Source organism: Papio anubis, chromosome 3 (genome assembly GCF_008728515.1).
Source record: "Papio anubis isolate 15944 chromosome 3, Panubis1.0, whole genome shotgun sequence".
NCBI lineage: Eukaryota > Metazoa > Chordata > Mammalia > Primates > Cercopithecidae > Papio > Papio anubis.
The window spans coordinates 65,732,981-65,805,069 of record NC_044978.1 but is presented as its reverse complement, the minus strand read 5'-3'; the positions used below and the strand labels follow the sequence as shown (position 1 = coordinate 65,805,069).

Genomic DNA, 72,089 nt, shown 5'->3' with positions numbered 1-72,089 from the left:
AAAGTCTTGTAGTTTCAATGATTACATAACAATTTGGCATATATGAGTTCTCTGACAAGGTCCAGAATCTCAAATTGTAAAAACTAGTTTAACACAAAGTCCAGAATGAAACACATTGGCAGAGCAAGTGTTTTTGCATCATTCCTGACCCTTACCAGCTAGTCATTAATGATTTTGCCCAATACAGAATTCTGAGACTATTTCCCTTCTGGCTGTTTGAATAATTTACCTAGCAAGGTTAAAAAAATATGCAAGAATATCTTTAATTGAACAGCAGGGACCTGTACTACCATGTGTTCATGAGAAATGATGCAGGGGAAGTATTTTTTGACCTGTATTCTGCTGTCTTCCTTGAGAAGTTTATGTATCAAGGGAAGAGATGGGACTGCACAGGTCTAGTTTTTAGACACTGGAAATCCACATACAATGTTGTTGGAAAAGTAATCCTGCTGCTGGAATTATTTAAAAATTCACTGGAGGAACTGAATATTTGCTACCATTGAAAAGTGTCCATTTTACATAACCTAGGAAAAAGCAGACTATAAAACTAAAAGAACAAAACCAGTCCTTTAAAAATAAAATTAAAAAAAGCCAAAGCAAAACAAAGACCAACCAAAAAACCAAAAAGGCCGAATATATTTACAAGATTCTGTGTGTGTGGGCGTAAGCTTAAAAACGGAAACAAAATAGACACCAAGACGTGAACTGTTTGTTCTGCTCCATTTGGCTAAGTTCTTAAAGGTTACAGGAAGAGAGTGTACTTATTGCTTAAGATGATGATAATTTATATTAAAAAATAAATACAGGCATGTGAGCAGGAAGGGGAAATTGCTTCATTAATTACCTGGTTATCTTATCAGGCCTCTATAATTTTTTTTGTTTTCTGGAATGCAGAGCAGGCTTCATGAGGAGTACTGAGTTGCTTTGGCAGCAGCTAGCCAAGCTGAGTGATTTGCAACACTCTGTTCACTCTGCATTTATGTTTCATAATGTGAGCATCTGCCTGGGTCTGTTGGTGCCACTCCATGTACATCCCTTCTCTCAGCTAGAGGTCCAAGGAAGGGCCAAACTGCCTCCCTCTGAACTTTCAGTTAGCACACAGTCGATGCTGCTCAATCCTCTGTGGTCAGGGCAGTTCCTCACTCTAACCCCCCACTCCATAAGGCAAGCTCTAGAAAGCAGGGTTCCTGAAAAGGAACAAGAAAGAGGTGATACCAGGCGAAACCATCAAAAGATGTTTGTGGTGACATAAGCCCTATGGGTTTAAGTGCCCTTCTTTCAGTTATGAAGTCATGCAGTGGTTACCTCTTGCTGGGTGACTTTATTCTTTTATCCTTTGTAGAAATAAACATGTAGAAATTTTGTAATTCTGGCAAAAAGCCCACAGAATCTATGTTTAAAAAGAGAAATAAATAATGCTAAAATGCAATGTAGTGTATGTCATTAAAAATATTTATCTTTCCTTGAACTTGGACAAAATAAATTATTGTGTAAAAATTATTTATTTTCCTAATTTAACTGCAGATTTGAACCTTAATCTTATTATTACTTTTTTTTTCCCTGGAATCTCTATGTTCAAAACCACTTCTCTATCTTCCAAAGCTGTGATATTTGTGAACTCAATTTGCACAATCTCTAAATGATGCAACTGGTAGCCCAAATTAATACGATAAATTACAGTTATTTCCATACATTGTAAATCTTCTCTTGATTTTTTTTTTCAGTCCAGAGATCTTTTATTTTTTTTATACCTATTATGACATAAGGAAGAGGTTCCAGCACCCCAGGCTCCTTCCCATTGGTTCTCACACAGTGTGCTTTTCTGGATGGAGCACGCTGGCGCTTCAGTTACTCTTCTCTTTGGCTTCCTTCTCTTTCTGATCATTTTCCTTCACGTGTTTCAGGAAACTATCTTGTCTCCTAGAGTGCTTAATGTGCTCAGTATGCACATTAATTCTCTTGGCAAGAATCTTGTCCTTCATTGTTTGTTCACAACAATGCCAACAGCATTCTGGGTAACATTCTAGACTCTTCCAGTTTTGCTATGGCAACATTTGTGGGACATTCCTTTTTGAACAGTACCCATTCCCTGGATGTCTACAATATCACCTTTTTTTTTTTTTTTTTTTTTTACGGTTTCACATGGATGTGGCCAAAGGAACAACTCCATGTTTCCTAAAAGGCCGAAATAATGTACATGGGGTGCCTCTCCTCTTCCCCTTTGTGTTTCCCATTTTGGTGGATCACTGGAAGATGGCAGTTCTAGCTAAAGGAAGACTGTCTCTTGATTTTAAAGGATGAGGCTTTATAATATCTAGGCAAATGGCCAGAATGGAAAATAATCTGTACATCACAATAATAATGATAAACATAATAATAAAAATAGTAACAATAATATTAAATTACTCCACATTTTGTGTTTTTTGAAAAGAAAATAGAGGGGAGGAAGAATATGTTTCCTCCCCCTCCCCCTCATATGACTTTCATGAAAACATGTGTCTCAAATGTGATCCATACACAGCCAACCTGTGCCAGTATGTCAATACAAAATGACAGTTGCAATCAGATATCCCCCACAGGCATTACACAGGATTACCTGCATTTTCTAAGATGTTGTGTTTTAGAAAATTGACACAAAACTGACATAAGACAATCCCGGTAAGTAAGATTGGTGATCCATTTAATAGAAATCTACAGTGGAGGAATGGTTTACACTGGATGACTTCTTGATGTTGCTGGCCGTTTAAGTGGGAGAGATTACCAGCTAAGAGTAAATGTTACACATATATATATTTCTTCTTCTTTTTTTTTTATTTTAATAATAGAGGGTCTCACTATGTTGCCCAGGCTGGTTTTGAACTCCTGAGCTTAAGGAATCCTCCTGCCTTGGCCTCCCAAAGTGCTGGGATTACAGTCTTGGGCTACTGTGCCCAACCTTAAATATTATATGTTTTTAAATAACATTTTATATGCTTTTGTATACGTTACTCCTTTTTAGTCACATGTAACCCCTGTGAGACAGATGGGGCAGAAATTACATATTTTTACACAATAGGTTAGGCGATTTGATTACAATCAGTACTGGTATGTGTAACCTAGAGCTAGGATTAGGACCAGGCTCTCAGACTTTGATCAGCACATCACACTGCCAGGCTTCTTTTGGCTGAGCTGGTGGGGCTCCTCTGCTTCCTCCTTTCCTTGCTCTCAATCGCTGTGCTGTCATCAGCAGCTGGGAGCGGCAGTGCATTCTTTTCTTCCCTCTTGAAGAGTCCCACGTTTCGTAGGAATTAATAAGAAGCTCCCCTCCATGAAAAAGTTAGAAATCCATTTCTTTTCCAAGCCCCTTTTACTTCAGTTAAAGAAACTGAGATCTAGATGCAAAAGGAGGCCTGAGTGACAGACTTGGTGCTCTTTCGGCTCTATCACATTAGCTGACATCAGTGTCACTATAAGAAACAAAAATAATCTATTTAAAAACACAACTGATTACTGCTATGTCTGCCCCTAGAAGAGGAAAGCTCCTATGGCTGGACACCATGGCTTTTTATTTGGAAAGCTTCCTTGTTATTGCCTTTAAATGAAAAAGGTTAGGCTTCCATTCCCTCCTCCCCTGCATATGGTGGTGCTGGAAGGTCTGAGCAGCAGGACAGCAGGCAAAGCATTGCTAGAGACGTGCCAGCCAATGAGAAAGCCATGTGGACTGGGGTTGCAGAGTATTTTTAAGAAGAGGATGTGTCAAAATGAATATTAATGTAAAGGGCTCTGATGCCACCTCCCTTGTTGAAAAAACTTCAGTATAATCTGCTAAATAGATACTCCAATGCCTTCATTGAGTGTCGTTTGTAGGGTAGAGGAATTGAAAGAGGGGACACAGGTACATCAGAGTCCTCACTGGAAGAATGAAAATAACAGCTGCTTGAGGCTAAAGTCTAGATTTTAGTGGGTACAGAAAACTTGATGTAGACTGTAGGGCATATGCCACACAGATCTGCAGAGATTTTGAGAAGAGCAACAGCCTTCTCATTAGATGTGCATTTGTTGATTTGATGGAAATCTCAAGGTCTTTGTAACTTCAATTGACTTCTCCCTTACACAAAGAAGAGGCTAAAAACCCTTATTGATTACTCTCAAGAAATCTGAGGAGAGGCCGTGGCCACTCAAGTATCCTAAAAAGGCTTTTGGATTTATGGAACTGTGGAAATTAAGAGGCTTTAAATATCAACTGGTTCAACCTTTCTCTACTTCCTTCTCCTTCTCATCCTTTTTGCAATAAAGGAATCGAAGACTTAGATTCAATATCCAATGTACACAAGGCTGTTGAGTGATCACAGATGCAAGACTAGAATCTGACTGTGGATTCAGAGTCAGAAGCCCTGGGTTCTGGTCCCTGCTGCATTTTCTTGTTTTCTGTACCTTCTTGAACCTCAGGTCCTTCTCTGTAAAAAGAGGAAAGTAAAATCACATCTCACAGGGTGTTTGGAGGATGCTATGAGTTAATGTGGGATTTGAAAACTGTAGGAATGTTAAAACATTTTATTGGTATGATTTATGAGGTTATGTGTGGTGCCAACAATTATATGAAGAGGATTATTTTGGCTTTCCTGAAAAAGTAGCAGTGCTATAGTTGAAGTGACTTCTCTGTTCCGCATGTCTGTGTGTGCACATGTGCAGATCCAGGCCAGGGATAGGCAGTGAAGTTTATAGAGTGTCTTTTGGGATAATGAGCTTTTGGGCTCTTGGTAGGCCTTCTAAATAATACATTGTATTTTTTTTTTTTCTTTTCACAGGAATTAGAATAATAGCTAAAATTTCTCACTTTTTTCTTAAGGAAGGTAGGAACACATCTTAATAAATCAAGAAGTTCAAACACATCATCCGTAGCAGCTTGAAGTAGACTCCTATTCTGTTTAACCATGGCTTTTGAGAATTAAAATCCAGGGATGCTCCCTAGAGCCAGTCGTGAAGAACAGAAGGGGAACTACATGCCACCAGTCTATGGGAACTGTTTCAGCAGCAGATCATCAACGTCTCCCCATTAGAGCTGAACAGTGCCTGTGAGAGAAAAAGGCAGATGTTAAGGGGAGGAGAAAGAGGTACAGGTGTAGGGACTAAAAGTTGATGTGGTATCATTCCTATGAAAAAAATAATCAGATTCATTTTTATCTTTCCTAAGCACTTTTATGTTTGGTGAAAAAAAAAAAATGAGCATGTTAGAGACATTATTTATAATGGTCATGCCTCAAATCTTGTCTTTACTTACAGTTTCCGTATCCAAAACTGTCTTAAAGCTTCCAGTCTTTTTAAGCCTGAGTATTTTAATAGAAGTAAAGTCTCTCCTGTCAGAGTGCTTTTCCCTAGACATGTTTGCCTCCAGGCCCTGAAAAGAAAAGAGTCCATTTTACACCCTGAAGCAGAGAGTACCCCTCTGTTCTCTTCAGACAGTGTGGGGAAGGATGTACCCCTTTAATCTCAAGAGGCAAGAAAATATCGAAGCAGATGACTTTGGCAGGTTTGCTGAAGGCTGGCGGCAGGTTGGCCGGGTTGCAATCAGTGGCCTCCAGAGTTCAGCGTGACAGGAAGTGGGGGCTGCCGCTCTGCCTGGTTGTTAGTGAGGAGCAAGAGAGCCTGATGATTAGTCCTTGCAGCACTGGAGAATGTTCCCATATCTGGCCCAGGGGACAGAGAGGTCCCAAAACATCCCAGACATTTGGTCGTCAGCCCTTTCATTCTCTCATCACTCAGGAAGTTAGAGAGAAAATAAAAACAAATTAACGCATTTTTTTTAAAGCACTCAAGTTGTTTCTTACATTTTCCATTTCCTTTTATAACAGTTTTTAAACCTTGTGATGAAATGCTAAGTCACAGATGTAAAGGTGTCAAGAAGTATAATTGCACGTTCCACACACAACCTTAGCTCCTCTGAGCATGCAAAAAAACCAGGAATTAAATAACTTGCTGATTCAACTTAGTCAGTACACTGAATCATATTAACAAGATGTTAATGAATTAGTGAAATCCCCAAAAGGTGAAGAACAGCCATGAGTGTCAGCATTATCTTGAGGTGATAGGGAGAAAGGGTGGTGGGAGGGCTTGGGAGGTAGCAGCAGCACCAGCAGAGAAACAAGGGCCAGGAAACAGGCCTCCTGCAGGGTCAATCACTTCCTCCTCCTGCCTGCTTAGCCCTGCTCTGCAGACACACAATAATCACCCCAGCGGGTCTAGGGATCAAATGACGGCACTGCTGAAGGATTAACAGCAACTCTATCCTCTTGGCTTGGACTTTGGAATTTTCATTAAAATGACCTTGGGTGTGGTGAGAAAGGAATTCAGACAACAGGGATCAAGTCTTAAACATCTCACCTGGGAAAACAACCGAAGGGCCCCTTCAGAGAGAGCTTTCTTTCTGGGACTCAGGCAAAGTTGTCACACTTGTTTTCCGAAGTGTTTCTCACATGGGATTAGCCTCCAGATATGTGAAAAGTGAGGAGTTGAAGGGTCTGAGGTAGGCAGAATGAGGCAAAAAAATAAACTACAATGTGCTAGTGGCAGGCCGGACTTTTTAACGTTCTCAAGGCTCTGTAATGGTTGACTTGTTGAGAGATTGCCCTCTTCCTCTCTTCATCTCATTGCTCTCGATGGAAGGAGCTGGGGGGCTCCATCTGCAATTCATACTGGGTTATTGTAAAAAGCACTGTAGAGACTGGGTTGGTCTTATGTAGGCAGCAGCCTGTAGTCTAGCAGACATGGATAGATGGCTGCAAGCTTGAGACTTAGAATGGTAATTGGTGGCTGGGCACGGTGGCTCACGCCTGCCTGTAATCCCAGCACTTTGGGAGGCTGAGGAGGGCGGATCACGAGGTGAAGAGATCGAGACCATGCTGGCCAACATGGTGAAACCCCATCTTTACTAAAAATACAAAAATTAGCTGGGTGTGGTGGCACATGTCTGTAGTCCCAACTATTCAGGAAGCTGAGGCAGGAGAATTGCTTGAACCCGGGAGGTGGAGGTTGCAGTGAACTGAGATTGTGCCATTGGACTCCAGTCTGGTGACAGAGTGAGACTCTGCCTTAAAAAAAAAAAAAAAAAAAAGTAACTGGAGAAAGGGTAGAGACCTCAGAAATTTAATGTCAGAAATGGGAGAACTTGGGAGAAAAAGTAATCTGCTGATGACTACCACAAAATATGTAAAAAGGGAATAGATTTCTCAGTGTGGCTCCTATGTCTATGGGCTCCTGAAGTGGGCTTAGCTGAAGTAGGAAAAATCAGAGAAAGGTCCTCTTACAGCATCACCAGCAAAATCAACAGATGCAGGCTAAGAAATGGCAATGACCAGACGTCAGAATAAGGTTAGATAGTGAAGGTTCTGCTGAGACAGAATTGCAAGGAAGTTTTGTTGGTCTTTGTCCATGCCCAGCAAGGTGTGTATCTTGATGTCTATCACATCTAGGATTGGCCATGCTTGGTTCTTAAACCAATGGAGTCCAGTCTGATCATATAAAAGACCTTCTTCTCCCATCAGTGCTTGGAGTAGTGAGGAGATGGGACCTGGTTCTCATTCTCGTGTATGTGGTCAAATGGCTTATGATAGAAGTATAGAGGGGAAAAGATTATCTTTCTAGTAAATAATGCTGCATTGATCAGATAGCCACATGGCAAAAAACATATCATGTACACAAAAGTCAATTCCAGATGGACTGTAGATCTAAATGTGAAAGACAAAATTATAAAACATTTAGAAAAAGCATAGATGAACATCTTTCTGACTTTGGAGTAGGCACACTTGTTAAAATAGGAATCAAATACCCTCACATGCAAGAAAATAGTGATACAATAGAGTAAATAAAAGCAGGACCTTCTGTTTCTCAAAAGACCGAATTATAGAGTGGGAAAAGTACTTGCAGTATACATATCTAACAAAGGACTTATCTCCATAATATATTAGCAAATTTCACAATTAGTAAGAAAAATCAACAACAACCCAATAGGAGAGTGGGCAAAACCTTCACAAAAGAGGCAATGAAGTGTATAATAAACATATGAAAGGTGCTCAATTGTATTAAACTTAATACTGTAAACTAAAACCACAATGGGATACCATGAAAATAGCTACATAAAAATGATGGAAACTATCAAGTGTTGGTGAGGGAACTGGCCCTCTTATACAGGACTGATCAAAGGAAAAATTTGTTACAAAGTGGTTTAGCAGTATCTACTAAAGGGGAGCATATGCATATCCTATAACTAGGTAATTCTCCTCTTAGGTATATACCCAGCAAAAATTCATTCATATGATCAAAACATATGTCCTAGAATATCACTGCAGTACATTGATAATAGCCAAAAAATTGGAAAATAAACAATGTTCATTAGCAGTAGAATGGATAAGTAAATTGTACTGTCTTCAATTAATGGGTTACTATATAACAATAACAGTGAATGGTCTACAATACATGCAACAATATAAGTGAGTCTCATAATGCTGAATGAAGAAACCTACACAAGACTACATACTGGATGGTTCCTTTTAAAAAGTAGGAAAAAGGTAAAATCAATCTACCATGTTAGAAGTCAGGTTCATAGTACTTTAGGCATTAACAGTCATGGGGAAGAGAGTGCAGGGTGGTAGAGATTTTTGTGATACTGGTGAGATTTGAGGGCTACTTTATAGGGTTGTGTTTAGTTTCTAAAATTCAGCAAGCTGTACACATATGATATAGAAACTTTTCTTTCAATATGTGGTTTTTTTTTTTTTTTTTTTTTTTTGGTCAAAAAAGCTAAAAAGACAGTATTGGTGGTTTTAAACTGCTCTGTTTTGGTTCCAGAATTCTGATGTAGTCATTTGATTAAACTGTTTGTTTAAGGATTGTGTTTGAGGAATTTTATCACTTATCATTAAACTATTAGTCCCACGGTGAATATCTGATGTAATTGGAGGAGATATGTTCCAAGCGCTTCAGGAGTACTGAGAATGGAATGACTAATGTGCAGGAGTGGGAGCAGGAATTCGGGGAGAGCTTCATGGAGAATACGATATTTAAGGAGGGCTTTGAGAAGGAGTTGGAATAAGCAAGTACCTTTTCTACTTTGTTCTTTGATATTATTACGTTTTAACTTTGGCTGCACATTAAAATAACCTGTGCAGCTTTAATAAATTGAAGCTAGAAATTCATCTTCAGGAATTCTGATTTAATTGATCTGCAGCTGGGAGCTGGGCATCCGTAAGTTTTCATAGTTTTCAAGTCATTTTAATGTGCAACCAGGGTTGTGAATTACCGATTTAGGCAGACAGTGAGAAAGTCAGCCAAGGAGTAGAAAGGAGTGCAGGATGGTGGCAGGAAACTGTAAGCGACTTAGCAAGACTTCATCACAGGGCGTTAGCAAGGCAGGTTAGGAAGGGTCTGAATGGAGAGCCAGTCTAAGGAGCACAGCTCTTCAGTAGGCAAAGGGGAGACAGTGGAGTATTGTAGGCTGACGACTGAAAGGATCAGATTTTCAATGAGCTCTTTAGAAAGATCACACTGGCTGGAGTCTGAAGAATTAACTGGAAGGAACAAGACTTGCTGGCAAGAAAATCAGACTTTAATTAGCCTTCTTTACACTATTTTTTCTTTTTTTAACAGACAGGGGCTTGCTCTGCCACCCAGGCTGGAGTGTAGTGGCGCAATCCTAACTCACTGCACTCTCAAAATCTTGGGCTCCAAGGACCCTCTCAGCTCAACCTCTGTAGTAGCTGGGACTGCAGGCAGCCAGCATGGTGCCTGGCTAATTTTTTTTTTTTTTTTTTAAATAGAGATGGGGTATCGCTTTGTTGCCTAGGCTGGTCTCAAACTCGTGGCTTCAAGCGATTCTCCCACCTTGGCCCCCCAAAGTGTTGGGATTACAGGTGTGAGCCACTGCATCTGGCCCTTAATGCTATTTTACAAGTTTCTGGGTCCTTATCATTGTCCCTAGTTATAAATCCATTTCCTTTCCTTTGGTGAACATGCATGTCCCTCACCCAGGAATGCTCTCACCTGCCCTTTTAGACTGCTTGCTTGTCTTCTAATCTTAGTTTATGCTTGTCTTCTAATCTTAGTTTAAACATCATCTTCTTTGGAAAAGCTTTCTTACCCCTTCTAAGAAAAATTTTTCAACACAAAGAAATAAGGTAAAACAGAGGTGACATCAATGGCATTATGTGTATCATTCATGGATTATTTACTTCTTTAAAAGACTGCACTTGTGTTGATTTTGTTATTTACTAGTTGATTAAAGCTTAGACACCGTGAAGTTACGTGGTAACTGTGTAGTATAAATGATAACCCAAAATTATAATTTTATTGCTTTCTAGGCCATTAATCAGTTTTGTATCTAACTAACAATCACATTCTAAATTCATCTTTTAGAGATGTCCACAAATTCCCAATTCTTCAAATGACCTTTGAGCCGACTTTATCTCTTACTGGTTCCCTCATTAATGAGCTAAATAAGACTTTGACACCAATTCACATAATTATATGAGAATCCTGGTTTAGCTTTTTGAAAATTTTCCTTTGTCATCCTCTAAGATTGAGTTAGGTCTTGTTTCCCACAGACTGTTCAGCCCCATTATAGCTTGAACTTACTACCTTCAGGCACCAGGGCCATTTTGACCACTCCTAACCCTCTTGACCCACCTTTGTTTCTCAGGATGCCAGGTTGTAGAATCATGTATGTTTTAAAATTTAAAAAAAAGCATTAAAATATCCACTTTTTTGAAGTCTAGGACAGTAACCTGAATATGCCTTATGTTTCTTTCCCTGGATTTTATGAACACTAAAGGTGACAAGGTTTCTCTTTAACTTTGCATAATGGTTTTCATCATTGATTAGAATTTTGTCAAGGGTAATGATTGTTTTAGTTGATGCTCAACTCTATAAATTTAACGTAAGAACTGGCTTTCAAAAAATTTATGATAATTGACAAGTGCATTGTTAAACTCTCTACTGGTTAAGTTTCTTTATGAATAAAACTTGGAGGTGATTCGTCTTGATAACACATAAATATTTCAGCTAAAAAAATCACACATGCTTATCAGAAAAGGGGATGGAGGGGAAAAAAAGAGTCAGCCATAGTTTTTTTTTTTTTTTTTAAACTAAAGGAAACCATTGGTTAAAATTTAAATGTTATTTTGGTGATTTTTTTCTATGTGTAATTTTTCAAAAAGTAGTTGTAATATTTCAAATTTTTTTCTATGTATAATTTTTCAAAAAGTAGTTGTAATATTTCAAAATATTTCATTTTATTATTTATTTTTTTTTTCTGAGATGGAGTCTCATTCTGTCACTCAAGCTGGAGTGGAGTGGCACGATCTTGGCTCACTGTAACCTTCGCCTCTCAGGTTCAAGTGATTCTCCTGCCTCAGCCTCCCAAGTGGCTGGGATTACAAGCATCCTCCACCACACCTGGCTAATTTTGTGTATTTTTTTTTTCGTGAAGCTGGAATTTCACCATGTTGACTAGGCTGGTCTTGAACTCCTAACCTCAAGTGATCCACCCACCTTGGCCTCCCAAAGTGCTGGGATTATAGGAGTGAGCCACAGCCTATATTATACATTTTAAAACTTAATTTTGCATTATGACCCTTTTCCATATTATTATACTCTTATAGATACATTTTTAAATAGCAGAATTCATAACCCTCAAGTGAATTAAACAAGGTTCCTAATTATTGCTCTTTCTTGAATTTGTTTGATTTTAGTCACTTATAAAACCAGCATATTGTCATTCAAAAGCACAGTGAAAAATTCCTTCTATTTGTATGAAATATTTAATGGCTAAAGCGTAAATTCTGTGCCACTAATAAAAATTAGAAATTTTGGGTATCTTCTGCAATATTCCACTACTGTGATATTCTTTTTATTATTCTGGGTGAGTAGGTTGACTCCTTCCTTTCACATGGTGTCAGGCACTGCAGGGGTCAAGGAAGAGTTATAGCCAATATAATTTAGAGTGGATGAAAGTTATGTCACATTTCCAGTCTTCTTTCTCCTATTCCGTGTGTTTCTTTATTCTTGAAGTGTTAATTCCCAGATTCATTATTATTCTTATCTTAACTGTCACCAGGGTCAAGATTATGGTCAGGCCAGAGAGGTGCCCAGGGTACAAAATATAAGGAAGCACTCACTTTCAGGGTCACACAAGTTCAGGGTCAATACCTCAGAGTGTCTCCTCAAATTTTGCTTACAAGGTATCTGGCTTTCCTCAACCTAGTCCTAGCCAATATCTACTCTATTCAGAGAGGTGACATTCCTGGAAAATAAGGCATGATGTTAGTTTGAACTTATCAGCAGTAATTATCCATCTGAATTCTACACTTTTGCTCCTCTAAATGTGGAGTATGGATCAGTAGTACTACCTGGGAGCTTGTTAGAAATACAAAATCTACAGCCTCATTCACAAATAAAACTGCATTTTAAGAAGATCTTTTGGTGATTCTTGTACATATTATATTTTGAAAAGCATTGCTCTAGGGAATTGTCATTGTAACAGAGATTGCTGCCACAGGTCTTGGGTATTAGGGCATCACAGATTTTTTTGGGAGGTAGTCGTTGTGATGGGGGCAGATTCCAAAGAGTTTAGAATATTTGCACATTTTACTATAGGCTCATGTATGTTCTTCATGGAAACAAAAACTTTAGATTGTAGGCTCCTTTTCAACATTAGGCACTCTTAGCTTTGGAAATGTCTCAATTTACCTAAGGCATTTTTTTTTTTTTTTTTTTTCTGACTGTACTATTAGCTTCAATAGTTGCATTGTTATTTCTCAAAATATGTTTTAGTTTTCTGTCCCCACATGTTTGGAAATAACTTACAAATCATGCTTATTTTTACATGTAATTATAAGCTAAAATGAAGGTGGTTAGATTCCCTTCCACCACAAAGATAGATGCTGTGTTCTTTTCACAATTATGCATGAGAATATGTACACACACACACACACACACACAGAGTATAATTCCAGTTTTGTTATAAATACTAAGGAAAGATTCACAGAGTCAAGGTAGAAAACCTGACTTAAATAAGGATGCAGAATTCCAAATGAGATTTAGCTAGTCCCAGTGTTAACAATTTTACCTTCCCACCGTTTTTGTTTCCACATTGACTTATAATGAAATAAATAATAGTTTTAGTTATACTGTTAATCCTGTCTCCTGCAAAGTGGGTTATATTGGGTTGTTTCACCTGTTTTGTAGATGGCAGATAGGAAATTGCCTTTTCCTTGGATCATCTTTTTTTATAGTGCAAATTCATTTATAATTACTTTTTTGGTTTTATGTACCAGTGGAGTTAAGTTCCTGTCCCTGTGATGGCAGAGTAGTTTGTGTCAGACTAACTCTTCTAGAGATAACAATCATAGACTCTGCAAAATACATGAAAGGAAACAAACCATTATTATTTGAAGACACTGGAGAGTTACCCAAAGCGAGCAGAAACTGAAAGAAATTCATCCCTTGAAAGACAGGAAGTTTGCTGGGTAAGATTTACATGTTTGTAAATATTTTTGTTCCTGAGTGGATAATCCAATCTATGGAGTATTGTCTGGGACAGCTAGTACTCAAGGAGAAAGCTGCCGTCTTACTGACTTGATGTATAAGGGTATAGAGTTTGGGACTGCAAGAGTGATTAGAAATTTAGAGGGGAAGTATTATGAAGGAGAGAGCACTAAATTCCATGAATAAAGTCTCTCAAATCCTTGGCTGATATTTGATCTTGATATGCACAGAGGAGGCTTCATGGATTCCAGTAGAAAGCAACAGCAGAAAGGCTGAAGGAGCTGAAGGGACATTTGAACAGACTCCCACCAGAGAGGAGATAATTTAGAGTCCTGCTTATTTGGAAGGGCTTGATATGTGCCTTGGTGCCTTGGGCTTTCTACTGAAACCCCAAAACACTTTAGAAGTAAAGACAAAAGTTATAAGACTAGAGGATTTTCCCTAGCACAAAGGCTAAATTTAAAAAGACATGCACTAACAAACTCCCCACATCTATGGAAGTTCTATTTTAAAACGCCTCTTCAAAATCAAGTTGATCAACCAGTAATTAAACTGCATGCTAGAAAAAAAAAATCAACACTCTTCAGAGTATATAACAGAATCAAGTGTCTCTTAAATGTATTATTCTCAATATCATATGCAATAAAAATGTTTATACATGTGAACAAATAGGAATATATAATCTGTAGTCATGGGAAAAGGCAGATTACAGAAATAGATGGACTTGATATAAATGTTGAAATAAGTAGACGAGGACTTTAAAATAGCTTTATATGTTCAAAGACTTAAAGAAAAGGATGTTCATAATGAGAAAACAAATGGGGATTCTCAGGAGAGGAATGAAACCTACAAAAAAGAAGCAAATATAAATTCTAGAATAGAGAAGTGCAATAACTGAAAAGGAATATTCCATGGCTAGGCTTAACAGTAGATTGAAGACAGCAGAAGAAAAAGTCACTGAACTTGCATACAGATTAATAGAACTTATCCGTATTGAAGAACACAGGGAAAAATTACTGAAAAACAAGTGAATGGAGTCTTTTTTTTTTTTTTTTTTTTTTTTTTTGAGACGGAGTCTCGCGCTGTGGCCCAGGCTGGAGTGCAGTGGCGCGATCTTGGCTCACTGCAAGCTCCGCCTCCCGGGTTCACGCCATTCTCCTGCCTCAGCCTCCTGAGTAGCTGGGACTACAGGCGCCCACCACCGCGCCCGGCTAATTTTTTGTATTTTTAGTAGAGACGGGGTTTCACTGTGGTCTCGATCTCCTGACCTTGTGATCCGCCCGCCTCGGCCTCCCAAAGTGCTGGGATTACAGGCGTGAGCCACCGCGCCCGGCCTGAATGGAGTCTTAGTGACCTATGGTGCAAAGACCAGATAGACTTCCAGTTTATTATGTAAGATTCAAAATCCCTAAATTTGAAGTTTTTCTTCTGTATTACAATGCACTGCATGTGCAAGCATATCACCTGGTCTTCTTTACATCACTATAGGGGAATTAGGTTTTAGGGAACAAGCACAAATGCTAATACTCTTGCTACTATTTTTTTTTTTTTTTTGAGAGGGAGTCTCGCATTGTCGCCCAGGCTGGAGTGCAGTGGCCGGATCTCAGCTCACTGCAAGCTCCGCCTCCCAGGTTTACGCCATTCTCCTGCCTCAGCCTCCCTATAGCTGGGACTACAGGCGCCCGCCACCTCGCCCGGCTATTTTTTTTGTATTTTTTAGTAGAGACGGGGTTTCACTGTGTTAGCCAGGATGGTCTCGATCTCCTGACCTCGTGATCCGCCCGTCTCGGCCTCCCAAAGTGCTGGGATTACAGGCTTGAGCCACCGCGCCCGGCCACTCTTGCTACTATTATTGTTGTAACTGTCCTTCATTTCTGATTTGCAGTCTTGTGTCTTCTGCCAGCATCAGTAAATTTGTGTCAGGTTAACTTATTAGCTTGCAAGTGAGGTAAATTCTCAGACCTCTCTTAATCTTTGTTAGTTCTCTGATCACAATGGAATTAAACTGGAATCAATAACAACAATATAATCAGAAAAATCCATGAATATTTGAAAGTTAAAAAAAAAAACTTCTATATAACTCATGGGTTGAAGAAGTCACAAGCTAAATTAGAGAATGTGGTTAACTAATGAATGCATATCAAAATGTTTGGGGATAGAGATAAAGATTGTATGGAGGGAAATTGATAGCTCTGATATTAGCAAAGAAAAAAATGTTTACAATCAATGAGCCCTGTTTAAGAGAAAGGAAGAGCAAATCAAAGCCAAAGTAATTAAAAATAAGGAAATAAAAAGATAACATTAGCAATCAATAAAATATAGAACAGAATAGCAAAGGGACGTGACAGGTATGATTAAATTAAAGGTCTTGCGATATGGAGATTATCCTGGATAATCTGAGTGGGTCCCGAATGTAACCATAGTTGTTCTTAAAAGTGAGAGGCAGAGGGATATTTGATGACAGAAGAGGAGAAGGAAGTGTGATAAGGAAAACAGATTGCTGTATGTGGCCAGAAGCAAGGAATGTCGGCACCCACCAGAAATTGGAAGAGGCAAGGAATAGATTCTCCCTTGAAGCCTCCAGAAAAAGCCAGCCATACTGACTTTGGATTTTAGACCTGCAAGACTCTTTTTGGACTTGTGGCTTCTAGAACTTAAGAGAGTAAATTTCTGTTGTTTTAAACACTGTGATTGTGGCATTTGGTTATAATAGCAATGAAAAACTAATACAAATCCCCAGCAAGACTGATTAAGAAAGAATGAATACATAAATTACCAGTATCAGAATTAACAGAGAGTATGTAAATGCAGATTTTATAGATAGTGAAAGAAGAGTAAAAGGATATTTGTGAAATAACTTATGCTTGTCAATTCAAGAACTAAGGTGAAATGGACAAATTCCTGGAAAAATAATGAGTACCAAACTGAGTTGAAAAAGAGAAATAGAAAAGCTAAGTAGCCCTATACCTATTTTAGGAATTGAGATATTGAAAAAGTTGAAATTCAACACCATGTTATGATAAAATTTCTCAGGAACTTAGAATAGGAGGGAACTTGCTCAATTTGTGACAAGCCTTTAGAAAATATCTTACTTAACATCATACTTACATTTTGAAAGCTTCTCCCCAAGGACTTAGAAAAGACTAAGAAGTTTGCAGTGGGCACTTCTATTTAACATTGTTTTAGAAGTCCTGGCTTGCAAGCATGCAAGAAGATGACAAATAAGAAAGGAAGGAATAAAACTGTCTGTTTACAGGCAACAAGTTTTTACACAGAAATTCTAAGACACCTACAAAATCACTGCTGGAACTTAAAAGTAAACTTACCAGGATTGCCAGATATTAAAAATATCAATAACATTTGTTTATAGTTGTTGTAAACATTATAGAATGTGTTTTTAAAAATTAAAGTAGCACTAAAAATATATGGGGAAAAATAAAACAGAACCTTACCTTATACCAGGAATAAACATTTATTCAATATGGATCATAGACAGAAATATAAAAGTTAAAATTATAAACTTTATAGGGAAACACACTGGAGAATATCTTCAGTATTAGTACCCACACAAGATTTTTAGAGTTCTACAAAGCAGTAACCAAAAAAGAAAATAACAACGTTAAAAATTTCTGTTCATCAACAAACATCAAAAGAAAATGAGGTCAAGTGACAGACTGACTGTCAATAAATATATTTTACAATGGACTTGTAATTGGTATTTATAAAATAATAATAAAAAGAAAATTCAATAAAAAATATCCAAAAGACTTGAACAGCAACTTTTTAACAGATGTATGAATGTTCAAATATTGCTCAAGATCAAGTCAACAGGAAAATGTAAATAAAACTACAGTGAGATATAAAATGATATGACATTTTATTTCCCATAGAATAGACACAATTTAAAACAACACCAAATGTTTGCAAGGATGTGGAGTAATTTGAACTCTAACCCTGGAGGATATATAAGAGGATACAATCACTTTGTACAACTATTTGGCAACTTCTTGTAAAAGTAAACATATATCTGCCTAAGACACAGCAATTCCACTAATAAATATTTATGCAAGAGAAATGAATATTTGTCTCCAAAATTTGTCAATAAAGATGCTATAGCAACTTTATTCATAATATACAAGTTATGGCATAGTCATACAGTAGTATGTTACTCAGCAATATAAAAAACTACTAGTGCATACAACATAATAGATTTATTTATATATTTAGATTCCATTTATATGAAATTCCCTGCCCAGCTTGGTAAATCTATTCTATGGTGATCAGAATCAGAACAGTTTTTACCTATGTGGGATACAGATTGACTGGATGGGGGCACAAGAACACCTTTGGGAAAGGGGAATAATTAATATCCTGATTTGGGTGGTCATATTTGGGTATATATATTTTTCTAGACTCATTGAATTGCACATTCAAGATATGTACATTTCAGTCTATGCAAATTTTATTTCAATTTAAAAAAATGGGAAAATTGAGCACTTCAATAAAATATTTTCTTTAAAATTTAAATTATGTTATTACTTTCAGTTAAAAATACATCAAGTCCTAAATGAACATTTTATCTTTATGCCACACTGTCAAACTGAGAAAGTATACTTAAAATTTTTTTTAAAATTTCCATAGGTTACTGGGGAACAGGTGGTGTTTGGTTACATGAGTAAATTCCTTAGTGGTGATTTGTGAGATTTTTGGTGCACCCATCACCTGAACAGTACACACTACACTTGATCTGTAGTCTTTAATCCCTCAACCCCTTCCCACCCTTTCCCCCTGAGTCCCCAAAGTCCACTGTGTTATTCTTATGCCTTTGCATCTTCATAGCTTAGCTTCCATTTATGAGTGAGAACAGACAATGTTTGTTTTTCCATTCCTGAGTTACTTCACTTAGAATAATAGTGTTCAGTCTCATCCAGGTTTCTGCAAATGCCATTAATTCATTCATTTTTATGATTGAGTAGTATTCCATTTACACACACACACACCACAGTTTCTTCATCCACTCGTTGATTGATGGGCATTTGGATTGATTCCATGTTTTTGCAATTGCGAATTGTGCTGCTGTAAATATGCATGTGAAAGCATTTTTCCTTTTTTTTGTATAATGACTTCTTTTCTTCTGGATAGATACCCAGTAGTGGGATTGCTGGATCAAATGGTAGTTCTACTTTTAGTTTTTAAAGTATCTTCACACTGTTTTCCATAATGGTTATACTAGTTTACATTCCCACCAGCAGTTTAGTAGTGTTTCCTGATCACTGCATCCATGCCAACATCTACTATTTATTGATTTTGGCCATTCTTGCAGGAGTAAGGTGATACACATTGTGGTTTTGATTTGCATTTCCCTGATTACTAGTGATGTTGAACATTTTTTCATATGCTTGTTGGCCATTTGTATATCTTCTTTTGAGAACTGTCTGTTCATATCTATGGTTTCTTTCATCAGTGTTTTGTAGTTTTCCTTGTAGAGGTCTTTCACCTCCTTGGTTAGGTATATTTCTAAGGTTTTTTGTTTGTTTTTTGCACCTTTTTGTTTTTGATGGGATTGTTGTTCTTTTATTTTGTTGTGTTTTGTTTTTTTCTTGCTGATTTGTTTGAATTACTTGTAGATTCTGGATATTAGTTCTTTGTCAGATTGTGAAGATTTTCTCCCGCTCTGTGGCTTGTCTGTTTACTCTGCTGATAGTTCTTTTGCCATGCAAAAACTCTTTAGTTTGAAAAGTCCCAGGTATTTATCTTTGTTTTTATTGCATTTGATTTTGGGTTCTTGGTCATGAAATCCTTGCCTAAGTCAATGTCTAGAAGAGTTTTTCCAGTGTCATCTTCTAGAATTTTTCAGATCTTAGATTTAGTTTCAGATCTTAGATTTAAGTCCTTAATCCATCTTGAGTTGATTTTTATATAAGGTGAGAGATGAGGATCCAGTTTCATCCTCCTACATGTGGCTAACCAATTATCCCAGCACCATTTGTTGAAAAGGGTGTGCTTTCCCCACCTTATGTTTTTGTTTGCTTTGTCAAAGATCAGTTGGCTCTAAGTATTTGGCTTTATTTCTGGGTTCTCCATTCTGTTCCATTGGTCTATGTGCCTATTTTTATACCAGTACCATGCTGTTTTGGTGACTATGGCCTTATATTATAGTTTGAAATCAGGTAATGTTATGCCTCCAGATTTATTGTTTTTGCTTAGTCTTGCTTTGGCTATGTGGACTCTTTTTTGGTTCCATATAAATTTTAGAATTGTTTTTTCTAGTTCTTTGAAGAATGATGGTGGTATTTTGGTGGGAATTGCATTTAATATGTAGACTTGTAGATTGCTTTTGTCAGTATGGTCATTTTCACAATAATGATTCTACCCATTCATGAGCTTGGGATGTGTTTCCATCTTTTGTGTGGTCTACGATTTCTTTCAGCAGTGTCTTGTAGTTTTGTTTGTAGAGGTCTTTCACCTCCTTGATTAGGTATATTCCTAAGTTTTTTTTTTGTTTTTTTTTTTTTTTTTTTTGGCAGCTATGGGGTTGAGTTCTTGATTTTATTCTCAGCTTAGTTGCTGTTGGTGTATAGAAGAGCTACCATTTTGTGTACATTGATTTTGTATCTGGAAACTTTGCTGAATTCTTTTATCAGTTTTTGGAGCTTTCTGGAAGAGTCTTTAGGGTTTTCTAGGTAAACAATCATATCATCAGCAAACAGCGGCAGTTTGACTTCCTCTTTACCAATTTGGATGCCCTTTATTTCTTTCTCTTGTCTGATTGCTCTGGCAGGACTTCCAGTACTATGTTGAATAGGAGTGGTGAGAGTGGGCATCCTTGTCTTATTCCAGTTCTCAGAGGCAATGCTTTCAACTTTTCTCCATTGAGTATTGTGTTGGCTGTGGGTTTGTCATAGATGGCTTTTATTACATTGAGGTATGTCCCTTGTATGCTGATTTTGCTGGGAGTTTTAATCATAAACATCTCAGGTTCCCAGGCTAATTGTAGAATGCTAGTTCATTGAGTAGAGTACAAGTTTAGTGTAAAAAGATGTGGGATATAACATTTAGGAGAAGGCAAGAATAAAAGCAATCAAATTCAATTATAAGAAGCATTTTTGGCCGGGCGCGGTGGCTCACGTCTGTAATCCCAGCACTTTGGGAGGCTGAGGCGGGTGGATCATGAGGTCAGGAGTTCGAGACCATCCTGGCTAACATGGTGAAACCCCGTCTCTACTAAAATTACAAAAAATTAGCCGGGCGTGGTGGCGTGCGCCTGTAGTCCCAGCTACTTGGGAAGCTGAGGCAGGAGAATGGCGTGAACCCGGGAGGCGGAGCGGAGCTTGCAGTGAGCCGAGATTGTGCCACTGCACTCCAGCCTGGGCGACAGAGCGAGACTCCGTCTCAAAAAAAAAAAAAAAAAAAAAAAAAGAAGCATTTTTTTTCTAACTCGTATTGAGATAAAAAATAACCTTATCTCCTTGTGTTTTACTAACTTTCTAGGGTAGTCTGGATTGGCCTGTATATTGCTGGATCATTTTTCACAAGTTTTAACATTTTTTCAGCTGTTACAGTCTCATCTCAAAAATCAGTGCCAAAGCACTACTTATTTCACAAGTATAATGTGATGATGAGAATAAAATAAAACCAAAACTTTTATGAAATTCTGGGGTTAATTTTAAAAGGTGGTAAACTGGGATAATAATAAGTGATTCTTTACTTTTATTTAAGGAGGAATTTGAGTAATTAGCCCAGCTGAGATTTTTATATTTGTCAGGAAAAAGACTGATTGACAGACTGTCTTGGTAACTTCAGGACTTAGAACTTCTAAAGAAAATAATGGTGTCTTATTCTCTGTAAACTTTAGGATACTCTGAGAATCTTTGTAAAAGTCTGTTTTCATGTGGCCTTATGTGGAAAATAGACATGATTGTTATGATAAATATTACGTGAATGGATTGATTTGAACAGTTCTAATTTTATTTTATTTATTTTTATTTTTTTAAAATTTAATTTCATTTTATGTCCGGAGCTGCGCGCCCCGGCCATAGCAAATAATAATTAATGATTAAACGCCCGAGCTCTATTCCTTTCCACCTTCTACCTCCTCCCTAGATTTGTTGTTTCTCTTTTGTATCAATACCTCATAAAAGATGGCGCTCTTCCTGCTTCTTCACTTGTTTTTCCCCGCGGCTGCGAAAATTGTTACTTTGTAGCGCAGGCACCATCCCGCGCCCGGGAAAATTACCAACTGACAGCGCAGGTGCAACATGACCTTCGACCAGAGAAACCAATACCTACTTGGTCACGCCCTCTGCGATGAGATCATCTCCGCCTCTGGCCCAACCCCTTCCCCTCCAAGTGTATATAAGGCACTGCATTACTGCCATTAAACGAGACTTGATCAGAGCACTGTCTTGTCTCCATTTCTCGTGTCTCTTGTCCCCCAAATTCCCACTCCCTCCTCCAGGGCCTGCTTCGACGATCCCGCGGGCCGGGATACGTGGCGCCCAACGTGGGGCCTGGAAACGAGGGACTCCGTGAGGAAGAGGACGCCAAAGGACGGTCGACCACTAACCCAGACAAAAGGAGTAAAACTCTTCCGATCTCCACGGGAACCTGCCGCGTCTGAATCGAAGGTAAGTGGCGCGTCCGAAATGGGACAAGAATTAAGTCAGCATCAGATCTATGTAGGACAATTAAAAGAGGCTTTAAAGATACGAGGAGTAAAGGTTAAAGGTAATGATTTGTTTAAGTTTTTTGATTTTGTAAAAGATACTTGCCCTTGGTTCCCACAGGAAGGAACTATTGATATCAAAAGATGGCGTAGAGTAGGGGATTGTCTTCAAGACTATTATAATACTTTTGGGCCAGAAAAAATTCCTGTGACCGCCTTCTCTTATTGGAACCTCATTAGAGATTTAATAGATAAAAAGGAGGCCGATCCGCAAGTCATGGCTGCGGTCGCTCAGACAGAGCATATTTTAAAGGTCAGCTCCTGCTCTAACCTCGCAAAGCCTCCGCAAGATACGGAGGAGGACCTCATTTCCCTCGAAAGTGATCATGAGGAAATTAAGTCTCCTTCTGTAACAGATAAAGAAATGCCACACGAAAACAAACCAAAAAAATACCCAATTTTACAGATGCTTCAAAAAGAGGAGGAAATTAATAAGCCTAATCCATCGGACATAAATTGGGATGATTTAGAGGAAGAGGCAGCTAAATATCACAACCCTGATCTGCCTCCCTTTACTTCATACCCGCCCCCATATAATAAGACATATAATGAGGCTTCTGCGCCCATTGTTATGGCAGCAATAGATCCCAAAGAAGAATTAAAACAAAAAATTGCTCAACTAGAAGAGCAAATTAAACTTGAAGAGTTACATCAATCATTGATAATTAGGCTCCAAAAGCTAAAAACAGGAAATGAAAAAGTATCCAATTCAGACGCTATGGAGGGTTCCTTGCGCCCACCTCAGCGGCCTGGACAACATGTTCCAAGAGGGGGGTTGGTTGCTAGCCGACATAGAGAAGACTCCTCCCCCAAAGACGTTTTTCCGGTCACTGAAACCATAGATGAACAGGGACAGGCTTGGAGACATCATACTGGGTTTGACTTTACTATTATAAAAGAGTTAAAGACTGCTGCCTCTCAGTATGGGGCTACTGCTCCATATACTCTTGCTATAGTAGAATCTGTAGCTGAGAATTGGCTCACTCCTACAGACTGGAATACCTTAGTTAGGGCAGTCCTTTCTGGGGGAGACCACTTAATTTGGAAGTCAGAGTTCTTTGAAAATTGTAGAGATACAGCTAAAAGAAATCAACAGGCAGGAAACGGTTGGGATTTTGATATGTTAACGGGTTCAGGTAATTATGCAGACACTCGGGCCCAAATGCAATATGATCCTGGATTGTTCTCACAAATCCAGGCTGCCGCTATAAAAGCCTGGAGAAAACTTCCCGTTAAAGGAGATCCAGGGGCCTCACTCACAGCGGTCAAACAAGGACCCGATGAGCCATTTTCAGACTTTGTGCATAGACTTATGACCACGGCAGGTAGAATTTTTGGAAATGCAGAAACGGGTGTAGATTATGTTAAACAGTTAGCTTATGAAAATGCTAACCCCGCCTGCCAAGCGGCAATCAGACCTTATCGAAAGAAAACAGATTTAACAGGATACATTCGCCTTTGTTCAGATATTGGGCCCTCATATCAACAAGGCCTAGCAATGGCCGCCGCTTTTAGCGGCCAAACAGTAAGAGACTTCCTCATTAACAAAGGTAAAGATAAAGGGGGATGTTTTAGGTGCGGTAAAAGGGGACACTTTGCAAAAGATTGCCATGAAAACCAAAATAAAAATCCAGAAGCGAAAATCCCAGGCCTTTGCCCAAGGTGTAAAAGAGGAAGACACTGGGCAAACGAATGTAAATCTAAAACTGACAGTCAAGGACATCCTTTATCTGCCAGGCAGGGAAACGGGATGAGGGGCCAGCCCCAGGCCCCGAAACAAGCATATGGGGCAGTCAGCTTTGTTCCAGCCAGCAACAGCAATCCATTTCAAAGCTTAGTAGAGCAACCCCAGGAAGTGCAGGACTGGACCTCAGTTCCACCTCCCACACAGTACTAACACCTGAAATGGGACCACAAACCTTAAATACTGGAATATATGGACCCTTACCACCTAACACTTTTGGGCTACTTTTAGGAAGAAGTAGTGTCACCATGAGAGGCTTACAAGTCCTCCCTGGAGTTATCGATAATGATTATGAAGGAGAAATTAAAGTTATGGCCAGAGCTATTAACAACATTATTACTGTCCCTCAAGGAGTTAGAATAGCTCAGTTAATCCTACTACCTTTGGTTAAAACAGATAATAATATCCAACACTCTAATAGAAATATAAAAGGTTTCGGATCATCAGATATATATTGGGTGCAACCAATTACAAATCAAAAACCCTCTCTAACCTTATGGTTAGACGGGAAGGCATTCACTGGGCTAATAGACACAGGGGCCGATGTAACTATCATTAAACAAGAAGATTGGCCCTCTCATTGGCCTACCACAGAGACTTTAACTCACTTGAGAGGAATTGGGCAAAGCAGTAATCCTAAACAAAGTTCTAAATACCTAACATGGACAGATAAAGAAAACAATTCAGGCCTCATTAAGCCATTTGTCATCCCTTACCTACCTGTTAACCTGTGGGGGCGAGATCTGCTTTCTCAAATGAAAATTATAATGTGTAGTCCAAATGATACAGTTACTGCACAAATGTTAACTCAAGGATACACCCCTGGTAAAGGTCTTGGAAAAGGAGAAAACGGTATCCCACAGCCTATACTGGTTTCAGGACAACTTGATAAAAAGGGGTTTGGAAATTTTTAGCTCAGGTCACTGACATACCTGCACCCCAAAGGTGCGCTGACCCCATTACTTGGAAGTCAGATGAGCCCGTTTGGGTTGATCAGTGGCCTTTACTCAATGATAAATTAAGTGCTGCCCAACAGTTAGTGCAGGAACAACTGGAGGCAGGACATATTGTGGAAAGTAATTCTCCTTGGAATACACCTATTTTTGTTATTAAAAAGAAGTCTGGTAAATGGAGACTCTTACAAGATTTAAGAGCAGTAAATATCACTATGATCCTTATGGGTGCCTTACAACCAGGATTGCCTTCACCGGTTGCGATTCCTCAAAAATATTTTAAAATCATTATTGACCTTAAAGATTGCTTTTTTACAATTCCCCTTCACCCTGCTGACCAAAAAAGATTTGCCTTTAGTCTTCCATCTACAAATTTTAAGCAACCAATGAAGCGCTATCAATGGAAAGTCTTACCTCAGGGTATGGCCAATAGTCCTACCTTGTGTCAAAAATATGTAGCTGCTGCTATAGAGCCAGTCAGAAAAACATGGACACAAATGTACATTATACATTATATGGATGATATTTTAATAGCAGGAGAAATTGGCGAACAAGTCTTACAGTGTTTTGCCCAACTCAAACAAGAGTTAACAGCAGCCGGACTACAAATAGCCCCAGAAAAGGTACAATTACAAGATCCATACACCTATCTTGGTTTCCAAATTAATGGACCCAAAATCATTAATCAAAAGGCCGTTATACGTCGTGATCATTTAAAAACTTTAAATGATTTCCAAAAATTACTGGGAGACATAAATTGGCTTCGGCCGTATTTAAAGCTCACTACAGGAGAGTTAAAACCTCTTTTCGATATATTAAAAGGAGACTCTAATCCAAAATCTCCCAGGTCCCTTACCAAAGAAGCATTAATAGCACTCCAACAGGTAGAGCATGCCATTGCAACACAATTTGTTACCAGTATTGATTATTCTCAGCCATTAATATTCATTATTTTTAGCACAGCAATAACCCCTACTGGCTTATTCTGGCAGAATAATCCCATTATGTGGGTACACCTGCCTTCCTCCCCTAAAAAGGTTTTGTTGCCTTATTATGATGCAATAGCTGATCTAATTATCTTGGGAAGAGAAAACAGTAGAAAATACTTTGGAATAGAACCCTCTACCATTATACAGCCCTACACTCAATCTCACATCCATTGGCTGTTACAAAATACGGAAGCCTGGCCAATTGCTTGCGCTTCTTACACTGGCACAATTGACAACCATTACCCACCTAACAAACTCATTCAATTTTGCAAACTTCATGCGTTTGTGTTTCCCCATATTACCAGTAAAGAACCTCTCAATGACGCATTACTAATTTTCACTGATGGATCTTCCACAGGACTTGCCGCTTACACCTACAATGATGTAATCGTTAAATTCCAGACCACTTATACATCAGCTCAGCTGGTCGAATTGCAAGCTATAATTGCAGCATTATCAGCTTTTCCTTGTCAGCCACTTAACATTTACACAGACAGCGCCTACCTGGCTCATTCAATACCCCTCTTAGAGACCGTGCCTCAAATTAAACATATTTCAGACACAGCTAACCTATTTTTACAATGTCAACAACTTATTCAAAAAAGGACTACTCCCTTTTTTCTTGGACATATTAGAGCACATTCAGGATTACCGGGACCTTTAACACAAGGTAACGCAACAGCCGACACGGCAACAAAAACCATAGCCACAGTCACTACAGACAATTTACAACAAGCACAAAAAGCACACGCCTTACATCATTTAAACGCCCAAACCTTAAGACTTATGTTTAAACTTACCAGAGAACAAGCTCGACAAATAGTTAAACAATGCGCCAACTGCATAACGCATTTACCTGTTCCTCATCTAGGAGTTAATCCCCGAGGACTCATTCCCAACGAAATTTGGCAAATGGACGTTACTCACCACTCAGAATTCGGTCAATTAAAATATATCCATGTATGCATAGACACCTATAGTGGGTTCATTATTGCAACTCTCCAAACAGGAGAGGCCACGAAACATGTCATAGCTCATTTATTACACTGCTTTTCTATCTTAGGAATACCCAAACAAATTAAAACAGATAATGGCCCTGGTTATATAGCCAAAGCCTTTTTACAATTCTGTAATACCCTACAAATTAAACATACCACAGGCATTCCCTACAATCCCCAAGGACAAGGTATAGTAGAAAGAGCTCATCTGTCATTAAAAACTGTTATCACAAAATTAAAAGGGGGGAGCTGGTACCCCGTGAAGGGTACCCCCAGAAACATACTCAATCATGCCCTGTTTATCCTTAATTTTTTAAATTTGGACAGTCATGGAAAATCTGCTGCCGATCGTTTCTGGCATCCTGAATCTCAAAAACAGTTCGCAATGGTAAAATGGAAAGATCCACTTGATAATTCATGGCATGGCCCCGATCCAGTTTTAATTTGGGGAAGAGGCTCAGTATGCATCTTCTCGCAAAAAAATGATGCAGCCAGATGGCTGCCTGAAAGATTGGTAAGACAAATAAATCATAACCATTGTCAGTCCAGGGAAGATAAATCTCCCTGAGAAGTTTCTTCCTTTTTGTTTTTCAGAAAATGAAGCCTAAAATGAGATTCCTTTGGAAAATAATCGCTCTATATAGCATAGTGACAGTCTATGCAGGTTTTGGTGACCCTCGTAAAGCAAGAGAATTATTACGAAAACGTTACGGCCAGCCTTGTGACTGCAGAGGGGGACAAATATCTGAACTTCCGTCAGACAGAATCACCCAGGAAAAGTGCTGTTTTTACGCCAACAAATCCGGAATCGTCAGAGATAAGATAAAGACTTTACAAGAAGAACTAGAAAAGCGCAGAAAAGGCCTGGCCACCAATCCCTTGTGGACTGGACTCGATGGACTTCTCCCCTATCTCCTGCCATTCCTTGGTCCTTTACTTACTCTTCTACTCTTTCTCACTCTCGGGCCTATAATCCTTAATAAGCTTATGGCGTTTGTTAGACAACAAATTGAGGCCTTCCAGGCCAAGCCTATACAGGTCCATTATCATCGCCTTGAGATGACGGAAAATGGTGAGTCTTATTTACCTTAATAAGACCACCTCCCCTGCGTGCTGAACTGGACAGTCAATGACGGGTAAGAGGACACTATCTCCATCGGAGCCTAAGACAGGAGGGCCGCCCTTGCTGCTGCCTTATCCCATGACGGGCCTAGAAGATGGGGATGAGATGACCCAACCTAAGACAGGCGCAGTTCCCGAGGGGTCATTTCTTATCATAAAATAATAAAAAGGGGGACCTGTCCGGAGCTGCGCGCCCCGGCCATAGCAAATAATAATTAATGATTAAACGCCCGAGCTCTATTCCTTTCCACCTTCTACCTCCTCCCTAGATTTGTTGTTTCTCTTTTGTATCAATACCTCATAAAAGATGGCGCTCTTCCTGCTTCTTCACTTGTTTTTCCCCGCGGCTGCGAAAATTGTTACTTTGTAGCGCAGGCACCATCCCGCGCCCGGGAAAATTACCAACTGACAGCGCAGGTGCAACATGACCTTCGACCAGAGAAACCAATACCTACTTGGTCACGCCCTCTGCGATGAGATCATCTCCGCCTCTGGCCCAACCCCTTCCCCTCCAAGTGTATATAAGGCACTGCATTACTGCCATTAAACGAGACTTGATCAGAGCACTGTCTTGTCTCCATTTCTCGTGTCTCTTGTCCCCCAAATTCCCACTCCCTCCTCCAGGGCCTGCTTCGACGATCCCGCGGGCTGGGATAATTTTACTTTGAGTTCTGGGAAACATGTGCAGGAGGTGCTGGTTTGTTACAGAGGTAAATGTGTGCCATGGTGGTCTGCCTACCTGTCACCCCATCACCTAGATATTAAGCCCCACATATATTAACTATTTATCCTGATACTCTCTCTCCCCTGCCCCCTGACAGGCCCCAGTGTGTGTTGTTCCCCTCCCTGTGTCCATGTGTTCTCATTGTTCAGCTCCCACTTATAAGTGAGAACATGCGGTGTTTGGTTTTCTGTTCCTGTTTTAGTTTGCTGAGGATAATGGCTTCCAGCTCCATCCATTTTCCAGCAAAGGACATGATCTTGTTCCTTTTTATTGCAAGCAGTCCTAATTTTATAATGATCATTTTTGTTATCAGTTTTTTTTTCAAATTATCTCTTTGCATGCAAAGAGATGGTAATATATTTATAGACTTTTATGTGGCACATATATACCATGGAATACTACACAGCCATAAAAAGACATATCCTTTGCAGCAACATGGATGGAACTGGAAGTCATCATCCTAAGCGAACTAACACAGGGACAGAAAACTAAACACCACATGTTCTCACTTATAAGTGGAAGTTAAACATTGAGTACACATGGACATAAAGAAGGGAACAACAGACACCTGGGCCTACTTGAGGGCAGAGGGTGGGAGGAGGGTGAGGACTGGAAAATGACCTATTGGGTACTGCGCTTATTACCTGGGTGATGAAATAATCTGTACACCAAACCTCTATGACACACAATTTACCTATATAACAAACCTGCACATGTAACCCTGAAGCTAAAATAAAACTTAAAAAAATGTATAGAATTTTAAAAAAGGAAAGATTCCTCAAGTATTATTGATTCAAATTCTCCAGTTTCACATTTGACTCAGGGAGGTGAAGTTACTTGCTCAGGATTATATGGTTTAGGGGTTACAGAAAATGTAAACAATTACTTAGTCATATTTGTTTTAAATGTATGCAACTGAAAAGTGTGGTTACTTCACTGACTCACCAGAACAATTGTGACTGCATAAACTGTAATGTCCTTTCTTGTTCTAAGGTTATAAATTTGAAAGCTATAAAGGGAAAAGTATTTGAATATGATATTTGTGTTTCTATCTGTATTTTGGAAAGGACACATCAGCAGTGAGTTGAAGAAAGAGTACTTCTGCACTGAGGGTCTTGGAAGATGGCCCAAGGAAAGACAAAGAACAAGTAAAAGAGTTAGAACGAGGATTGCAAAGTATTGCTCACTAGAGATAAGAATCATTTTAAGCATGTAGGTTTTCATAACTAAACTCCATGGTAGATTTCTTCTGAATGCAGTGACAATGCTCTCCTTGTGCTTGCATATTTGCATATGAGAAGTTTGTGATATGACATGATTTTTTAAAATCAAGAATGGTAAATGAGAATGTGAAAATCACCTATATTTGCTTGCTTACAGGTGTCTGTGGAGATCATGCAATTAATGCTACCTTCACAGTTTTGTATAGTTATGACAAAAAGCCTCTAAAAATAGAACAGCAAACATTGGCTCCTTTACTGGTCATGAATCTAGGTGTAATGGATGTTAAGAAAGGGTGTTACAATGGATCAACTCGGGATGAGAAATACTAACAGTACAGCACGTTTTGAATTCAAGATGAAAAGTAGAGAAGAAAACTTCACTATTGAACCATAGAATGTTACAGTTTTAAATAACTTTAAAGATAATCTTGGCAGGGCGAGGTGGCTCACACCTGTAATCCCAGCACTTTGGGAGGCCGAGGCAGGCAGATCACTTGAGGTCAGGAGTTTGAGACCAGCCTGGCCAACATGGTGAAACCCTGTCTCTACTAAAAATATAAAAGGTAGCCAGGCATGGCGGCAGGTGCCTGTAGTCCAAGCTACTAGGGAGGCTGGGGCAGGAGAATCACTTGAACTCTGAGGCGGAGGTTGCAGTGTGCCAAGATCATGCCACTGCACTCCAGTCTGGGTGACAGAGAGAGACTGTGTCTCAAAATAATAATAATAATGATAATAATAATAATATTAATTCCTCATTCTAAAGATTTGAAAACTCAGGCACAGAGAAAAGACTTGCCCAAAGTCATATAGTGTCAGAACAGAGATGAAAAACCAGGTCTTTTGACTTCTATCCAGATTTCCTCTTGATAATATCACACTTGGTGCACATTCCACAGCCATCATCAGGCACTGTTTTAGTGCTAGGTACTGTGTCATGCACTAGGGATATCCTGCTTTCTACGGGTACTTAGAGAAGTCATATTGACAATTACAACAGCAGGTAAATGGGTATCGAAACAAGCAGAATATTAAGGCAGTGCACATTCAACTCAGCCAAGAGAGTTTGGGAAATTTCTAAGAAGTATTGACATATGTAATGAGTCTTCATGTTAAATAGGCAAGAGATGAGAAAGAGAAAGGAGAGCATTTTAGAAAAAGGAACAGCATGGCCATGGGTGGGCAAAACTCCACTCTCTCTCTCAGATTTACTGTCATTTTGCTTTCCAACATTAACCTCATTTCATTATTCTTCTTGGTTCCATGCATAGACACTCATAATCACCTCATAGATGCTTTGCTTTGAAGTGCTTTTGGGCATCACTGAGTGATACTGAACACTTTTTTTCCACTTGGATGTGTTTTGTTACTTGCTTTCTGGCTCCAAGCACCTGCTGCCCATCCCAGCACTGGGCTCAAGTGATCTGCCCACATTGGCTTCCCAAAGTGCTGGGATTACAGGCATGAGCCACCACACCTGGCCTGAAGTTTTTTTTTTTTTTTTTTTTTAAATGAGTAAATGCCAGCTAAGAATTTGTCTTTGAGAGGCTCTAAGTGTCAGCTAAGAATTTGTCTTTGAGAGACAGTAAACCTACAAAGCTATTTGGAATCTTTTTCATGTATGTAGGTTGTTAGAATTGCTTCCCGAACTTGTAAGTAAAGACACAGGATGGTTGATCGCTACAAGGGTAATTTATTTTTTTGTCCAAGGTGAACTTGGGTATTGACTCAGGATTTTTTTTTTTTTTTTTGAGATGGAGTCTTGCTCTGTCACCCAGGCTGGAGTGCAGTGGCACTATCTCGGCTCACAGCAACCTCTGCCTACTGGGTTCAAGTGATTCTCCTGCCTCAGCCTCCTGAGTAGCTGGGAGTACAGGGGTGTACCACCACATCTGGTTAATTTTTTTTTTTTTTTTTTTTTTTAGTAGGACAAGGTTTCACCATGTTGGCCAGGCTGGTCTTGAACTCCTGACCTCAGGTGATCGGTCCACCTCAGCCTCTCAAAGTGTTGGGATTACAGGCGTGAGCCACTGCACCCAGCCTTGACTCAGATTCTTATTGCTTAGTTTAATCTCTACTTCTTTGTTCTATCTATATGCTTTTAAATTTTTAAGTCTCTATTTAGAAAAGTTTAGTGCATGTTTTATAGGAATCATTTTCATTTGGAAGAATAGTTTTAAGAATAAAATACTGGGCTTCTGTAGTTGTTCTGATGTAATTTTTATTATGTTGTTAATGGTAAAAGGACAAGGACAACTGAAGTCTTTCTAATGATAATATTAATACAGTTTTCCTTTACAGATAAATTTTAAAGGTGAACCATTTATCTTAGATAATTTTTAGTTCTATGGGCACCCGCATCACTGAAAACAAAGCTAAAAAGAAAAAATCCCATAAGCACAAAGCCAACTTTGAAAGTGAGAACCTACTGAGCTTCAACCAAACCCACTGACAATGTACTGCAGGTGGATACCACATGGGAGGATGAAAAAATGTGATTGTGAGGGTCATGTTGACAGTTCCATATCCATAATCTATTCTTCTTAAATTTGATCTGTGCATCTGGTATATATTTATTCATGTATTTGTGCTGTAGGAGCTTAGAGTTCTTTAAGTAGGTCAGGGGTATCTGTGCCATGAAACCTCCTGCTGGGAAGAGATGGTGACTGGTGTGAGTGGGCTGGCAAATGCCAGTGGCCTTGGATTACACGGGGCCCTATTAGAGTAGGTTTTGAGGTTGTTTGGGGATCTCCGCATCTGACAAGAGGATTAGTAGGAACTATACTTCAAAGAGGACCAGGAATGCACCATTTCCTATAACCTGTAAGAGCCAAGGAAAATTCTGCTGTTGCAGATTCAGTTCAGGACAAGAGGTGAAAACCACAGTTAGTACCAAGCCAATGATCCTCTGCTACTATTGCTTATAATATGCTAAGAATAAATAATTTGATAATGGAAGATTAGGAGACACATAAAATGGATACCTACATGGCTTACAGTGTAGATGAAGGTCTGTTTAAGGGCACATGATCACCTTTTTGGGCACATTTCAGGTTGGTGTCTTAGTCTGTTTAAATTACCTTTCAACAAATGTAACATCTTATTAACTTCTCAAAGCATGATTAACATAGATATCTATCCAAGTTATCATCTTTCTGAATGATGAAATAGTCCCTTAGGGAGAGCTACTATATTTCTTATATTTTCTAGTAGAAGGTATGGTTTAGAGTCTTAGGAGGCATGGCTTGGTCTTAGAAAGTGTGACCCAAAGCAAGAGTTCATAGTGGTCTTCAACCCAGATTGGACCACTGTCTGAATGTCAAGAAGTAGTTGATTGGATTGTTTCAACAGCTTCAACGTTCCTTTCTTTATGGTGAGTCCTTTCACCATCCTGCTGACATCATCTGGTTACACTGACGGGAGTCTGCTTTGTGTTAAAACATATCACGTGTCATTTTTCTTAATTTCTTTCTTTCTTCTCCCTTCCTTCTTTCCTTCGTCCATTCCTTTCTTCATTCCTTTGTTCCTACCTTCTTTCCCTCTGATAAGCTTTCTAAAGTTATAATTTTGTGTTTTTAAAAAATGCCATTTGTTACTCACCCAGATCTGCCATTTGGTAAATGTTCAATCTCGGGCCGCTTACTAACCATTTTGTGCCTCAGTTTTGTCATCTAAAACATTGGAAAAATAAATGCCTTGTAACGTTGTTCTGGGTATTAAAGGAGCTCATATAGGGAAAACTTTTAGAACAGTACCTCACATGTGGCAAGTGCTGAATAGGTGTCAGCTCTCATTTCTCATATTGAACAGAGATGAGCAATTGAAAATCTGTGTTGGAATTTTGTGTCAACAAGTTTATTATTCTTCTTCTACCATTTCACCAGTGTTTTGGTTTTACTACCTTTGAACACACAGGCTCAAGAGCAGATATAATCTCAAGCCATTAAAGACATGTATTAGCCATCTGTTATCCATATTATATAACCAAGGGGTTCTAAACTGTGGCCTGGTTTAGAAGGGGGGTGGTGAGTATGACCTCCCAGTAGGTGTGTTCCCCTGGCTCTACACATGCATGGGGGCACTCAGGGCTATTTCCAGATAAAATTTACATCTATGTGCCCAGTGGTCCCAGGTGGACATATGGAGATGAATGTGTTTTATGAGTCTCCAGGTTTATGGAGCTTGAAAGCTCCCTGTTAGAAGGGACAGATGATTCGTTCCATCCCACGTTATGGAATGTGAGCCTCACCCAGACCTAAATGAATATCAGTGCTCTGTGAGCACCACCATTATCAAGCTGTGGAGTGACGTTGGGAGTGGAGGGCATGCACCTGACATAGTGAGAGAAACTTAACACCCCTGGCGTAATCCTGGAGGTAACGGCGCTTCCAGAGTCACGTAGTCCCTAAAATGACACTAGAGGGCGCAGTATGGATATAGCTGTGAATTGCGCTCTGGATTTGAGTGACTTAGCCAATCCAAGGCTGGGCTCCATAGCTCTTTGAGGAGGTGAGGGAACTGAAGAAAAGCAAGAGGGACTGGGGAATCTAAAAAGGAGTATTCTTTGAGAGAAATAATAGTGATGATGGCTACCATTTATTGAGCACTTATTAAAGCTATGATTTAAGTACATTGTCTCATTTGATCTTCTTGATTATTCAGTGCCAGGCTATACTGTCTTCATACAACAGAGGAGGAGGCCCGGCACGATGGCTAACACCTGTAATCCCGGCACTTTGGGAGACCGAAGTGGGCGAATCACGAGGTCAGGAGTTCAAGACCAGCCTGGCTAACATAGTGAAACCCCATCTTTACTAAAAATACAATAAAAATTAGCCGGGCATGGTGGCAGGAGCCTGTAGTCTCAGCTATTTGGGAGGCTGATGCAGGAGAATTGCTTGAACCCAGGAAGTGAAGGTTGCAGTGAACTGAGATCAGGCCACTGCACTCCAGCCTGGGTGACAGAGTGAGACTCTATCTCAAAACAACAACAACAGCAATAAAACAAACAAACAAAAAAAACTGAGGAGGAAATGGAGGCTTAGAGGAACTCCCCCAAGGTCACACAGCCTTTAAGTGGAAGAGCTGATGTTTAATCCAGAGCTATCTGAATTCAAAGACTTTATCTGTATTCTTAAATCTTAACCCTAATATTCTCAGTGAGGAAGGACTGAGGTTATCTCTGAAAAAGAGCAACAAATAACAGTTTCAGGGCTTCTGAGGTGGGTTTCAAAAGTCACGCAACTCTGAAGTGTATTTCAGACCTCCTGTTCTTGGTGATTTGAGCAAAAGGTTTATTGCAAATTATTATCCAGAAACTATGTTTGTAGACTGAGAAATGGGTTTCTGTGAAAGAGCATTCATCCAGAAAAGAGGTCTTTTCTGCAAGAAAGAAGTTAAAACAGAAACCTGGGGGAATTTGACTCTCTGATTTTTTTATCACTGAGTTTTCATAGATTCTGGTAGTATTGGATATGCATATGTTGGTGAATACAGTTCCAGATTGCGATAATAGAAGTTGTATCATACATGTTCACCCGAGAGCCATTGCTTGACAGAGGCATCTCCAGGTCTGAGATCTTAGGGGAGAGGCCTTCACCGGTGTCTGTGAGAGTTGCCATGGTTGAGAACACCAGAATTCTCTCATTGCACTGCTTGCCTGCCATGAAGCCTCTGGAAAGATATGGTGGCTGAAACAAGGCATGAGGCACGGATACAGATTTCCTGGCTCAACTTCTGGTGCAGATAACATTGTTATAGTACACAGATTTATAATGCCCTTTTGGCCAAGTTTTCTTAGAGATCATTTTCATTTTTTACTGATGCCATTAAGCTCAGTTAAGACTTGGCAACCTTTCTCATCCTCGTCTCCCTCAATATTCAGTAACAATGGTAAGCTACAACAACCTAAAATATTAAGTAAGACTCTACAAATGACATAAACAGAATCTTCACAAAGCAAAAATAAAATTTATTTTCTTAACAGATGGGCAGTGATTAAAAAAATGAATAATATTCAGTGCCAGTAAGGGTATAGGGAAGTGGGCACTAGAGTTGTAAAATCAACACCTTTTGGAAGAGTGCTTCTGTATTATCTATTAAAATTAAAATACTAATTTCCTGTATCTCAGTTATTCTACTTCCAGAAATTAACCTTTTGTTTCTTCCTTTACTTGTTCCTGATTTTAACGAATACTTTTAATGTTTCACCATTAAATAACTTTTGTTGAAGTTTCCTCTTCTTCTTCTTCTTCTTCTTCTTCTTCTTCTTCTTCTTCTTCTTCGTCTTCTTCTTCTTCTTCTTCTTCTTTTTTTTTTTGGTACTCATCATCTCTTTAAGGAAATATCTTTCCTTTGTTAGTTTTTATTATGAATCAGATTTGAATTTTATTGATGCTTTTTCTCTTTCTATGGAAATGATCACACCTTTTTCCTCCTTAAATTTGTTAAAGTAATTCATTTTATTGATAGAATTTCTAGTGAAAATCATTCTAGCAGTTTTGGGGTACACTAAATTTGGTATAGCATATTATTTTTATTAATTTCTGGATTTGGCTTGTTTAATATTGGATTCAGCATTTTGCATCAGTGTTCATATCTGAGATTAACTTGCAATGTTCCTTACTTACACTGTCCTTCTTTAGTTTTGGTATCAAAATGAGATGAAAACTTTTGTCCTTTGAAAGAGTGTGTATAAAATTTGAATAATCTGTTTCTTGAATGTGTTGATAGAATTTACCTGTAAAATTATCTGATCCCAGTGATTTTATTTTTCCCTCATGATAATTTTTTACTTATTGTTTTGCTCAATTTATTTAATATTATAGGACTATTTAAATTTTCTCTTTTTACATAAGGCAATTTTTGTATAGTTTTTTTAAAATAAAATTATCCAGTTTTTCCAAATGATAGGCTTTTCTTGGTATTCTCTCTTTAGTTTCTATTGTATATGTAGTAATGTCATCTACTTCTCATTCTTCATGTTGTATATTTGTGGTTCTCTCTCTTTATCTCTCTTTTATCTTTTTCAGTATTACCAAATACATTTCAGGGCTGCTGCTAATATTTGTGGGGCAAAGGTATGAATGGAAGTTCATGTAGTATATGTCTAAATACTTAAAAATTATAAGCCAAACTCAAAAAAGCTTAAGTAAAATCTATTTTTTCCTTCTACTTTGACAAATATACCTTTATAATGACTGGGAAAGCATATTTGAATTTAAAATTCTTGGAATCCTTGAAGTTCCATTCAGGAAAGTGGAAGCACAGGGACATCTGGCCCCTGGCCTATAGCCTATTCTTGTTCTCCTTCTTCTCTTCCAGTCCCAACTCTGTTCCACACCATGATAGGCATCACACCATGCCGGTGAACTTACTAACCTGTGCTTCAAACTCCATTCTCACTCTGCAAATATATCCTTCTTGACTATTTCTCAGGAGGGCCAAGCCTTGGGTCCATTGGTTGGGAATCCCAGGGAACTGAGTTGAGTTGTGGCCTAGTTTAGAAGGGGTCTGGTGAGTATCAGCTTGTAATTTATTTAATCTCTGTTCTGTCACTAATCTGTAAACTCTAGAAGGGTAGGGACTTTGTTGCTTTCCTTACTATTCTATCCCAAGTACATTGTACAGTGCAGAGATTGGGGAGATTCAAAGATAGAGTTGTTTAGTAAATGAATGAATGAATGAGTAGGCAAGAATGACTCCTAGATTTCTAGCTGGAGACACTGGGTGAATGCTGTGCCATTCACTACATAGAAAATGTAGGATGATTGTAGCCTTATGAGGGATGGAGAGCTGAATATCTTAAGTTTGAAGAGTTTGTGTTCATGTGGGTGCAATTTCTGGTAGGCGTTGCACAAAGGGAACTGAAACTTATGAGAAAGATCTAAGCTGAAGACATTGCTCTAACATATACTGGTAAATAGGCGTAGCTAAAGTTTTGAGAGTAAGGAACAGCAGATGTGATGAGAGAGAGAGAGAGTGCCTGGATAGGAACCTCGGGGATAATCAACATTTAAAAGGCAGACAAAGAGGAGCCTTGAAGAAAACTTTGAAGGTGCTTCCTGAGGGGTAGAGGAAAAGTGATACTACCAAGACAGAAGACAGCAAGGGAGTCAAAAACTGCCAAGAAGTCTATTGAGATGTGTTCGTTAGATTTGTCAACTCACATCTTGGCAAAAAAAAAAAAATTAATTATTTGAGCAAAAGCCAGATTTTCCTGAGTTGAGGAGAAAGTTAGGGAGAGGAAATAGTGAGTGTAGATAGCATTTTTCTGGACACTCCTCTGTGAAATTACAGGGACTGTGAATGTGGTACTATGAGGATATATATGTTGAAGGCAGAGTACTTGTTGAAGATTTTACAGCTAAATTATGAATCAACTACCCCTGCTAAAGAGAGATTATGAAGTGAGGTTGAGTACTACTTCCAGTGTAGGACTTCGTGGTTTACAAAGAACTTGGGAATGATTCTGAGGAGAATCACACAGATGGTGATATGATCGTAAAATAAGACCTTGGAGATATTAAGTAGGATGACTACCTTCAGCTATGAGGGACACAGCTTCTCAGAAGACAGTGACTATAATATGCTTGATGTCCCCAAAGGGGACAACATGGAAAAGGACTTCAGTTTTACCAGGAGGAATTTAATTTAGAAAGCAAGATTTCCTGACATTGTGATTGAATGTTTAAACAGGTTACAAAAGTTGTTATGAAATCTCAGAGGTCTCTAAAATGTAACATTAACAGTTTTGAAATAAGACCTTGAAGAACAAATGTTGATGATTTTGATTAATCCTTTTTGAGAGAGAATATTTGGTCAATGGCTCTGGTAGCTAAGGGACTGGCAATGCAACTCCCTACAGCTGCACGGTCAGTCTCTTGCCAGCTACATTGAGCTAATTTGACACAAAGTGGTTATTTGTAAGCCCTAGAGAGCCTTTCCACATCTCAAACCCTGGAGCTGCTCACAATACTTCCTGTGGGCTTCAAGTTTAGACCAAAATAAACTTGAAAAATCCATCTGGTGTGGGCTGATTCTAGAATTCTGGAATGTAAGATAATTTGGACAAAGGCTGAAGCCAAGTGGAACTCTCAGAGCACTGTATGTCCTTGTAAAGGTTGGAGGCCTAAAATCCTATTTATTTTTCTCTTAAATTGAACTGAATGGATGAATAGCTCAGTGTAGATGGTTTATATACTGTTAACCATCTTGCAGCATTGGGAACCTCTGCTTACTCTTAGCTTGAATTGTATTTTTTGGTGGAAAAAGAATCTAAATCAACCATGCTATTTTCATTCAAACACCCATTTATTCTCTTAAAAATGTACCTTTGTGTTAGAAACATTTTGTTACTTTTTTAAATGAACGATTTTATGAAATGTCTTTACAAGGTCATTTGTATCATATTTAAAGCTTTCATTGGTATTATACTTCTTGCATCTATAAAGATCTGTGTGAAAATGTAGATATCATTAAACTTAAATACCTATAAAAACAGAAAAAGAGAGAGGGAATTTTAGTTAATATAAACTTTGGTTCATGATGGTCCCTAAGTTTAAAATTGTGGTAAGTTTAGAAGGGTGTTGATTTTTCTTTTACCTAATATAAACTGTTATTTAATCAGTAATAAATGGAATAAATAGCTATTTCCATGGCTAATTTTTTTTATATGTTTATCTTTGTATATGTTTTCTATTACATCTCCCATTTTAGATTGACTACGTGTTTAAATTCGTTACCTTAGCACTTGTTAGTGACAATACACCAGTCATAGACAGGGTAGAGATATTGGTTGCTGCTGAATTTAATAGTAAGTTATTCTTCTAGATTCATTAATTCATGGCATATTCACTCAACTCATTCATTCTATCATTTATTTATTTACGTGGCCACTCTGTGCAACAAATCATGTTAAGGACGGTGGATAAGTAAAAAATGTCACCTGTTGATATAGTTTGGATATTTGCTCCCACCCAAATCTCATGTTGAGTTGTAATCCCCAATACTGGAGTTGGGGACTGGTGGAAGGTGTTTGGATCATGGGGGCAAATCCCTCATGGCTTGCTGCTGTCTTTGGAATAGTGAGTTCTTGCAAGATCTGCTCATTTAAAAGTGTGTGGCACCCCCACCCCAATCTCTCTCTCACTTGTTCCTGTTCTCGCTATGTGCCTGATTCCCCTTTGCCTTCCGCATAATTGTAAGCTTCCTGTGGCCTCCCTAGAAGCCGAGCAGATGCTGGCACCATGCTTCCTCTAAAGCCTGCAGAACCATAAGCCAACTTAACCTCTTTTCTTTATAAATTACCCAGTCTCAGGAACTTTTTATAGCAATGCAAGAACAGCCTAATACACCTGCATCCCAGAAGCTTGCAATTGGTGAAAGGGGAATGGGTATATAAAAAAAATGAGGGCAATTATATGAGTTAAAACTCTTTGAGTTGCATGTGACTTAGACCCAACTTCAACTAGTTTAAGGAAAATAGGGAATTTATTGGCTCATCAAATCCAGTGATGTCCTGGACAAAGCAAGCATTAAAAGAGAGGGATGCAGCCAAGTTTTATGGACAATCAGCAACAATAATTTCTCTTAGGCCTAACTTGCTTTCTTTTACCTCTGTATTTCTCCTAGAATGACACCTTTTTTGTCCCTCACTACAGATAGGATTTATTGTCTGTGGTGGTAAACTCACTACTGCAAAGCATTGACTACCAAGCATGGGCTTTCCACAAAGGAGAGCAACCAACTCATGTCATGTTAGAAGCTTTGGTTTAAAAAATTCTTTTTTAAAATTATACTTTAAGTGCTAGGATACATGTGCAGAATGTGCAGGTTTGTTGCATAGGTATACATGTGCTATGGTGGTTTGCTGTACCCATCAATCCGTCATCTAGGTTTTAAGCCCGGTATTTGTCCTAATGCTCTCCCTCTCCTTGCCCCCCACCCCCCAACAGACCCCGATGTGTGATGTTCCCCTCCCTGTGTCCATGTGTTCTTGTTGTTCAACTCCCACTTATGAGTGAGAACATGTGGTGTTTAGTTTTCTGTTCCTGTGTCAGTTTGCTGAGAATGATGGTTTCCAGCTTCATCCATGTCCCTGCAAAGGACATGAACTCATTCTTTTTTGTGGCTGCATAGTATTTCATGGTGTATATGTGCCACATTTTCTTTATCCAGTCTGTCATTGATGGACACTTGGTTGGTTCCAAGTCTTTGCTATTGTGAATAGTGCTGCAGTAAACATACGTGTGCATGTGTCTTTACAGTAAAATGATATATAATCCTTTGGGTATATACCCAGTAATGGGATTGCTAGGCCAAATGGTATATCTGGTTCTAGATCCTTGAGGAATCGCCCCACTGTCTTCCACAATGGTTGAACTAATTTACACTCCCACCAACAGTGTAAAAGCGTTCCTATTTCTTCACAGCATCACCAGCATCTGTTTTTTCCTGACTTTTTAATGATCGCCATTCTAACTGGTGTGAGATGGTATCCCAGTTTGGTTTTGATTTGCATTTCTCTAATGACCAGTGGTGATGAGCTTTTTTTCATATGTTGTTGGTCACATAAATATCTTCTTTTGAGAAGTGTCTGTTCATATCCTTCGCCCACTTTTTGATGGGGTTATTTGTTTTTGTCTTGTAAATTTGTTTAAGTTTCTTGTAGATTCTGGATATTAGCCCTTTGTCAGATGGGTGGATTGCAAAAATTTTCTCCCATTCTGTAGGTTGCCTGCTCACTCTGATGATAGTTTTATTTGCTGTGCAGAAACTCTTTAGTTTAATTAGATCCCATTTGTCAATTTTGTCTTTTGTTGCAATTGCTTTTCGTTTTTCAGTCATGAAGTCTTTGCCCATGCTTATGTCCTGAATAGTATTGCCTAGGTTTTCTATTAGGGTTTTTATGGTTTTAGGTTTTACACTTAAGTCTTTAATCCATCTTGAGTTAATTTTTGTATAAAGTATAAGAAAGGGGCCCAGTTTCAATTTTCTGCATATGGCTAGCCAGTTTTCTCAGCACCGTTTATTAAATAGGGAATCCTTTCCCCATTTCTTGTTTTTGTCAGGTTTGTCAAAGATCAGATGGTTGTAGATGTGTGGTATTATTTCTGAGGCCTCGGTTCTGTTCCATTGGTCTATATCTCTGTTTTGGTACCAGTACCATGTTGTTTTGGTTTTTGCATGGCCAGTCCCTTAGCTACCAGAGTCACCGATCAACTATTCTCTCTCAAAAAGGATTAATCAAAATCATCAACATTTGCTCTTCAAGGTCTTATTTCAAAACTGTTAATGTTATATTTTTGAGACCTCTAAGAAGAGATTTCATAACAAGTTTTGTAACCTGTTTGAACCTTCAATCACAATGTCAGGAAATCTTGCTTTCTAAATTAAATTCCTCCTGGTACAACTGAAGTCCTTTTCCATGTTGTCTCCTTTGGGGAGATCAAGCATATTATAGTCACTCTCTTCTGAGAGAGTATAGCTTTGTGTAGTTTGGAGTCAGGTAGTGTGATGCCTCCAGCTTTGTTCTGTTTGCTTAGGATTGTCTTGGCTATATGGGCTCTTTTTGCTTCCATATTAAATTTAAAGTAGTTTTTTTTCTAGTTCTGTGAAGAAAGTCAATAGTAGCTCTGTGGGAATAGTATTGAATCTACAAATTACTTTGGGCAGTATGGGCATTTTCATGATATTGATTCTTCCTATCCATAAGTATGGAATGTTTTACATTTGTTTGTGTTCTGTTTTATTTCCTTGATCAGTGGTTTGTAGTTCTCCTTGAAGAGGTCCTTCACATCCCTTGTAAGTTGGATTCCTAGGCATTTTATTCTCTTTGTAGCAATTGTGAATGGGAGTTCACTCATGATTTGGCTCCATAGGTTTGTCTATTATTGGTGTATAAGAATGCTTATGATTTTTGCACATTGATTTTCTATCCTGAGATTTGCTGAAATTGCTTATCAGCTTAAGAAGATTTTGGGCTCAGACGATGGGGTTTTTAAAATATACCATCATGTCATCTGCAAACAGAGACAATTTGACTTCCTCTCTTCCTATTTGAATACCTTTATTTCTTTCTCTTGCCTGATTGCCCTGGCCAGAACTCCCAATACTATGTTGAAGTCTGGCATTTTGAAAGCAGGCTTATGCATGTGTATGTAAAAGAAATGTGTATGAATTTCTAAGTTATAAATTACATTTGCCTATGAACTTTGTAATGTTGGCCTGTACTATTAAAGATGTTAGAATTTTGCTTTGAAACTGGAGTCTGATCTTTGAGAGGAGGAAGGACTTAAGTAATGTGCCAGGAGGTTGGGAGAGGCAAGCACTAGATTAAGAGGGGGATTTGAAAAGTAGGGCTGAAGATAAAGCTCCAGTTTTAATTTGGAAGTGGAAACTACTTCCAGGAAGAAGTGATTCTAGGAAAAGAAAAGCTTGTTCTATATGTGGGTAGAAATTTTGAGTGGTGACAATAAGGCTTGGAGTCCTTCCAAACATATAGTTTTAGAATTATATTATTTGAATCAATTGAACTTGAGAATTGGAATTGGTAGACATATGAAATCACTGCATTTTTATTAAGCTTTTTGACTTGAGGTTTCCAAATATTAACAAATGCTTACTTAAAGTCATTGTGATGACGGGGCTGTCTTTTATGTCTTTCAACGTGTCTGGCTCAGTGTTGAACATATAGAAACGTGACTTACTGATTTCTAATAATTTGACAAGTACATTATATAGTATTTAGCAGATATGTACTTAGGTAAAATACATTTAAACTGACTAATTTCTCCACTGGAAAACTAAATTTATGTAATCAGGATTTTCTCTAAATAGTGGACTGATTCCTTACCTTTATGGTCACTGCAGTGGACCAGGACAAATAACATAGTGTATGATAAGATACTTGTTTTTGGGTGAGGAAGATTTGCTTAAAGTGGAGAAGATTTCAGGATGACAAAACAAATTTCCCCACAAGTTTGGTATCAAGCTTTTGTTTTGTTATACTTGATTATGTACTTTGGCTGAATAATCCAAACATATGTTCCAATCCAATTTAGTCTTTGCTTAAAGCAGCCCTTCTTATTTGTCCAAGAATTCAGAACTATTTTTGTTTTCCACTTTTTCTGAGCATTCAGCCTTTATGTATTTCATGGACAGCAGACTCCAGGGATTTGGGTTCTATTCATGACTTCTTCAAGAAGTGGACCATGCTATTTCAATCATTTTTAACAAGGGGCAAGTTGGATTCTGATTATTTCAAAGGAGAAAATAAAATAACCTAGTAGATATGTTTCCTGGCACTTAGACTTCTATATGCCATAGTTTAATCGAAATGTATTCAGTTCACTGTCTGTTCTTCCATTAATGTCATACCTTAATGTACAGGTCTTTAGCATACCCTACACTTTGTCTAAGAGAAAAATGTATTTAGCATCTCAGTGTATATACTTATTTAATGCAGCTCATAGATTCATATGTTTGACAAAGAGTGAGAAATTTTAGGTAAAAAATGATTTTCACAAAAGAGGATTGTATTATATATTAAATTTATAAAACTATTTCCAAGAATCATGGAATCATAAAAGTGAGACAACAAACTCAATTCTTTTGTGTGAATTCTTTTGGCATTTGTTTAATGATTTTCTCAATCCTCCTGTTAGTTATATGAATCACAGGATTCCCAATGATTTAATAAATGTGAGTATGAAGCTTAACATATTTAGACTGGAAAAAGCTATCCAACATGTGAGTCACAAGTGAGAAATACCCAACACAAATGTGTTATTTCCCTTAAATTCTGATTAATAAAAAAGAAATATGTGTTTAATGTTTTGTCTCAATTATTTTAAGAATCATCATAACACACTAATCGAACTTTAAAGTTGAACAGAAAGTTCCTAGAAATGACCTGGTCCAAGCACTTAGTTGTCAGATGAGAAACACAGACCTGGAGAATTGGCCTGATGCATGCTTATTTATCTACGCAAGGACTTCAGCCAGTGAGTCCCAGATGGGCCCTGTGACCACCTACCATGAGAACTTGTAACTATTACCATAACCATCACCATTTGTACACTTGCATACTAGCCAGACAGCATGCTAGTGTTTTATTTAATTCCTTCAATAATTCAGTGAGGTACTTAACATTAACATCCCTGTTTAACAGGAAAAAAAGAAGGGTAAAGTCACTTATTCAACTAGTCTAAAAGGAATGTTGAACCCAGTTTTTCCTGACTTCCAAACCCAAACTCTTTTCAACTATTCTGCCATTAAATAATGGTACTATGGCGGGCTGATTGCCAGGTGTGGGGGTTTAGAGCCAGTGAATGACAATACCAAAGCAGGGTTTTTCTAGAATAATCAAATGCTGCTAACAGGGTGTGTGATCCTAGAGGGAGAGAGCCTATTTTCCATGTCTGATAGAGTTCCTTTCAATGGAGAATATGGAAGATCCTGTACTTTATTAGGTGGCCCTCTCTACTTTAATTATCCTGATGCCTGTCCTCTGGGTCTTTCTTATTCTCCTCCCTGGTCTTAATCCTGATTTAAAAGGAGGATAAAAAACATAAGCAGATGAATAAAAATAGCAGCCCAGGAAGCTTTGCATTGATTCATTCTACAAATAGTTATCAAATAAATACATGTGCCAGACACTATTCCTGCTCTATTAAAACCTTCATTCTTGTGTGTGTGTGTGATGCACATAAATGACAAACTATTTGATCATCAATAACTTTTCACAGTAGTATCTTCTCACACTAGTGAACATTTTTGGGATAGTTTTGGTGAAGGCATTTAGGTTGTTTTTTTTTTCTTTACAAAGTTCCTAGTAAGTTTGGAGGCTGGGAATTTGGTTCTAGAAGATATTATTAGTGCCTATCTCTTAATTGATCAGAGACTTTGCTATACTAAAATGACCGTTCTTACAAAAGTGTTTCCGAAGATCTCTCAAGCTTTATAAACACTTCATTTTTGTACGTGCTGTAACTATTTGCTGAAAAATTCATTCTGTAGGTGGCTGAAACCTCCAGGGGGCTATGCACTGGGTGACAGAAGTAGGATGTGGAGAATAGGAGAGTAAATGGCAAAACAAGGGAGAGGAAAAAACTTCCTAGTTTTCTTCTGCCTGGAAATAAACATGCCGGAAGCTTTAATATCAATAGTAGCTGTAGATTTTTTTTTAAGTTAAAAGCTTTGGAGATAGTTGGAAAAACAAAAACAAAAACAAACCACATCTGGAAACATTTCAAGGAAAGGCAATGTAAAAAACATGTTGGATGATATATCAGGAGAAAAGCTGGTTGCAAGTAACACTAAAATTTAAAATGAGATCACTTATTTCTCTTTTATTTTATGCCTGGAGGAAAGAAATACAATGCAAGTAATCAAGGCTTTGTAGAGCAAAGCCTCAAGGATCTAGGTGCCTCCTGGCTTGGGGTTTTACTACATAAGGCCTCTATTTTTAAGATAACATCAAGGTCCAAGAAAGCTGCTTCAGCTCTAGCCATCACATCACTTTCCAGGTGGCACGAAGAAGAAAGATGATGAGCCTACTCTCTCCCTTTAAGGTTATTTGGCATAGGTTGCATGTATTACTTCCATTTGCATCCAGAATTTAGACAAGTAATCACAACTAGGTGCAAAACGGCTAGGAAATACAAGTATTTCAAATACCCAACTAAAGTTAAGGGATTCTATTACTATAGAAAATGAAAAAATAATCAGTGACAACGATTGCAGTTTCTGCCACAGATAACTTTCATTCTTCTCTCTGTCCCAAGTCTTACAAGTCTATAATTTTAAATCCAGTCTGAGCATGTTTTCAATGAAAACTATTCTTTCCAATTTCTTTCTGAGTTGCAAAAACACTTTCTAATGCCCTGAGACACATTGCAGGTGAAGAATGGAATTAGGAAAAAAAGGAATGGCAAATGGATTTTCAACTTGCTCTGGGCATCACTAAAATTCCACAGAAACAGTAGCATCATTTCAGCATGACCAGTTCCCCTCATTCACAATGACTTTAATGTTGCAAAACAATTCAGATTCCTCAGGCACCTGGAAGCTGCGTGCCTGACTCAGTCTTTCAAATTGAGACACAGTTGGGACGTCAACTCCTGCTGCCTGACCTGCAGAGCATTTCTTCTCTGTAGTTTTAGGAGGTGTCATCAGCCCAGTAGGGGAAACTCTTGGCAAACCCAATGCGTTTTCCTTCCAGAAACTCACTGATCCTGCCTCTGTGAAAGGGCCAAATTTGTCAGTGGGAAAAGAATTTTAAGAAGTATCATGAAATAAACTGTGTTGCCATGCTCTGAATATTGACCCTTAGTCATAGAAGGTTCTTACATTTTCAAACATGGCATTGAACCATCTCTTTAAACAGTGAGCAAGAAGGGAGACAAGATGCAGGAGTTCACTTAGCTCTTTGAAAAGGAAAACTTTAAAGTCAGGTACGTTGGAAAAAAGTGAATCAAAACAGAGGTACCTATAATCTTTCATAGTAAAATATTGGGGTAGTTTTTTCTAAGATCCTACATGTGAACAAAAGAGGAGTGCCACAGTCTTGTCTATGCCTATATAGATGATATTTATTCTTAGGCATTTTTCAAGTTAAATATTTATTACTACTATAGAGTTGCCCTGTTCTTCAATTATTTTTTTTTCTTGGTCTCTTCCCTCACACAATTTAAAAATGATCCAAATGTTCCAATCACTGAGTGTGGGAAGACATAGAACAGAAGGAGGGGAAGAATGACAGAAACTCAGTGAAGGCCATCAGAACCCTCTGCCAAGAAACGTTTTGGAGAGGTTAACGATACTTGAACACTAATGCTCTTCAGTTGCTTTTACCTTGAAGACATCCAGCTACTGTATGTAGTTTAAACTACCTATCTACCATTGTCTCTTCTCATACCCAGAAATATTTGGCTAGATCAAGTTAATTCTCACACGTTGGTCAGTTTTCTGAGTTTTAAAAAGCATTACTCATTACACCATGTGGAGCCTCCGTTCTTTGTCCTTTACGGACATGGTAATATCAGTTTCCAAATTCAGAACTGTGACAGCATTCCAGTGGAGTATCCAAACTTGTTTTTATAGTCTTCAACAGAGAAGAAAAGAAAACATACGGGGTAAAGTATGAGGAGTTTTTCCTTCTGCTAACTCCCCCTACCTCCTGAACTCAACCAGAAAGAAACAAAATTAAAAACAAAGGAACCAGAAAATAAATGTGTGTCTGGGAATCTGACGGATTAGTTTCCTCCTAAATACCTGCTTCAGTAAATGCTTGCAGGAGAAATGTTTGCCTGTTCCTCAAATGTCATAGCTTTCCTTTGGTCTCTCTGGGTGGATCCAATTTCTCAGCAGTGTGATGTATTCCTTGTTGTTTCCAGTATTTTCAATGGACAAGAATCATCTGGTATATAATCCATTGCTGGGTTGAAGGCTGAGTGCAGCTGGCTACAGCTGTGCTAGAGTAGCCTGAGAACAGAACTGCTCATATAAGGTGGTTTAAGAAGGTATTTGCAAGTGGAGCAGACAATGGGCGTGGTGCCAATCTCAGTGACGCGGCTTAACCTTCTGTAGGCATTATGCGGTCGGTGGTGGCCACAGAAATGGACTTGAAAAGAAAGTGGAGTGTTCACTACTTGATGGCCTGCTTCACGGCTGAGTCTCAACCTCTCTGTGGCCAAACAGATGAGCCTAATATAGGAAAAACTGTTTCATTCATTCTCGCCTTTTAAAGCTTTTCACTACAAATTTGTCTTTGGAGAAGTCTCAGCAGTGACAACACTTTTCCATTAATATTGGAGTGTGTATTTACATGGACTCTTTAAATAATTTTTGTGTGATTGATTCTGAAAAGCATGCAATGTCTTTTGTATGGGAAGAGCTAGTTCTCATAGAGTACAAATTCATGGCATGCTGACACTCTGGGGCAGTAGGAGAGCAGGAATGATTAAGTTAAAAAGAACAGAGGATGAATTGGCAGAAAGGGCTTGGAGAGTATGTTTGGCTTTAGACAGACTAAAGGAAGGACACTTAATTCATAGAGTAAGGTGGTGTTGGGTGTCATTAGTTAGAAAGGAAAAGGTCAAGTCCCTAGAAAAAGCTATACACTAGCAAGAATTCTCCATACTAAGGAATTAAAACAGGCGGGGGCCTGGACTCGAGAAGATGTAGGGGTCCCTGGATGGAGGAGACACTGAGACAATCTTTTGGCAAAACAGAGGATGTTTTCATTTTTTCCTTTTTTGTACTGATGACTGTGTGTAGGTGCTCGCTGCCAAAGGGAGAATTGTGGGCTGTCCCCTCCTGATTTAGCAATGCCAGAGGTAGTCAACCTTCTGGGAAGAACTTAAACACATCTACTGTGAAGTTGGTAGTGGATCTGTGATTCTCTTATTTTGAAAATTCACTGCTGGGTGAGTTTTAGGAGTTCTTTAATACCTTACTTAAAAATTTTCCCCCAAATTAGCAGGGAATAATTTAAAATCATTTTCAAAATTCAGAGAAGTGGTTAAATTAAAGGTTGTTTACCCTACCCACTACTTTTCTTGCAACTGAATAAGACAGCTTATTAGGAAAAATGAAGAATCAGAATTGAACAGCACTTTCTAGGAAGTTCAATGTCTTCTGTAGTATTGTAGTGTACATTTTCCTTAGAAGCTAAATAAACCAAGCCCAACTGGCATGCGTAAAAAACAAAAAAAGGATATTGTAGTTAAGGAAAAAGCTATGAAGATAAAGGCAGCTTGAGATAGAAATTTCTTGATGGCAGTAATAAAGATAGTACAGCTTGAGCTAAATCTCTTAAACTATATTGGTAAGTAGTGTGGGAGGTAGGGGCTATTCCCTCTATCTACTGCTCTCTTTTCCTCTCTGTCTCTATCTCTCTCCATATTTTCAGAGTAGTTGACAAATGCATATGATGAGTACAGGTGGAAATTTGCCTGCAAGCCCAGTGAGAGGGTCAGCACCTTCCCTGATTAGGTCAATGTCAACAAAGATAAGGGGCAGGACAAGTTCTTCCTTCTGGATGGGTGCCCCGAAGGTCCAGGACCTCAAGCAACTCAGGCCAAGAATTTGCTTTCAGTGTCCTTCATACATATAAATACAGTTGAATTGCATGAGCTGATTGTAATGTTCAATGAGCAATAGCATTTCTACTCTTTTACGCACACTTAACCTTCTGTCTTCATACAAGAAACTTCCTTTTAAATTCATGCCTCAAAAAATTATGAGAGTTTCATGCATCTTTCAAAAATCAGTGCTCATTGACTGCTTTTGTGTGCACTTTACCAAACTCTTAACTTATGCAGTAGGAAAAATTTAAAAGACATAATTCTTGCCCAGTGAATGTGTTAACACATATAGTAACCTAAGGTATGTATTCCAGTATAAGAGCTGTAGAAAAAGTAACTATGGGCTAGAGTTAGGGGAATTAGAAAGACAAATGTTTATGAAAACCAAACATTATATATACCAAGTTTTCATGGGCTCTGGTGTCTGATTTTTTTTTTGTGCACCTTTCTTGATATTGTTAGCTGTAGGTACTTAAGCATGGGTTGATAGAGACACGTACAGGTTGAAAGTTGATACACATTCTTATTTGTAAACAGTTGTTTTCTCTTAATTTAATGAGGCCACCAAAACCAGTGGGGAAAAGCCAATGCGGAAATTTTTGAAAAAAATCCCACATATAACACTCACATTTTGAATGAGAAAACCCAGAGGAAGAAAAGGTGCTCAGTACATGGGGGATGATGGCAAAATATTTTATTATGACGTAGCCTTCACCAGGCTACTGTTTTTGCTAGACTAGAATGTGTTTTGTTATAATTTTTCATTTTATTTTACTTTAAGTTCTGGGATACATATGCTGAACATGCAGGTTTGTTACATAGGTATACGTGTGCCATGGTGGTTTGCTGCACCTATCAACCCGCCATGTAGGTTTTAAGCCCTGCATGCATTAGATATTTGCCCTAATGCTCCCTGTCCCCTTGCCCCCAACCCCTTGACAAGCCCTGGTGTGTGATGTTCCCCTCCCTGTGTCCATGTGTTCTCATTGTTCAACTCCCACTTGTGAGTGAGAACATGCGGTGTTTGGTTTTCTGTTCCTCTGTTAGTTTGCTGAGAATGATGGCTTCCAGCTTCATCCATGTCCCGGCAAAGGACATGGACTCATTCTTTTTTATGGCTGCATAGTATTCCATGGTGTATATGTGCCACATTTTCTTTACCCAGTCTATTATTGATGGATATTTGGGTTGGTTCCAAGTCTTTGCTATTGTAAATAGTGCTGCAATACACATATGTGTGCATGTGTCTGTAGTAGAATGATTTATAATCCTTCGGATATATACCCAGTAATGGGATTGCTGGGCCAAATAGTATTTCTGGTTCTAGACCCTTGAGGAATTGCCACGTTGTCTTTCACAATGGTTGAGTTTTGTTATAATTTTAAATCTCTCTTGATCTCCCTTATAACTCCATTATAACACCTTTTCTGGTCTTTAAAAATTATGCAGAGATACATACTGCATGCTACTCTGTATTTAGGTTGGCTGGGAGAGTTTTAGGCAGAAAACTTGCAATTTTTCCACTAGGTTTTGCTGATGGAATTACAGAAATTCTCTTTCTTTGTTACCAAATGTGAGCCAGAAGACTAGAACCCTGGCTGATGGCATGGCACCAACTTTCATGGGGCTACATAACCACTATAATTTAATGAATAGCATTCCTGTGGACATGAATCAAACAGGATACTTAATTTGATTACTTATCAATTGTCACAATTCTTTCATTTTAGCTGATATGGCTGGCTTATTGGTATCACCAATACATTCTTTCTACACCTCTATCCTGTTGTTTACATCCCAAAATATAAAATAAACATGAAAAAATTACTGGACAGTTGCTATGGAGAACAAGATTTTTCTATATATCTTTGTAATAGAATTGCCCAGCAAAGAATTGTGCCTGGGCATTTTTTTTTTTTTCATTTGGAGCAATTATATGGAACATCCCTTAGGTTTGGTTTTGTGTATGTATCATAATACATAGCCAAGGTGTTGATACTGTGCCTATGTGGAGTCCAGATATCATGCTGCTGTTAATGACTATAACATGATGTGAAGGGTGAAACCAGAAAGTTCACTTTTGCAGCCTGAAAGCTGCCGCCAACAGACGGGGGTAACAGAGCAAAGCTTGCTTCCAGCCTCCATTGTTTCTGCTGCCAGAATATTCTTCTTCCATTACTTCATATGGACCAGATAGGACCAAAGGTGCTCTGAAGATATCCCCATGTTTCCTACTAATAAAAAGAGCAGGATATCAACTTAAACATTTAGTGCAACCACATAGTATGTGTTAAAAACTTGCTAGGAATATTTAGCTTTGTAAATTACAGCAGCTTCTCAAACTTTACTGCATCTGCAAATCCTTGGAGATTTAATGGACCTGAGGTGGCACCCAGATATTCTGCACATCCAACAAGCTCCCAGGAGATGCTGATGCTGCTGGTCTGTGCACCAAACTTGTGTAGCAAGGAACTGAAGCATAAAGCTGAAGTGACCCTGATGCCAGGTCTAGTAACAATACCAACAATTTATCTCTGACCCATAGAGTTGACCATAGAGTCGAATACATTCTGTGTCTTAGTTAACCTCCTAAATATTTGCTGTTGGCCAGGGGGAGGAGCTGGTGGTGACAGGGGAATGACTGGACTTGGTCTAGAGGGTATGTGGAATGGTACTGGGATAGCCCCTATACTCCCATAATTCCTTAAGCTGTATCAGTTCATGAAATCATTTGTATTAATAGTCAATTTAAAATGTTAACTCTTAGATTAAATTAGTTTAGCTAATTGGTTTGTTCAAAACAGGAAACTGCTGATAGGAGAGAGGGGTTGAGAGAAGCATGGGATGAGACTAAGAGTTTAAGAACTGGGGAAAATGAGGAAAGATATTTTGGAGTATATGACATTTCAGAGAATAAACAACTTGCAAGGGACAAAGGACAGTTCAGTAGAGAATGAGAATGAGGTTTGGCTGACCCAGTGGGGATTAGGGTATGTGGGCAGCCAGCTTGGAGTAGTTAGTCCTGGTACAGATGAATAACATCACTGATGACCAGGTCAGAATGTACATTCCATTGGTGGTGACCCAACTGCAACAGCATAATTTAAAAAAATAAAATAAAAAAAAAACCTAACAAAACATTATTTCTTTTCAGGTAGATCTCTTCTGGTTTAGCAAGGAAGAAAATATTTCTCAGGGTTTATACCTGCTTGCAAATTGGGAATTCCAGAAATCTCTTACTTTCTAGGCCAGTACAGTACCCTATTTTGAAAAGACAGAGAGATTAATTTTCAAATTTATGTGTTTACACTGGTTTGATTACAGTGGGCACCAGGGTGACTTGAGTAATTGAAAAGGAATATTGTTCCTAGAAACTTTTGGAAGACAAAAAACATCAAACAAATATTTTGACCATTGTGTAGCTGGAATCCTTGACCTTAGTAGATCTGGTGCAGTTAATGGGCATGGAATTATTATAAATAATTGTTTTCCACTTCAAATAGATTTTTTTAAAAACTATTTTTATTTCATAATTATTTTAAGTTCATTAAATGTCTAGCCTTCTCTATAAATCTGTAATTACATAATCCTTGAATGAATTTTTAAAAATTTTATTTTTATTTTAATGGTTTTTGCAGAACAGGTGGTTTTTGGATGCATGGAAAAGTTCTTTAGTGGTGATTTCTGAGATTTTGTTGCACCATCACCTGAGCAGTGTCCTCTGTACCCAATGTGTAGTCTTTTGTCTCTTACCCGCCTTCTACCCTTCCCCCTGAGTTCCCAAAGTCCATTATATCATTCTTATGTCTTTGCGTTCTCATAGCTTAGCTCCTGCTTATAATTGAGAACATACGATGTTTGGTTTTCCATTCCCAAGTTATTTCACTTAGAATAATGGTCTCCATCCAGGTTGCTGCAAATGCCATTATTTCATTCCTATTTATGGCTGAGTAGTATTACATGGTATGTATATACCACATTTTCTTTATCCACTGGTTGGTTGATAGGCATTTAGGATGGTTCCATATTTTTGCAATTGTGAATTGTGCTGCTATAAACATACGTATGCAATTGGCTTTTTCATATAATGACTTCTTTTCCTCTGGGCAGATACCCAGTAATGGGATTGGTGGATCAAATGGTAGTTCCACTTTTAGTTGTTTAAGGAATCTCCACACTGTTTTCCATAATAGCTATACTAGTTTACGATCCCACCAGCAGTGTAAAAGTGTCCCCCTTTCACCACATTCACACCAACATCTGTTATTTTTTGATTTTTAACTTATGGTCATTCTTGCAGGAGTAAGGTGGTGTCTCATTGTGGTTTTGATTTGCATTTCCCTGATAATTAGTATTAATGAGCATTTTTTCATATGTTTGTTGGCTGTTTGGATATCTTCATTTAAGAATTCTGTTAATATTCATTGCCCACTTTTGATAGGATTATTATTATTTTTTTCTTGCAGATCTGTTTGAATTCCTTGTAGATTCTGGATATTACTACTTAGACGCATAGTTTACAAACATTTTCTACCACTCTGTGGGTTGTCTCTTTACTCTGCTGATTATTTCTTTTGCTGTGCAGAAGCTTTTTCCTTTAATTAGGTCCCATCTATTTATCTTTGTTTTTGTTACAATTGCTTTCGGATTCTTTGTCATGAACTCTGCCTACGCCAATGTCTAGAAGAGTTTTTCTGATGTTATCTTCTAGAATTTTTATAATTTCAGGTCTTTGATTTAAGTTTTTGATCCATCTTGAGTTGAGTTTTGCATAAGGTAAGAAATGAAGATCCAGCTTCATTCCTCTCCATGTGGCTTGCCAATTATCTCAGCATCATTTGTTAAATAGGGCGTCCTTTCTCCACTTCGTGTTTTTGTTTGCTTTGTCAAAGATCAGTTGGCTGTAAGTATTTGGCATTATTTCTGGGTTCTCTATTCTGTTCCATTGGTCTACATGCCTATTTTTGTACCAGTATCATGCTGTTTTGGTAACTATAGCCTTGTTGTATAGTTTGATGTTGGATACTGTGATGCCTTCAGATTTGTTCTTTCTGCTTAGTCTTGCTTTGGCTATGCAGGCTCTTTTTTTGGTTCCATATGAATTTTAGGATAACTTTTTCTAGTTCTATGAAGAATGATGGTGGTATTTTGTTGGGAATTGTATTGAATTTGTAGCTTGCTTTTGGCAGTATGGTCATTTTTAATGACATCTATGATAATATTGATTCTATCCACCCATGAGCATGGGATGTGTTTCCATTTGTGTCAAGTATGATTTCTTTCAGCAGTGTTTTTTAGTCTTCCGTGTAGAGATCTTTCACCTTCTTGGTTAGGCATATTCCTAAGTGTTTTATTTTATTTTTGCAGCTGTTCTAAAAGGGGTTGAGTTCTTTATTTGCTTCTCAGTTTGGTCGTTTTTGGTGTAGAGCAGTACTACTGATTTGTGTACACTGATTTTGTATCCTGAAACTTTACTGAATTCATTTCTCAGATTGAGGAGCTTTTTGGATGAGTCTTTAGGGTTTTCTAGGTATATAATCTTATCATCAGCAAACAGTGACAGTTTAACTTCCTCTTTATTGATGTCGATGCTCTTTATTTCTTTTCTGTCTGATTGCTCTGGCTAGACCTTCCAGTGCTGTGTTGAATAGTAGAGGCAAAAGCGGGCATCCTTGTCTTGTTCCAGTTCTCAGGGGGAATGCTTTCAACGTTTCCCTGTTCAGTATTATGTTGGCTGTGTATTTGTTGTAGATTTTTTTTTTTTTTTTTTTTTTGAGATGGAGTCTTGCTCTGTCGCCCAGGCTGGAGTGCACTGGCACAACCTCGGCTCACTGCAAGCTCCGCCTCCTGGGTTCACGCCATTCTCCCGCCTAACCTCCCTAGTAGCTGGGACTACAGGTGCCCAGCACCACACCCGGCTAATTTTGTTTTTGTATTTTCGGTAGAGACGGGGTTTCACCGTGTTAGCCACAATGGTCTTGATCTCCTGACTTCATGATCCACCTGCCTTGGCCTCCCAAAGTGCTGGAATTACAGGTATGAGCCACCGTGCCTGGCCAGATGGTTTTTTCATACATTGAGGTATGTCCCTTCTATGCCAATTCTTCTGAGAGTTTTAATCATAAAGGGGTGTTGGATTCTGTCAAATGCTTTCTCTGCATCTATTGAGATGATCATATGATTTTTGTTTTTAATTTTGTTTTTGTGATGTATTTCATTTATTGTGTATGTTAAACATCCCTGCATCCCTGGCATGAAGCCCACTTGATCATGGTATATTATCTTTTTGATATGCTGTTGGATTTGGTTAGCTACCATTTTGTTGAGAATTTTTGCATCTATATTCATCAGAGATATTGGTGTATAGTTTTCATTTTTGGTTATGTTCTTTTCTGCTTTCGGTATTATGATGATACTGGCTTCATATGATGATATATGGAGGCTTCTTTCTTTCCCTATCTTTTGGGATAGTTTCAGTAAGATTGGTACCAATTCTTCTCTGAATGTCTGATAGAATTCAGTTGTGAATCCATCTGGTCCTGGACTTTATTTGTTGGCATTTAAAAAATTTTCTGTTTCAATCTCGCTACTTGTTATTGGTGTATCAGAGTTTCTGTTTCTTCCTGATTTAATCTAAAAGGGTGTATATTTCCAGGAATATATCCATCCCCTGTAAATTTTCTAGTTTGCGTGTGTAAAGGTGTTCATAGTAGGCTTGAATGATCTTTTGTATTTCTGTGGTATCAGTTGTAATATCTTCTGTTTCATTTCTAATTCAGCTTATTTGTATCTTCTCTCTTCTTTTCTTGGTTAATCTTGCTAGTGTACTATCAATTTTATTTATCTTTTCAAAAAACCAGCCTTTTGTTTTATTTGTATTTTATATATATTTTTTCAATTTTATTTAATTCTGCTCTGATCTTTGTTATTTCTTTTCTTCTGCTGATTTTGGTTTTGGTTTGTTGCTCTTTCTCTAGTTTCTTGAGGTGTGACCTTAGATTGTCTCTTTGCACTCTTTCAGACTTTTTGATGTAGGCATTTAATGCTATGAACCTTCCTCTTAGTACCACTTTTGCTGTGTCACCGAGGTTTTGATAAGTCGTGTCCCTATTATTGCTAAACTCAATGAATTATTTAATTTCCATCTTGATTTCATGGTTGGCCCAAAGATCATTCAGGAACATATCATTTAATTTCCGTCTACGTGAATAGTTCTGAGGGTTCCTTTTGGAGTTAATTTCCAATTTTATTCCACTGGTCTAAGAGGGCACTTGATATAATTTCAATTTTTAAAAATTTATTGAGACTTATTTTGTGGCCTATCATATTCCTTAGAGAATATTCCATGTGCTGATGAAAAGAATGTGTATTCTGCAGTTATTGGGTCGAATGTTCTCCAAATATCAGCTAAGTCCATTTGTTCTAGGGTATAGAACAGTTTCTTTGTTGACTTTCTGTCTTGATGAGCTGTCTAGTGCTGTCAGTGGAATACTGAGGTCCTCCACCATTATTGTGTTGCTGTCTATCTCATTTCTTAGGTCTTGTAATAATTGTTTTATAAATTTTGGAGCACTCATGTTAGGTGCATCTATATTTAGGATTGTGGTATTTTCCTGCTGGGCTGATCCTTTTATCATTATACAGTGTCTCTCTTTGTTTTTTTAAACTGTTGTTGCTTTTAGTCTGTTTTGCCTGATATAAGAATAGCTACTCCTACTTGCTTTTGATTTCCACTGCATGGAATATCTTTTTCTACCCCTTTACATTAAGTTTATGTGAGTCCTTATGCATTAGGTGAGTCTCTTGAAGACAGCAGAGACTTGGTTTGTGGATTGTTATTTATTCTGCCATTCTGTATCTTTTAAGTGGAGTATTTAGGCCAATTACATTCAATGTTAGTATTCAGATATGAGGTACTGTTTTATTCATTGTGCTAGTTGTTGCCTGAATAGAATACCTTTTTTTTTTTTCCATTCTGTTGTTGTTTCATAGGCCCTGTGAGATTTGTGCTTTACGGAGGTTCTATTTTGGTGTGTTTTAGGTTTTGTTTCAAGATTTAGAACTCCTTTTAGCATTTCTTGTAGTGCTGGCTTGGTAGTGGTGAATTCTCTCAGCATCTGTTTGTCTGAAGTAGACTTTATCTCTCCTTCATTTGTGAAGTTTAGTTTCGCTGGAGACACAATTTTTGGCTGGCAATTGTTTTGCTTGAGGAGGCTGAAGATAGAACCCTAATCCCTTTTGGATTGTAGGGTTTCTGCTGAGAAATCTGATGTTAATGTGATAGGTTTTCCTTTATAGGTTACCTGATGCTTTTGCCTCACAGCTCTTAAGAGCCTTTCCTTTGTCTTGACTTGAGATAACCTGATGACTATGTGCCTGGGTGATATACCTTTATGTGATAAATTTCCCAGGTGTTCTTTGAGTTTCTTATATTTGGATGGCTAGACTTCTAGTGAGGCCAGGGAAGTTTTCCTCAAGTATTCCCTCAAATATGTCTTCCAAACTTTTAGATTTTTCTTCTCGCTCAGGAACACCAATTATTCTTAGGTTTGGAGGATTAACACAATCCCGCATTTCTTGGAGGCTTTGTTCAATTAAAAAAATGTTTTTCTTGGTCTTTGTCTGATTAGGCCAATTTGAAAGCCTTGTCTTTGAGCTCTGAAGTACTTTCTTCCTTTGTTTGATTCTATTGTTGGAAATTTCCAGTGCATTTTGTATTTCTCTAGGTGTGTTTTTCATTTCCAGAGGTTGTGATTGTCTTCTCTTTATGATATCTGTTCCTCTGGAGCATTTTTAATCCATGTCCTGTATTGCTTTTTAAATTTCTTTAAATTGGTTTTCACCTTTCTCTGGCATCTCCTTGAGTAACTTAATAATCAACCTCTGAATTCCTTATCTGGCAATTCAGAGATTTCTTCTTGTTTTGAAGCCATTTTTGGGAAGCTAGTATGGTCTTTTGGGGGTGTTATAGAACGTTGTTTTGTGATATTACCAGAATTAGTTTTTGATTCCTTCTCATTTGGTTAGACTATTTCAGTGGAAAAATCTGGAACTCAAGGACGGCTGTTCAGATTTTTTTGTCTCATGGGGTGATCCCTTGATGTAGTGCACTTCCCCTTCCCCTAGGGATGCAGCTTCCTGCAAGCCAGACTGCAGTGATTATTATTAGTCTTTTGGGTCTAGCCACCCAGTGGGGCTACCTGGTTCTGGGCCAGTGCTAGAGAATGTCTACAAAGAGTCCTCTGATGAGGTCTGTCTTCAGGTCTCCCAGCCATGGACCCCAGTAATGGGATTGCTGGGTCGAATGATATTTCTGTCTTTAGGACTTTGAGGAATCATTACACTGTCTTCCCCAATGGTTGAACTAATACACCAACAGTGTATAAATGTTCCTTTTTCTCCACAACCTTGCCAGTATCTGTTATTTTTTGCCTTTTTAATGATAATCATTATAACTGGTTGAGATGGTATCTCATTGTGATTTGATTTGCATTTCTCTAATGATCAGTGATATTGAGCATTTTTTCGTATGATTTTTGGCCACATTTATGCCTTCTTTTGAAAAGTATATGTTTGTGTCCTTTGCCCAGTTTTTTATGGGTTTGATTTTTTTCTTTTAAATTTAAGTCCTTTATAGATGCTAGATATTAGACCTTTGTTGGATGTTTAGCTTGCAAAAATTTTCTCCCATTTTGTAGGTTGTCTCTTTACTATTGATAGTTCCTTTTGCACAGAAGCCCTTTAGTTTAATTAGATCCCACTTGTCAATTTTTGCTTTTGTTGCAATTGCTTTTGATGTCTTCATCATGAAATTTTTGCCTGTGCCTATGTCCTGAGTGATATTGCCTAGGTTGTCTTCCAGGGTTTTTATAGTTTTTGTTTTTACATTTAAGTCTCTTTAATACATCTTGAGTGAATTTTTACATATGGTGTTAGGAAGGGGTCCAGTTTCAGTCTTCTGAATACGGCTAGCCAGTTATCACAACACCATTTATTGAACATGGAATCCTTTCCCCATTGCTTGTTTTTGTCAGATTTGTGGAAGATCAGATAATTGTAGATGTGCAGTCTTATTTTTGGGTTCTCTATTCTGTTCCATTTGTCTATGTGTCTGTTTTTGTACCAGTACCTTGCTGTTTTGATTACTGTAATTCTGCAGTATGGTTTGAAGTCGGGTAGCGTGATGCCTCCGGCTTTGTTCTTTTTGCTTAGGAATGCCTTGGCTATTCAGGCTCTTTTTTGGTTCCATATGAATTTTAAAATAGTTTTCTCTAGTTCTGTGAAAAACGTCAGTGGTAGTTTAATGGGGGACAGCATTGAATCTATAAATTGCTTTGGGCAGTATGGCCATTTTAATGACATTGATTCTTATTAAAAAGCATGGATTGTTTTTCCATTTGTTTTTGTTATCTCTGATTTATTTGAGCAGTGGTTTATAGTGGTTTGAAGATCTCTACAAGGAGGAGAGATTGTCACCTCCCTAGTTAGCTATATTTTTAGGTATTTTATTCTTTTTGTCAACAGTTTTCTTTTGCATATTTCCTGTTTCTATTTTTCCTGTAGGTGTAAGCTTTTCTCTCTCAATGTTGTACTTTCCTTTTATAATTTTATTTTTTTAAAAAATTAAAGACTTGGAATCAACCCAAATGTCCATCAGTGACAGATTGGATTAAGAAAATGTGGCATATATACACCATGGAATACTATGCAGCCATAAAAAAGGATGAGTTTGCGTCCTTTGTAGGGACATGGATGCAGCTGGAAACCATCATTCTTAGCAAACTATCACAAGAACAGAAAACCAAACACTGCATATTCTCACTCATAGGTGGGAACTGAACAATGAGATCACTTGGACTCAGGAAGGGGAACATCACACACCAGGGCCTATCATGGGGAGGGGGGAGGGGGGAGGGATTGCATTGGGAGTTATACCTGATGTAAATGACGAGTTGATGGGTGCAGCAGACCAACATGGCACAAGTATACATATGTAACAAACCTGCACGTTATGCACATGTACCCTACAACTTAAAGTATAATAATAATAAATAAATTTAAAAAAATAAATAAATAAAAAAATAAAAAATTTGTTCAAGTTGTGTTGGCTTAGGTCTTCTGGTCGTTGACTTACCCTTGATACTGCCTTTGGTATCACATTGTGGGGCCCTTTGATTATCAGGTAATTATAAAATGGAAGGCCATATCTCAGTGTGGTTTAGGTTTGCATTTCTCTGATGACTAGTGATGTTGAACATTTTTTCATATATCTGTTGGCTATTTGGGTTTCTTCTTTGGAGAAATGTCTACTAAAGTCTCTTGTATAATTGCTGCGGCTAGGAGTTCTAGTACCTTGTTGAAGAGAAATGGCAACAGTGGGTATCTTTGCCTTGTTCCTAATCTTAGAGGAAATGCTTTCAGTTTTTACCATTGAGTATAATATTACCTGTGGCTTTTTTTGTATGTGGTCTTTATTATGTTGAAGTAATTTCCCTTTATTCCTAACCAGTTGAAGGTTTTTATAACAAAAAGGCGTGGAATTTTATCAAATGTTTCTTCTGTATTTATTGAGATGATAGTGTGGATTTTATCCTTCATTCTGTTAATGTGGTACATAATATTAATTGGTTTTCACATATTAAACAATCCTTGCATCTCAGGAGTAATTCTCATGGGTTAGAGTGTACAATCCTTTTAATGTGCCATTGAATTTGGTTTGCTAGTGTTTTACTGAAGATTTTTTCATCTATTTTCATTAGAGAGATTGGCCTGTATTCTTTTTTTGTGGTGTCTTTGTCTGGCTTTAGTATCAAGGTAATGCTGACCTTGTAAAATCAATTTGGAGGTATTCCTTCCTCTTTAATTTTTTTGGAAGAGTTTTAAGGATTGTAATTAATTCTTTATGTATTTGGTAGAATTTACCAAGGATGTCATCTGGTCTTGGGCTTTTTTTTTTTTTTTTTTTTTTTTTTTTTGGGGGTTTTTTTTTTTTTATTTGATTTTCTTTTTTTTTTCAGCTTTTTTTTTTTTTTTTTTTTTTTTTTGATGGGAGGTTTTTAATGACTAATTCAATCTCCTTACTAGTTACAGATCTTTTCAGATTTTCTATTTCTTCATGATTTAGTCTTGGTAAGTTGTATGTTTCTAGGAATTTATCCATTTCTTGTTATCCAGTTTGTTGGCATGTAATTGTTCACAGTAGTCCTTTATAATCTTATTTCTATGAAATCAGTTGCAATGATTCATTTTTTATTTCTAATATTACTTTTATAAGTCTAATATAAAGGTTTATATTAGAGAAGATAATCAGTATGATTTGAGTCTTCTTAAATTTGTTAAGACTTGTTTTATAAGCTGAAGGTTTTTCATATTTTCTCAAAAAGTCAAGTTTTGTTGATTTTAAAACTTGTTTATTTATTCTCTATTTAAAAATTTTTTTGCTACAATTGTCTTTCCTTTCTTCCTTCTTCTAACTTTGGGTTGAGTTTGACCCTCTTTTCCTAGTTCCTGGAGGTATAATGTTAGGTTCTTTATTTGAGATCTTTTTTTTTAATGTAGGTGTTTATTGCTAGAAACTTTCCTCTTAGTATTGCTTTTTCTGAATCCCATAAGTTTGGTATGGTGTGTGTGTGTGTGTGTTTGTATCTAGATGTTTTCTAATTTCTCTTTTAATTTCTTTTAAGCATTGGTTGCTCAGGGGTGTGTGTTTAATTTTCACATATTTTTAAATTTTTTAGTTTTCATTCTTTTCTTGATTTCTAGTTTTATTCTATTGTAGTCAGAGAAGATAATCAGTATGAATTCAGTCTTCTTAAATTTGTTAAGACTTATTTTATAAGCTAACATGTGAGCTATCCTGGAGAATGTTTCATGCACAGGAAAATTCAAATCAAAACCACAATGTGATGATATCTCCTTATATTTGTTAGGTTCTCTTGTTTGTTTATTGAAAAAATCCCAAAAGACAACAAATGTTGGTGATAATTTGGAGAAACTGCACATTATTATGGGAATACAAAATGGTATGGCCACTATGGAAAACAACATGGGGGTTCCTTAAAAATTATTAATAGAACAACCCTGTGATCCAACAGTCTCTCTTCTGGGTATTTATCCAAAGGAATTGAATTCAGGATCTTGAAGAAACATTAGTACTTTCATGTTAATTTCAGTACTTTTTGCAATAGTCAAGATGCAGAGATATTCTCAAGTTCCATTAACACATAAATGAATTAAAAAGTTGTAGTATACACATACAAAGGAATATTATTCAGCCTTAAAAAGAAAGAAATCCTTCACTATGCAACAACATAGATAAAGCTTGAGGATATTATATTCAGTGAAATAAACCAATCACAGAAGGACAAATATTACATGATTCAAAGTATATGGGGTATTTAAAACAGTCAAACTCATAGAAGCGAATAATAGAATCAGGGTTGTCAGAGAATGGGGGGAGGGAAAAATGGAGGGTTACTAATCAGTTGGTATGTAATTTCACTTATGCAAGATGAGTAAGTTCTAGCAATCTACTTTACAACATTGTGCCTATAGATAAAATTTTGTATACTTAAAATCTGTTATGGGCTGGGCATGGTGACTCATGCCTGTAATCCCAACACTTTGGGAGGCCGAGGCGGGTGGCTCATTTTAGATCAGGAGTTCGAGACCAGCCTGACAACATGGAGATACCCTGTCTCTATTAAAAATACAAAAATTAGCTGGTTGTGGTGGCAGGCGCCTGGAATCCCAGCTACTTGGGAGACTGAGGCAGGAGAATCCCTTGAACCCACGGGGCGGAGTTTGTAGTGAGCCGAGCTGAGATTGTGCCACTGCACTCCAACCTGGTGACAGAGCAAGAATCCTTCTAAAAAAATAAAATAAAATAAAATCTGTTAATCTGTTATGAGCATAGATCTCATGTTAAGAGCTCTTAATACTTTTTTAAATGAGAGGCTTGACTGTCCCTTTCTATTACACTCCTAATATCCTCAGACATAACCAACCACAACACATTCAATATCAAAGAGGAGAAACAGTATTCTACAACGGTACTGTCCTGGGTGCAGCTGTCATTGTGTCAAGGACTTAATCCAATAACAGCTCCAAATGACTAACTTTTGCTGCCACATATTCCATTTCATGGCCAAGAATATAAAACACAATGATTGATAAAACAGATTATGAAATCTGTAATGAAAATTAAACATTCTTCTATTGGGAGCAAAGATTTTTGAGCCAAAAAGAACTGGATTTGTATCCTAACTCACCATCTGCTGTTTCTATGACCTTGGGCAAGTTACTTACCCATCTGAGTCCCAGTTTCCTCACTTGTAAATTGGAGATAACAATAATGTTTATTTCACCAGGCTGTTGTGTGTGCAGAAGGTAAGGGCCAAGAGTTTGTGGTACATAAAATGCATGGCACATAAAGAGAACCCGTGAGAATTCATTACATGTTCATTCTTCCTACATACTTCTTGCTGTCTCTAGTACAGCTGAGCAACATGAACAGCAGCATGCACACACGAACAGGTATGTGCACATGCAGACAACTTCTCCAGGGTTTGGCCACCTTTAAAGTTTCCATTCCATTTCTAGTTTTCTCTGAGACTGTTTTCCTTCTCTTCCTTCCCTCTCCACACCATTCTTCTCTCCTCCGTCTTCCTTCCTCTTCTTCCCCCTTTCCCTTTCTCTTTCCAAACACCTTCCTTTCCCTCTTCCTCTTTTTTTTTTTTTTTTTTTCTCCTATTCCTCCTCCAGGGATTTTGGGATGTTTTAACAGCAGCTACTGTGGGGAACGCACACACACACACAGTGAGAACTAGGATGAAATTCAGTGCTTAATTGCATTGTTGAAAACACCTAACTTGGTCCTAACAGCACACTGGCTGTAAATAACACAAAACAGAACTCTCCTTCCCCCACCAAAGTGGCCATTCTACAGGAGGATGATGTCTTGTCATTACTATCAGTGGAAAGACTCAAACTATCCCTTTTCTGGCTGCATGCTGGACTATTTTCAGAAATAGTATCGTCGTTGATTACTTTGATCGGGTTTTTATTTTTATTTTGCCACAAAGCTAAGGATAGCATAATCTCAATATTAGGAGAATGAGGCAAATTTTCAGAAATATTTCTATCCTCTGATTATTCTGAATGTTTTCATGATCCTCATTTCATTCCTTTAGTTAATTTTTGATTGCAAAACAAGTCCCCCTCGGAACCTCCAAAATTAAGTCAATAAAGGAGATTATAGGTTAGGGTGAGGACATTAGAGAAAGTACGGTGCATAGAAGGGGAGGAGGTCCAGGGCAAGGGGTTTCATCTATGAGGTGACCGGCTGACCCAGATCCGAGGTGGCAACAGGCCCTCGCCACCCTTAACCAGAATCTCTACTTGGCTTTTAAAATCACTGATATATTCTGAGCCCACAGAACTCCACAATTTACTTATCAGAAAAATTTTTAGTTCAGAAGGGCTCAAGTTATTCTCCAGTTTTCTAAACTTCTGCAATGTGAACTCTGGTTAGAAGCTGCTGCTATGGGAGTTGCAGAAGTTTCCGAGGTCTTCAAAAAGTATGTATTGGATGTTTGTTGAGGGCTGAAGTGACGGTGCCTGCCTCTTGGTGCATACATCAAAATTTTAAAATGCTATAAAGTGTTAGATGCAATACTGCTCTCCAGGACCCTTAAAAGTATGCAAACAGAGAAATTAAGATCATGTGGATGAACAAATATGTAAAAGAAATACACTTGTAAAGTAACTAAACTTGCATCCAAGAAAAGATATAAGTGCTTTCAATAACTGGTGAAGGCAAAGGGAGAAAGTGCATGTTTAGCTGAGATAGGGAAAATAGTAAATTGCCTGGGTGTGGTGCTTCCAATGCTAAAAGGCCAAGAGGTGGAAACTTCTCCCAGAAGAGAAGGAGGGTATGGGGATATAGTTAGTGTCTTGGGAAAAGACCCAAAACAAGTGGGTACTCTGGCTAGTGTGAGAGGGGACTGATGCTGTCAAGGCAAGGAGGTAAGGGAACTTTGCTTTTCTGATATCATTTGCCATGCCCTGTGTGATGCATATGGAGATTGGGTGCCCAGATCCCCATCAACTAAGGTTTGTTGTCCAGCCACTGGAAGAGCTGTTCACAGAAATTTTCTCAGCTACATGAGCCAACTTGCCTGAAGGTCAAACGCTTTGGAGTGTGGCCTAGATCCAGTGACTGACCCAGGAGTAAATATGAAAGGTTTGCCATTTTGGCCTAAGGGGAAAATTCTGATGGCCCATTTTAGTTCTGAAGCTCCCTATGGGGTCAGTTATGGCTGTCATCAGGCTTGCATCAAAGCTCGGTTTTCCCTCTGACTAATCCTGTTTCCTTCCTTAACCTTTCACTGGTGCTGATCCTAAGAGCACTCTCTAATAAACACTCCGCATTCTAACTCCATTTCAGAGTTTGCTTCCCAGAGAACCCATCTGGGGCACTGTTTCAATATATTATGTTATTTAATCTTCATAGTAACTCCTTGAGGTTGATATTATTGGCTCCATTCCATTATATAGGTGAAAGATCAAGACTTTGAGAGGTTACATAATTTTCCAGAAGTCACAAACACTGGCATCTTCACTATGGTCTGTTTGACCACAACATCCATGATCTTTTTATTATACCATGCTGCCTACTAAAAGGATTGGCAATACACAGCTTCATGCATGTGTAGTAAAGATTAGATAATCACTTGTATTCCCTCCTTCAGTCAACAGCTATTTACTAAACATTCACCAGTGTGCCAGAAATGTTATAGTTATAGAAGGAAGAAATGTGAGATGTGAGAGAGATTTTCTATCTATATAAGGGCTGGGTAGACATGGACAAAAATCTTATTTTTGCCTGATAATGCCATTCTATAAGACTAAGGTCAATTTTGACAGTATCTTTAGAGAAAGACCTAGTCCAGATGTATTTTCTTTTGAAATTATATAATTTAATTAGAGAAATTAATGGGATATAAGTGCAAAACAAACAAAAAAAGTGTTGCTTTGAAGACTCACTAAAGAGAGACACTAACAAAATTGCTGTCGAATTAGTTGAGACCAAGACAAACTGTAAAATATTGTAAGAAATTATAAACATCCAGGAAAGGTATATACTTGGATTGCTTCTCAAATATATTTAAGTCTTCTCTTTAAACAGTGCAAATGGAAATCTTAAACATTGCATTTTGAGTATGGTTCTTGCTAGAAAGATAAAGGATGGATTCCTTTATCTTATTTTAAATTAAAAAATACTTTGACCCAACATTAAAAGATATGCAAATGAGTATACATTTATATGTTTTGAGTTAGAACAAAATATTTAATGTATGTATGCATTATTTTGTAGGATTCTCTGCTTTCTCTTTTGGCCACAACTGCTGTTAAACCAAGGTCCTCTACCATGTTCAAGACCATGTGTTCTACAAACAGTAGATTTCATTAAGAATATATCCAATACAAATTTATTGTGTGAATGAATCATTCCAAATGTATATGAAAATCGTTTTATGTAATATGTCATATACATTATATGCAAGCACCACTTGTAGATTTCTGTAAAATTTTTTGTTCCATTAGGGACAGTATTCAACTTTTTTTCTTCTAGAAGAAAGACCATTTACAATCTTTCTTTGTTAATGAAGTTCTGAATGAATTTTGCTTTCTTACTTTTATTGTATTAATTTTCAGTGAAACATATTAAATAGTTACATGATGAGGCAACACATTTGAAAAATATTAGCTAAAATAACAGCAGAAACTTCCTGTTTCTAAGCTAAAATTAATCAAAATCAGAACAGAAACCCTGTTAATTTCATACAAAACTGCACTGTTTAATGTTTTCTATAAGAATACTGACCTTTAATCTGCAGTGACTTGCCACTTTATTCTGTCTCTTTTATGTTTGACTTTTCTCCCAAATCTCTGAATAGTAATAAATTTCATTTTCATTGTGAGCTCACCATACTTTCCCACACATGGAATACCTACTTTTAGAATTACTCCTTTATAAACACACAACGAGATAAAAACAGTATGCTAACTGGGCTCGCCCTAGGTTTGTATGAATTTCCCCCATGCAGCGGAGTGAGAAAGCAGACACAGAACCACAGAACTGTTTTCATCTGGGTGACTAAATAGCTTGGGCTAAGATCCTTGGTTAGAATTCCTACATAGATCTAAAATCCTAGAATTTTGCCATGTTTGGTGAGAATAACAAGAGGGACACTGGTAGTAGGCAGTATTTCTTGTGAAAAAGAAATACTGCAGATTTCTTGTGTAAAAAAAATACAGGCAGATTTTTAAAATGACAATTATAGTATACATATAAAGACTGTAAATTTTGACTACTTTGTTTTATACCTAAATCAAGATAAAAGTGAATCATATTTAAATAAAATTATTTAGAAATATATTGTTACTATCCTCACTAAACATCAATATTTGGGATCATTATTTATTATTGTAGAGCTAGGTTAAAAACTGTCTTAATTATCCTGAATCTTTTCTTAGGTCAAATTTTTCATGGCTTATGTTTTAGTTTGTAATGGAAGTAACAAACTTAGTTTGTTACTTGTAACATGTCTTAGTTTGTAATGGAAGTAACGTTTCAGAATAACTTAATTTCTTTTCAAAGCTTTTCAATCTGGCTTTTGAATATTTTTGTTGTCTAACTCACTGTAGCCACCACAGAGTGCTAAAAGTATATGGTTCCGTGCAGTAGCAAAACTCCTTCATACCTATTTACATTATTAGAGAGAAGACAATTTTCCTTAAAGCAAATCCACAGATAGTTTTTGAGTTAATGTTATGTGTTTGGTACTGTGTCAGATGCTATAAGGTAAATGAAGATATGGAGATGTGATTGAGGAGTTACTCTAGTTAAAGAGGTAAAAACATATCAAAATGCTCATATTTTAAATAACAAAAGAAATATTTAAAAGTCAAATTAATTGTTCTACAGGTACAGTTAAAGAAGGCCCTTCAGACCTCAATGATTAAGGGAGGTTAGGTTTAGCTGAGTCTCAGGGGACAGATAGGATTTGAGTGGGTGAGAAGAGGGGCATTAGCATTCCAGATTGGCCACGGGGGGCGGGCAAAGGGTGAGGGGCTGCGTAGAAAAAGTTGAATGTAGAAATTACAGAACCTATTCAGAAAAGAATTAATAAATAAGCTTGGCAGAGATTTTATGAAGGAAAATTGGTAAGATGATGCAATAATGGAGGTTTTGCTCAGATTAGAGGGTTGAGGCAAAGACTATTGGGTTTCATACTAGGCAGTTTTGGCTTCAGTATGTGCACCCGGTTTTTTCAAATTGTGTCCCATGGAACATCAGTTTTGAAAGTTGTGAAGAGATGTACTACGAGGGAGCCAAAAAACAGTTCTAGAGGCAATCATTTGGCAGATATTGAGCTAAATAAATTCTCGTTTATTTTCTTTAGGAATTATTAGTCTTTAAATAGCAACATGTTTTGTAAATTTCCAAGAAGGTGAGGGGTAGAGCATATAGTGTTTTATAAACTTATGGATATGAAAAAGAAGGCTCATAGAATAAATATCTTGAATTGATGTGATTTGGTGAATGATTAAGCATATGAAGTAAGAAAGAGTATAAACAAAGATAAAAGATGTTGCAGTTGAGAGATGGTTGAAAAATCATGTTTTAATCATTTCTATCATTTGTTAAACTGCTATTACGTACCATGTACTGCCGATGAGGGACTGGGACTCAGAAGTTTAAGTAATTTGTCTAGGGTCATATAGATAATGTGGGCTTGTCACAATAGTGCAATCACAGAATAGTGAAATGATTGATGGAGAGGCACCAAAGACATAAGTTAAAGGATGTGAAGTTTCTTTAATCACAAAGGATGTGGAAGCTTATGGTACCAATTACACAAAGTAGGAGGCAGTTTAGCTGACTCCCAGATGGAGGTACAGGTGCACTCAATGCATGCTACACAGTGTGATGATTCTGAATCTGCCAGATGCGTTTTTTTTTTTTTTTTTTTTTTTTTTTTTTTTTTTTTTTTAATCTATGTGACCATCTGCAAGTCACTGGTACGAAATAACCTCAGCATATTTTTGAGTGCTTGTTGTGGGACTGGGTGAATCAAAGGTCAGTTTCCTAGGAATGGTATCTCTTACAAGGCTCAGGCCTATCTGAGGTTCATTCTTATAGTAACTGTTAGAGGCTGGATTTAAATCAAGGTCTGTTTTGCTTCAAAGCCTATGTCTGTCCTGTATACTTGACTGCTGATTTTGTGGTATCAATTTAAGAATGGCAGAGCCATGGGAGCGCCATCACCTGTGATATTCCCTGTCCAGGTCTACTGAAGAGTTTGATTTCCTTTGTTCTATAGTGTGGGGATCAAACTGTCCCTGCGGCTTCACTTATTTTTTCTAAGTTTTCCACGCAAAAGAAGATCAGTATATGTTCAGATGGATTCGCTGGGTGTCACGTCCTGGTTGGTTTGTTTAAAGGAGGGGCTACTCTGTAGTTGTGAATCTTCGTCTTGAGCTCCGAAGACTATGATGTTGCAACATGCACAGCACACACTTTGCCAGGATGAGTCCACCAGGAGGAAGATTCTCAAGATGCCTTTTGACAGGCAGTTTTCTAAATCCTTAAAAACTCTTCCTCTTTATCCTCTTAGCAATCAATGAGGTAAATGCTATCATTGTCCCCATTTTTAAAATGTAAGTAATACAGAGGATAAGTAATTTTCCTAAGTTCACATAGTCGCTGAATGAGGGAGGTGGAACTTAAATCTAGAGGTTCAGACTTCAGTGTCAATATTGTTAACTCCTGTTCTGTATTGTGGCCGTGAAAATCATGCTATGACACAGGTGTGTTTTGATTCAGTCTCATCCTTGCCTTTCTCTGTTGATGTACCTTCTGTTTTCTCTTAGAAGTCTTATGGGGCTGTTTCTGCAGTCACTCCCAACCTCATCGTGAGACTTCCCCACTTTTTCCCCTCACATTTAACCTTTATGTCCTTCTTTTGATGACAAAGTCTGTCTTTAGGGATTCTTTGGTCAACACTCTTATGTGGATGAAGGAGTATCCTCCTGTACAGTGATATGACGCTCTTGCCTTTTTTCTTTCTCTCTCTTTTTAAAAACAGTGCCTTTGCAATTCCAGCTTTTTAAAACAAATATACTCCTTCCTTCATTGACAAACTTAGACATGTTCTATTAAGAGATAGGAGTATTTGGTAGATGTTCAAGTATGTATGAAATCGTTTCTCTATTAATAATTTTTATTATAAATATTTTTTTCTGAACTCTCTAAATTGCACCTTCTTTTTCTCTTATAAAACCAATACTTATTGATCTCTTGTTATATGCTAGGCACTATACTAGCAACATAAAGATAAATAAGAAAAAGTCCTGGTCTTCAGGTGCTCTGTGTCTCAGAAATGAATGTACCCAAATAAATAACTGTGTGGTGTAAAGTAAAAAGTGCAATGCTAAAAGAATGTTAAAAGTACCTGGAGACGGGGCATGGTGGCTCAAGCCTGTAATCCCAGCACTTTCGGAGGCCAAGGCAGCGGATCACCTGAGGTCAGGAGTTCCAGACCAGCCTGGCCAACATGGTGAAACCCCATCTCTACTAAAAATGCAAAAATTAGCTTGGCATGCTGGCACATGCCTGTAGTTCCATCTACTCGGGAGGCTGACGTTGGAGAATCACTTAAACCCAGGAGGCACAGGTTGCAGTGAGCTGAGATCGCACCATTACACTCCAGCTTGGGCAACAAGAACAAGACTGCATCTCATCAAAAAAAAAAAAGTACCTGGAAAATGGCGAAACAATAGAAAAAGGAAATAACATTTGATTTGGTGCTTTGAGAGATGAACAGGAGTTCACCAGCTGGAAAAGGAGCGAAGGGCAGTTGAGGCAGAGGTGAACTGTATGTGCAAATGCATGGACTTATGAAATGCACATGGTACACTGGAGGAATAAATTGACTTCTGA

The 72,089-nt window shown here is 37.9% G+C and overlaps 1 protein-coding gene across 1 annotated transcript; it reads left to right on the top strand.

The window, feature by feature from the left end:
* Positions 1-21,905: 21,905 nt before the first annotated feature.
* On the top strand, positions 21,906-28,498 carry LOC116274147 (syncytin-1-like). The gene is made up of 2 exons (XM_031664297.1): positions 21,906-22,142; positions 27,519-28,498. Exon 2 carries the CDS (start codon positions 27,522-27,524, stop codon positions 28,014-28,016), a length of 495 nt encoding a protein of 164 aa, XP_031520157.1. The 5' UTR covers positions 21,906-22,142; positions 27,519-27,521; the 3' UTR covers positions 28,017-28,498.
* Positions 28,499-72,089: the final 43,591 nt, after the last annotated feature.

Coding starts and splice junctions, on each gene's coding strand:
- LOC116274147 (XM_031664297.1), top strand. CDS start 27,522: ATGAAGCCTAAAATGAGATTCCTTTGGAAAATAATCGCTCTATATAGC.